We start from the raw sequence: 72,089 nt of genomic DNA on the forward strand, positions 1-72,089 counted from the left end.
CCTCGAAATGACATGTTGTGCAGTGCAGTGATATGAAATGCTCATGCAATGATATGCAATGCCATGTCTTATGCAATATAATCTTGAACCAAGACTTGGAGATTTCTGTCTTCTGTCAGGAATAAAATTTTGAACATCTGAGCTAAAAATAGAGAGATTTTGAGAGTTGCAGATAAACTTTAGACTTTTGCAGGTTCCATGCTCAGAAAATGACCATTTTGCCCTCCGGCGATCTCCGGGGAGGTGAATGATGATGCTTGGTGGAAATGTCGGGGAGGTGAATGAAAATTTGGGGTGTTTACACAGAGCTAGCCATAGTATTTCCTACATCAGCCAGTCAAATTCCTGGATTCCCAAAACACTTTATCCAATCCATTCCGAAAAAGGGAGAAATTTCAACTCAAAAGCCACTGACCGCTTTGTTCAATGTTTCAATTTTGGACTTAGCCAAGAGTTCCTACAAGCACCAACAAGTACTGGATGATTTGCTCAGAAAAATTAAAGTCAAACCCAGTACCACGCTTGAAGACATGGCTCAAATTATAAATTCAGTCATGACAAATGTGCCAATCACCTTCTCGGATGAGGACCTTCCAAAGCCTCATTCCTTTCATAACAATGCCTTGTACATCGTCGTTCAAGTAAGAGGAATGATAGTACCCCATGTGCTGGTTGATGGAGGCAGCAACCTCAACATATGTCCAGAGATGACAGCAAAGGCACTAGGCATCAAAGAGGAAGAATACATTCCAGATCCTATCACTATATATGGATTTGACAACCATGGTCAAACAGCTAGAGGCAAGATATTTCTGAAAGTGTTCATCAATCACTTAGTATATTCTGTCTTTTTTCATGTGGTCAATGTGCCACCCACCTATAATCTGCTGCTCAGAAGGACGTGGATTCACAATGCAAATGCAGTACCTTCCACCCTCCATCAATGCTTAAAATGGTCCAAAGGTGGAATGATCACAACAGTACTGGGAGAAGACCCAAAAGAAAGGCTCCCACAACCCAAGATCCCTCAACCTACATTCACAGCAGATATCCCTAGCATCAGGGAAAGTGAAGAAATCAGTCTCGGAGAAAACCTAGAAATACTCCACACATCGAAACCATCTCTGCACACTGTAGCCATGACCCGATGGAGAGGTCCGAAATTCTTCAAGATTGGAGGTCGGATCAACTACAACACTCTCAAAGATCATCCGTTGTTTCCACAGTTCATGAAAGTAAGAAAGGGATTTGATTTACTTCTGAAGCATGGTTATCAACCCTTCAAAGGACTGGGTAAAAATGAAGACGGTCGCATCGAACCAGTGATTCAAAAGCATCGTCTCCACAGAGCATGACTAGGGTTTTTCGGCGAAAGCTCACAAAAGAGGACTGTTTTTGTTAAGGGAGCACATTGAGAACCATTTGTTATTTCCTCTTTATTCTTTTCAAAATAAATGTCTCATTCTATCAATGTCTTTGATCAATTCAAAATCAATAAAAATTCAAGTTTCTTTGTCTATCTGGATGCCATCCATTTCCTTTCTCTGTCTCCTAACCTTATAATTTCAATGTCATTTTATGCATGGTTTTTTCAAATGATTGTTTGTCTTATGATGGGCAATTTTATCTGAATCAAATTTCTTCTCCAAAATTTCAGAATGTCTCTTCGAGCAATCAAGAAGCTCGTTCTCAATTCAAAGGCTTTCCAGAAATCGACAACGATTCATCGAGTCAAAGCGAGCATCGAAGATGGCAAGGTTGCAAAGCAGTCAGATGATTATGCAGAATTTGATCAGTCTCTTCAGGAATTACCAGAGTTCGCCTCAGTCCAGAAGCAAGTTGAACCATCTACTCTAGTACAAGATCCGACTGAAGATGTCAATATCGGTTCAGAAGATAACTCCAAAATTTTCAAGATCGGTACCAGTCTAAGCCCGAAAGAGAAGAAAAGACTCACCAATTTTCTCAAACAACATGAATAAGTGTTCGCATGGAAATATGAAGATATGTCGGGCTTAGACCCCAAATTGGTCGAACACCGCCTCGTTTTAAAGCCAGATGCTAAGCGAATCAAGCAGAAGCTAAAGAAAATGGATCCCAGAATAGAACAACAAGTCAAAGAAAAACTCGAAGATTTGCTCAAAGCAGGATTCATTCAAACTATTGACTACCCAGATTGGTTAGCCAATATTTTCGTTGTTCCAAAGAAAAGTGGCAAAGTGAGGATTTGCATAGACTTCAGAGACCTCAATAAAGCAACTCTGAAAGATGACTATCCACTTCCAAGCATTAATCTTCTAATCGACAGCACGACAGGACATGCCATGTTCTCTTTTATGGATGGATATTCCAGCTATAATCAGATTAAGTTGGTCGCCCGCGATCAATCAAAAACTTCCTTTACTATACCTTGGGGCACCTTTTGTTATACAGTCATGCCATTTGGGCTCAAGAATGCAAGAGCAACATATAAACACGTAATGACTGTTATCTTTCATGATCAGATGCGCAAAATCATGGATGCATATGTTGATGATATCCTCGTGAAATCCAGAGAGGAAGATCACATTGAAGCCCTTGATCAAGTGTTTAAGCAACTCATTCTTTATAAGTTAAGACTTAACCCTCAAAAGTGTGTTTTTGGAGTCGAATCAGGCAAACTGTTGGGTTTTCTGGTCAGCAAAAAGGGAATTGAAGTTGACCCAGCCAAGGCAAAGGCTATCATTGATATGTCACCCCCGACAAATCTCAAAGAATTGCGTAGCCTTCAGGGACACGTGCAATCAATTCAGCGATTTATTTCCAACTTGGCAATGAGATGCGAGCCTTTCAATCACTTACTCAGAAAAGGAGTGAAGTTCAAATGGGGACCAGAATGTCAGCAATCGTTCGATCGGATCAAGAAATATCTCCTCAATCCTCCTATCTTGAAGCTGCCAGAATTAGGAAAACCCCTTTTACTATATATCTTAGTCAATCAAGTCGCATACGGCGGATTCTTGGCGCAATACAAAGAAGGCAGCCTGATAGAACACGTCATTTATTATGTGAGTAAGACTTTGATAGACTATGAAAAGAAATACTCTCAAATAGAGAAGACCTGCCTAGCATTGGTGTGGATGTGTCAGAAGCTAAGACACTATCTACTAGCATCTGAAGTCAAAATCTTGTCTAAACTCAATCCTCTCAAGTACATTTTAGAGCAACCTTTTTTCAGTGGACGAGTCACCAAATGGCAAGTCTTACTGATGCAGTATGACTTAGAATATGTCTCGCAACAATCAATTAAAAGCCAAGCAATCGCTGATCAATTGGCAGATTTTCCTTTGGCAGAAGAAGTGAAAGTCGAAGATGAATTCCCTGATGAGCAAATATGCAATATCCATCAATCTCCAATCTGGAATTTATTTTTTGATGGTTCCAAAAATATGGCTGGAATAGGCATTGGGATCTTATTAATCACTCCTAAGAAGGAGATGATTCCATTTTCTCTCAAGTTGGATTTTCAATATACCCACAATATGGCTGAGTATGAAGCCCTGATTCAAGGTCTAAATATTCTACTAGACTTCAGTGTAAAGAGAGTGCATGCTTACGGTGACTCATTACTCGTTGTCAATCAAGTCCGAGACGAATGACAAGTGAAAGATCAGAAGCTATTTCCTTACCAGAAAATCGTTTCAGCTCTTGTCAGCAAATTTGAAGAATTTCAGCTCTTCCATATCAAGAGAGATTTCAATCAAGTGGCTGATAGCCTAGCCAGCCTCGGCTCCATTATGAAATTCAAGAATAGAGAATCTTGTCGCTCTTTTGAAATCGGCAGACTTGATCAACCTGCCTTCCTTCCAACAGAACAAGTAAACTAGGTTGAGCAAAAGAAGAAGCCTTGGTATTACAATATCAAAAACTTCATAGAAACTGGTGAGTTTTCTCCAGAACTCTCAAAGAAAGAGCAGCGAGCAATCCAGCGTATGTCTACTCGATATTTCATTTTGGCCAATGTCCTTTATCATCGTGGATTCAGTTCAGAGTATTCCAGATGCTTAGACGAAGACGAAGCCAAAGAAGTCGTGCGAGAAGCACACGAAGGCATTTGTGGTGGCCACGTTGACTACCAAACCCTTGTCAAGCGAATCATCATAGCAGGTTACTACTGGAAGACTATGCAACAAGATTGTTACCATTTTGTGAAGAAATGTATCCAATGTCAGATACATGCACCCTCTATTCATGCGCCGGCAACATATTTGGAATCTGTTGTTTCTCTATGGCCGTTCTCTATGTGGGCCTTTGATGTCGTAGGTCTCATCACTCCTTCTGCTTCAAATGGACACAAATACTTTCTTGCCACAACAGAATATTTCACCAAGTGGGTAGAAGCTATCACTCTCCGCACAGTAGAAGGCCAACATGTGGTCTCTTTTATTCACAAGAGCATCCTTTGTCATTTCGGCATTCCTCATGACATCGTGTCAGATAATGGCAGTCACTTAAAAAATGAAAGAATGAAGACATTCTGCTCAAAGTTTAAAATCTATCATCATTTTTCCGCTCCCTACTATCCTCAAGGGAATGGTCAGGCAGAAGCTACCAACAAGATCTTAATCTGTATCTTGGAGCGAACTGTGAAAACAGGCCGTGATTGGCATGAGAAGATCCACGATGCACTATGGGCCTATCGGACCACTATTCGCACTCCAACAAATGATACTCCATCAGAATTGGTCTACGGAACATAAGTAGTATTACCTCAGCATGTTCAGAAGCCCGCTTTGAAATTTGCATCACTTCTAGAATTACCTCTCTATTAATACCAGCAGCAGCGGCTGGTACAACTAGACTTGCTCGACGAGAGAAGGCTAAAAGCAACAGAACATGCTCAATCCTATCGTCAAAGAATAGCCAGGCAGTACTCGAAGTTTGTCATCGAAAGGAGATTCAAAGTCAATGATTTGGTACTACGATCAACAGCTTACCTCAAACATCGTCCTGGCAGGAAATGGTCGCCAAATTGGGAAGGTCCCTATGTAGTCAAAGAAGCGTTACCCCGCAACTCATATCAGCTCATCAATGTCGATGGGGTAGAATTACCAGATCCCATTAATGCTCGACACTTGAAAAAGTTCTATACTTGAAGCAGTTATTCTTCCTTTGTAATCTTCCTATTTTCTTCAATAATGATCAAACTTTCTTTTCTCAGTTACACTGGGGCATTTTAAAATTTTTGTTCTATATGCAGGTAGGATAAACAAATTCTTTATTTTACACACTTGTGCATTCATGTGCATCAATTTGCATTCATTTGCATTCAACTGCATTAACATCAATTTGGTCAGTATTGGGATTTCAACAAATGGTCCCATCACAATTCCTAATTGTCATTCAAAATTGAAAAAACAATCATTAATACTGAACCAAAATCCAGTGCTCGAATTGGTATTATTTCAAAATCCAGTGCCCGAACTGAAAAAAAAAAAAAAAACAGTGCTCGAACTGGTATATTTCAAAATCCAACTTTCAAGTTGGTCTATATTTTCCTTTGAAAACCCGAGTTTCGACTCGGGTTTTCCTTCAAATTATTTCTTCTCTGAAAAACCGAGTTCCGACTCGGGTTTTCCTTCAAATTATTTTTCCTTTGAAAAACCGAGTTCTGACTCGGGTTTTCCTTTAAATTATTTTTCCTTTGAAAAACCGAATTCCGACTCGGGTTTTCCTTTAAATTATTTTTCCTTTGAAAGATCCTAGTTCTGACTCGGGTTTTTTTCTCAAATTATCTCTCCTTTATTGATCCGGGTTCTGACTCATGATCTCTTTACTTTATTCGAGCTCTGACTTGAGCTCTTCATTCTCCTTTGTTGATCCGGGTTCCGACTCGTGATCTCTTTACTTTATTCGAGCTCTGACTCGAACCATTTATTCTGCTAGGGGGATCCAAGTCATTTTAATCCTCAGGGTCAGTCAATTTCTCAAATTTGACCTTTTGTCCACCAATTCTCCAATTTCAACCCTCGGGTTATTCAATTCTCCAATTTCGACCCTCGGGTCAGTCAATTCTTCAATTTTGACCTCTGGGTCACCCAATTGCCAATTTTTTAAAATTTAGTTTCCAATTTCGACCTTTGGGTCACTCAATTCTCAATTTCGACCTCCTGGTCACTCATATCTCATACTCTCAATTTTTAATTTTCAATTTCGACCTTTGGGTCAACCAATCCCAATATCCAATTTCAATCATTTTCTCTTGCGAGAGGCCCTTTTATAGGGAGAGTTCAAGGGAGCTCGTTCTTTTCACATGCTATCCAATTTGTTCACTTAGCCTCTTTTCAAGGAGACTTTGAAGGGACTTGTGCTATTGTGAACCGTTTGGAAAACAATTTCCAATTTCACACAAGGAACCCTTTTATAGGGAGAGACTCGACGAAGACTCGCTTTTCTTGTAGCCCCCCAATTTTTATATTAGGCCATTATCGTCATGGAGGACCCTCTTTTTAGGGAGAGTGTGATGGACTCGTTCCTTCATGACCTAATTTTCTGACCTCACTACTATCGGCCCCCTTTCCATAAGAGAAGCCTAATATTAGGGAGCTTTGACAAAAGCTTAATTTCTCTTCAAAAGTTCATTTTGCAAACACCTCCTCTTCAGGGAAGAGAGGAGTAATTTCTATTTTCCATTCAGGTAAGGGCTAAGCCTGAGTCTTCTGCTTTGGGGAAAGGAGAGGATAATTTTTGTCACGGATGTGTTGAGCCGGATCTCAAATACTCTCTTTCACCAAGGATTTCAAGAATATTTTGTCAATTTGTCAATCAAATTATTTGTTGATTTCAGAATCTTTATTGCACAAATCTTTACCTCAGTTTACCTTCAGCATTACTTTCAAAAGAGACAAAGCTTTTGCGAAAAGAGATTCAAAATTCAAGAGAGAATTCACCCAAGCCCTATCTCCTCAAAATCACCTAAGCTGCAATTAAATATCCGCAAAAGGGATCTCTCAATTGTCATCAAGATGAAGGCGAATTAAGCGAGTAGACCCCCGAGGCCAAAGAAGATTTGAAACATCTCCAAGATGACGGAGTTTGTGACAGATCCTTCTAGGGAAAGTCCAAAGCACTATCGAGATGAAGGCAGATGCGATGAACCTCCTGACAATCCCTAAAAGATATTTAATTTCATCTATCATCCCAAGATCTCCAACCCATGAACCAATATCATCAAGAAAACCCTGAGGCAAAGAAGGACCGAAACATCTCCAAGTTGAAGGAGTTTGTGACGTACCCTTTCCAAAAAAGAGCAAGAGAGAGAAAAAGAAAGAGAGAAAAGCCAGGACATCTCCAAAATGAAGGATGATGTAATAAACTACCTCGAAGCCCAAAAGAGTGCAGAAAGATGATCATGAGAGAAGCTCTCAGGATAACAAACTGCCAATTCTATCAAGAATCTTCTTTAAATTTGTGAAATTCTATTATCAATATTCTTTCATCAATTGCTTTCATAATATCAAATTCTCTTTCCTGTTCATATCAAGGAAATTGATAACTTCCTTGAAGAAGGTCGATTGCAAGCAATTGGGATTCCAAATCTTGATTCCATAAAGTCAATCTTGTTTGGAGTTAATACTTCAGGTAGAAAAGAAGGAATATCTTCGCAACAATGTGCATCATTTTCAAATACTTTAAATCAACAACAAAAGTCTCAATATTTTTTGACAATATTTTCTGCCTATCCTGACGTGAAGTGAGAGCTTGATGTCTGTTTTGATACATCCTGACACCATTTTCAATCCCTCTTTAGGACTTGATTCCTTTCTTTCTTTTTATTTGAGAGCACGAGCTCTCAGATTCGCACACTTCTCTGTGTCCCCACTGTCCAACCAAAGACAGTCCCATTTCGGTTTGAGGTCGAACCACCAATCATTTTCTTGCAAAAGGCAATTTCAAAAGATATTTAGTCTCAGCAATGAGACGCCCAAGATCAACCCCTTTTCAATCTTTAGGGACCCCATTCTCCTTCCTTTTGCAAAACCCCTGTCGGATTTATTATGCAAAATCTGAAGGTTCCATCATGGTCTCTTCTTTCGAGGATTCCATTCATTTTCCGCCCTATCAGGTTAAGGGTATAAACATGAGCCTCATTTGATGAGGTATTTCATTTTCCACCCGATCAGGTTAAGGGTACAAACCTGAGCCTCATTTGATGAGGTATTTCATTTTCCGCCCGATCAGGTTAAGGGTACAAACCTAAGCCTCATTTCGATGAGGTATTTCATTCCCCAATCAGGTTAAGGGTCAAACCTGAGCTTTGTTCCATACGAGGTATTTTCCTCTCAATCAGGTTAAGGGTACAAACCTGAGTCTCATTTGATAAGATATTTCATCCCCCAATCAGATTAAGGATCAAACCTGAACTTTTCTCATGCGAAGCATCTTCTGTCCCATTCAGGTTAACGGAAAAAATCTAAACTTCACCGCCACAGAGCGAATCAATTCCTCTTAGTTCTCCATTTTATATCTACCATCTTCACCAGGCTAATATCTCTATACCCAGTCAGATCCTTCTAACTGGGACATTTTTTTTAGCCCAAATTTGGTGTGTGTTTTTTGCCACTAAGCTCGACCACAAGCCGGCTTAGTAGCAAAGAGGGGCATTTATAAACACCCCAAATTTTCACTCACCTTCCTGACATCTCCATCAATCATCACATTTTGGTTCTTCGAGATCACCGAAGGGAAAAATGGTCATTTTCTGAGATTAGACCTTGCAGAAAGTCCAAAATTCATTCTCAATTCTCCAAATTTCTATATTTAGACTCAGAAATATCTTCAAACTGCAAAATTTCAAAATCCTACTCTTGACAAGAAGCTAGAATTTCCAATTTCTGATTCAGAGGGGCATTTCATGAGACATGTCTTTGCATATCATCACATGAGCATTTCATATCATTCCACTGCATAGCATGTCATGTCGAGATCCAGAATTCCTGATTTTCAAAGTTATCAATCCAGATTCGAGTTTTAAATATTTTAAAATTGATTTCAAAGCCTGGGTTTTTCAAAATTGTTAGTTCCTCTCATCTTAACCCCTAGGACTCCGAATTACAAAAGTTTTCTCAGGAAAACGATCTTGATGGTTTTTTATTTTCAAATTTCGCCAGTTGGAAAGAAGGGGATGCAACTTTAAATTTAGAAGACTTTATTTCAAAACTTCTGCAAAAGGGCTCTAAATTTCTTTATAAAATCTCTGCATCTTTTTATTTTGCCCTGAAGGACCATTTTTTTTCTAAGTTTTTGAAATCAAGCCAATTTTTACTTCATATTTTTTTAAACTAACCTACTATTATAAAAATTCCAAAAATAATTTATGTAGCTTTTTATTTTTTAAATAAATGATGTGGGACCCACCTTGAAGTGGCGTCACACTCAAATTCTCAAGTATTTCTGTTATTTCCAAAACAGTTCCCACCAGGAGGTGGCACCAATTTATAAAACCCTTTCTTTAATTTTTAGTTTTATTTATTTTAATAAAATAATCAGTGGGCCCACGCATAGGTGACGCCTCACTAGAACTCCCTGCAGAGAAAAAGCAAATAAATCTTATTTTAAAAAGCTTTTTTTATTTTTTAAATCTTTTTTTAATTCGGCTGAGGTGGCACCACCTTAAAAAGAGAGAGAGAGAAAACCCAATTACTCATGCTTTTCTTTTTTGTTTTTACCTTTTCAGCCCCCAAAAAGGCGCCACTGTGAAGCCCTGCTACAAAATGTTCACTTTACCTAAATCTTAGGTAAAATGAACTGAAAATTTCAAGTAACTAGGAAGTCGTCCCTCCAAAACGGCGAGATTTTCAAAACATTTCAAAAATTGGTTTTAAAAGTTTTCAAATACTCACAAAAATCAGTTGAAAAGTGCTGGAAAAAAGATCGGATTTTGTGGAGAAAGGGGAGGCCGGTCATTAAAAGGCCCACTCGGGGGATAACACAAGGATCTCCAATCTGTGATTTTTCTTGACCCTATCTCTCAATCCCCCTTTTCGCTTTTTTTTTCCTCTTTGCTAGCAGGAGGCCGACCCCCGACGGCTTCTTCCCCCCTATCGGCTGGAATCCCATTTTGAGGACCTTTCCTCCTTCTTCCAGCTTATATCGATCCAGCTTTTCAAGAGGCAGTCAAGGAGTGCACCACTCCTTTTCCTTCCCCTTTTCCATCCCCTGGACCCTCTCCCGATTTTGTGGAAGACCTTGATCCATCTCAGCACACAAAGGAAACATCATCTTTCTTTATTCACGGTAAGCAACCCATCATTTCCTTTGATTGATGCCACCATTTTCTTTTTCTCTTCATTTCATTCTCTCAGATCTTCACTATTTCTGTTTCCTTTCTCATTTCACTATGCATCCAAAAGCATGACATGTCGTTGAGCTGCCTATAGCAACATCAATGCCATGTATTTGCAAAAGCAATCGTTGCCTACTGCAATTAAGGCTAACATAAATCACCTGATTTACCCTTTTGCTTCAATGAGTGATTTGCACTTTCTCTCTGTTTCTTTGTTTATAGGTATGTTATATTGTTTAGATGAATATTGTTCATTACATTCCCCTTTTCACTTTCTGTTTTAGCATACGCATCGCACGCTCTGTATTTTTTTTAACCATCCTGTTGATCAGTCCATCATGTCACACACGTATTTGAGCTTCACACTTGACATGCATTATCACTGTGTCGTATCTCAGCCTACCTCCTGTACATTTCAATAGGCACCATCCATAAACTTTTTAATTTCTTTACATGTACATTTGAATATTCTCTGCTAAATATCTATGTATATTTCAGTTGCTGCACAGATTTAGCGATTTTATGTGTTTACATTCCGCTGTTATGTTGATTTCTTGTGTGTGTCTGCTTTTGATTTGTTTGCCTCTGAATGTCTGGTGATTTCGGGTAGCACAACATTTTATTTCCTCAGTAGTAACTATGTTTTATCAACAAATGGTGTATTAATGCTGGTAGGGGACAATAGCTGGAGAAAACTGATGAAATGTGCATACTAGCAATTGTTCACATTGTTATGTTCACTTGTTATATATAAACATGTAATGGGCTTACTACATGATCTTATAGTTTAACAGTGCTAACAGATTCCTAGATCATCATAATCTCTTAGCTTCTTGGTATTCAGATTCATAAGTGTTATAGATTTGAAGCAAACATTCTCCAGTTTCTGGACTGGATGGCAATTGTACATGTCGATGCTGCTTGGGTTGACACAAATAGAACACATACTCTGTGGCTGGAGTGATCATGCTCATCCAGTGTGTTGGTGGACATATTTGATTCCTCAGTGTTTACAGAGTGGGGTGCTGGTGTTTAATATGATACATTGACATGTGATCAACAACTATAGCATTATTGCAACCTGAATTTCTATGAATTGGTAAACCCATGGTCATGCATTTGGTTTTCTAATAAGGTTTCATAGCAACTACCTTTCAGACATCAACGTGATCACTTAAACATATTGATTCTTGGGTTATTTTGATTCCTAAGCATTAGTGCTTGCATGATTAGCATATTTGTAAGACAACTATAATGATTACTACTGTTTGGATTGTATTTACCCAGACCATCGGTCTGTTGGTTACTACTTAATACCACCTTAAGTGTGCTTTGTTATTTTTATGGACTAGATGTCAACTATAGTATCTGAATGGAAGAACTTATGAAGAATCGGTTCTCATAAAGGATATAACAACATGAGAACTATTGCAATTTTTATGATTTTTTTGTGCATTTTAGGATTTATTATTTGGAACATGCATAATACCTAATTTTTGAGGATCGTTTCTGCAACAGTTTCTTCCACTGCAGTCATGGATGTCACAGGAGGAAACATGTGAAAATGGCTTGAATAATGTGCTTAGGTTTTTGGAAATATGCTGAGTGGTGATTGTTTAAATTTCAGGTTGTTACTTTGATATAGAAATGGAATTTTAGCTTAGTGTGACTAAAAAGAAAACTATTTGATTATCAGAAAGAATTCATGTTGAGTCATCTAGTCATAAATAAATGCTTTTAACAAGCCTTTGTGCCTCTACAGTTTCATTTAGTGTAAAATATTTGTGACCTTCATCTTGACATTAATCCTCGTCTGAGCTCGTTTAGTAGATTCTAACTGTATGTGAAAATATGTTTACATTGTGAGACCCACTCTAACTTGGATCTAAAGCTGAAAGTTAGACCAGAGTGTATTAAAAATGCTACATAAAGATAATTCTGCAATAATTGGTGAATCCTGTTGATTGGGTAATAAAGGACAATGCTGGTAGAGGACAATATGTCTTCGATTATAGGAATGTATTTATATATATATATATATATATTTATATATATATGTATATATATATGTATATATATATATATCCATTATACATGCATATATATATCTATTTCCTTGTGTATCTTGTATTTCCATTTCTTGTACTAAACCACTTTTGCAGAAAAATCTGGAAGATGCTGATTCCTTTGGCCCTCTATCTTTTTTTTATTATTTTGTTTTATGTCAATAATGTAATAGTTAAGTACAAATTTGGAGTAATATTTACTTTTATTGCTTAGATTAGGATGTATGTCATATAGATTAAATTTCTGCAATAGCATGATTGTATGATTCATGCATTTCATTTCAAAATCACTATGGATGTACACAGATGGCACGTGCACCAACTCTTAGGGAGTTGATGAACTCAGTGGAATCCATATTTACGACCCTAGTCGAAATATGGACGAGACCCAGATTCAACATCTTCTTACTAGTCACACCGAGCCTACACTCTTAGGCTACCTTCCAAAATTTACTGCATATTTTTAATTTTACAAAATATTTTAGAATTAACTAAGTTACAAACATATTTACGGCCATAGTTGGAATATGTGGTAATATTATCTTAGTTTAATTCTAAAATTGCATATTTTCTTGAAAAGTGGTTTTCATAAAAGGACATTCATTCATTCAGGATAGTCCGCATCATGAAATCATCTACATTTCTTAAAAAAAAAATTCACTCCATGGAAATCGATTCCTCAAGTAACTCTGAAAAATTTCAAAGTTGGATTTCCCAAATCAAGTTCCCCATGATTCTCCATGGAAAATGTTCTTTTCTTAAGATTCAATTTTCAAAAGGAGTTTCTCATCATTCTCAAGAATCAAAATTTATTTTCAAATAATTTCAAGGCTAAAATTCTCAGAATCTCAATCTCCTGTGTCCTGATTTTCCTTCTCCAAAGAGTTTTCCTATAAATTTTCAATCATTTTTCAAAGAAAATTTTCAAAGTTGGAATTTTCCCTGAAAAGCATTTTCCCTCCAAGTGTTTGCCCTTTTCTCAAGAATTCTCTCTATTTTCCCAAGATTCTCATTCCTTCATGATTTTCCCAAATCTTTATAAACTTTCCTGAGATTTCAAATCCCTTCATCAGAGTTTCATGAGAAACTGATTTTTATCTTTTGCCTTAGAAACATTTTCCAATTTAAAAGTATTTTCTAAGCATACATCATGTTTTCCCACTTGCATCTTACAAAATCTCATAGCACATGCCCGAATTCTTTGTGCATTTAGGATAGAACACTATTTTGATAAATTAGCAAAGTCAAGCACACATTTGATCCTTGGTTCGATTACCCCTGTTAAAGGCAGCAGGAACGGTCGAACCTCATACCGACAGGTCGAGTCCCATCCTATGGATTTTCCTGCTATTTTCAAAACGGATACAAGTATTTTAAAACAACTTTCAAAACTATGGTCAAGTTTGACTTGCGGAATCGTTTCCCCCTCTCTCTTGCAGGGAAGGGAAAATTTTTGCGATGATAACAATACCCTGCAGTCGTGGTTCCTGCGACATGTGCCATCAAAGGCTAGTTCTGTCAGGTTCAACAGCAAGAAGCCGAAGACAACCATCCAATGTCGAGTTTTGATCGAGAGTTTGCATCCGAAGGAGATTGTTTGGGATTATTTGAATCGGCAGGAGTCAGTTCCACACTACACTTATGCACGGTACAAGCGGTACAGATTGATGAGACCCTTCTTCTGTGTCGACTATCAGCCCGAGAGGTGTCTCAGACAGTTTTTGCAGCGACAGGTCCGAGCCTGCACTCGTTTCCCGGTGGGTCACATGTCAGAATTCAATCTGCAGTCGGATCAGTGGTTTGGGGCATACCATGCAGCCAAATACACTTGGGACTCCTTCATTTCTCCGTCTATATTTCCTAGACCCAATGTATCTTCTGAATATGGAGAATGGTGGCAAATTGTCTGCCCACCTTCTCTTTGTCTTTGAATTTTTCATCAATAAAGTTCAACTTTTATTCTATTAAAAAGCTTTTTTTTTTGCCAAATTTTTGTTTTATACCATAAATAGTCATGATTCTCGTGATGACCTCATCCCTAGTAATGGGACATTTCTTCTATTCTTCAAATATCTTTTATCATGATTGACGACCTCACCTAGGTAACAAGGCACATTTTTTCGTTATCACAAAAATGGTAACACAATTATCACAAGTTTTGTGGTGACCCGATCCCTGGTGATTGGATAACCTTGTATAATTGTCCATCAATTCCTCTGTTCCTGTTTTTCTTAAAACTTTTGTTTCAAAAAAACTTCTTCCACGCTCTAACCATTCCTCTTATTTTGCAGAAAGCATTGACATTGTCAAAATGGTTCAGACAAGGACGGGAAAAGAAACGGTTCCTCAGCACAGTGACAATGAGATCGAAGGAATGGACTCTCCCAAGTCAGTCAGAGGACAAGGTCAGAACAAAGGAGATGATATCGACCCCACTATGTATGATCTGTTTCAAAAGATGATGGCCAGGATGATGTCAGAACAAGCGGAGGCCAGTCTGAAGAAGGCAACTCCTAAGAACAAACTGAGGAAGAAGCCTGTGAAAAAGCAAATCAAAATCATCAGAAAGAAAGTTCAGCCAGACACCACTTCTGAGGATTCAGAATCAACAAAAGAAGAGTTAGAGGATGAAGAACAGTTTGTCTACAATCAGAATCCTCCATGGCAGTTTGTAAAGATCACTGCAGAACCTGAATCTGTGAACAAGCCCACTTCAGCTGAGGATCCGGTGCACGAGCAGTTAAAGGAAATGACTCGAGCAATCAAAGATATTCAAGCCAAGAGCAAAGGCAAACAAACCTACTCTGGCGAAGATTTCTATAATGGCCTAGATGGGGATGACAATCTGAAAAATCTTCCTCGAAAGTTCCTCAAGTTTGATGGAACGGGCAATTCAAAAGCCCATTTGGCCACGTTCTATGCGGAATGCGGCCGTTTCAGAAAAGATAACAGGACCTTATTCATCTGCTTCCCCCGCAGTCTGGAAGGAGTAGCAGCCAGGTGGTATGCGGACCACATCAACCCTATTGAACTACGAGAGTTCGATAAAGTCATGAACTTATCCATCGAGCGTTTCATGTTCAATGTTGAAGCCTCGCCAACTCTCAACCACTTGTACAATCTGAAGCAGAACGAGAATGAGAGAGCTGGAGAATTCATCCACAGGTGGAGAAGCACCTGTAACAAGATGAAGGTTTCCATCTCGGAGGAACATGCCTTGCAGATCATCCTAAATAACTTTACTCAGCCTTTAAGGAATCTCATCTCTACGTCTTCTGCAAAATCGTTCATCAAATTGATCGAGAGAGCTAAATGGCTCAAGACATGGCTGGATAATGGCCTCTATGAAGGTTACCCGTTCGTTCGAGGTAACACTGAACAGAAAAAGAAAGCACATGTTGCTTATTCTACAGAATTTTCAGGTCATAGCGGCAGTTCTAACAGTAAGAAAAACAAGAAGAACCACCGCAAAGTCTCAGGAAGCTCCAGGTCTGAAAGAACAATCTCTGCAGCCCAAAAGGGGAAGTTTGTCAAGCAACAGCCGGCCCAACCAGTGTAGCAGCCTGAAGCAAGGCAGCAAGAGAAACCGAAGCATGATGGATGGAGTTATGATCGAGAATTCACTGCCCTGGAACAATCCAGCGAGGATATCCTCGAATATATGCTATCGAAGGGGATAGTCAAACTCCCTAAGGTGGCAGAGCCTCCAGTTGCTATGGGTAAATGGACAGACAAATTCTGCAAATTTCACCGAACTGTCGGACATGACATAGAGCATTGTTTTGTCCTCAAGAATATCATCGAGGACTGTATCGACAAAAATTTATTAATCAAGGATGAGGACGAGGAGCAGCCCGAGATTTTGTCCAAGCCTTTCCCCAAGCATTCAACTTCAGTGATTTCAGAGCAGACAGTCTTTCTTCAGAACAATATTCAGCTGTGTTCCAGTCAGGACATCCAGGATCAGCATCAGGTCCTAGTCCTACGTCAGGCACAGTCTTCCACCAAGAAGGTGGATATCACTTCACTTTTCAACAGCAATAAGTCAGTAAATGAGCCAACGAAAGTGACAGTAGAGGTTGCCAAGCAAATTCCCAGGATTTCGAAGCGCTTCATCAAAGCAGCTTCAAAGAAGGGTGAAATGTCGGAATCAATTCAAAAATCGATCACAGCTCTATCAAACATTTCCATCTTGGATTTAACCCAGGATTCCCCGGAGCATCAGAAAGTGCTAGAGGACCTGCTGCGAAAGATCAAGGTCAAGCCGAGCACGACTTCGCAGGATATGGCTCAGATCGTAAACCAGGCTATGACCAACGCACCAATAACATTTTCAGATGAGGATTTTCCAAAGCCTCATTCATTCCACAACAATTCCTTGTATATAGTGGTGCTAACCAGGGTCATGATTGTCCCTCATGTACTCATGAATGGAAGCAACAACCTCAATATCTGTCCAGAAATGACGGCTAAGGCCTTGGGCCTTGTGAACACCCCAAATTTTTCAAAATGTGGTAAATATTCTCTTTTTGGCCTTTGACCCCATTTTTTGAGTAATTGAGTCAGTAAATCTAAATACCAGTTTGTTTCTCAAAGTTTTATTGAAATTAAATTCATTTTATATATCAGACTCAATTTCGGATCCGGGTCCATTATCAAAATTCAAATCTGAGCTTCGCTATCCAATTTTTAAAAAAACCAAATTCTCAAAATTACCAAAATAACCTTCTAAAAGGCTCGAACTGTTCATCCTGTATCCGTTTGGATCCATCGAGTTGTATTTCTCAATTCGAGGTTTAAAACTCGAATATTTTCTCAAAACTTGGGTCCAAACCCATTTCTAAAGAAATGTTTTTCTCAAAATAGCTTTTAAATTCTCAAAAAATTCCCTTTTGTAAATATTTTGCAAAAAACACCAAAAAAATTAGTGTTTAATCTTTGTTTCTTGTAAAATCTTAGATTTTTATTCCAAAAATACAAAAAAATGGGGAAAAAATCAGGAACTATGTTGTTTAAAATTCTTTTTGAAACTTGTTTTTTGCTAAAACTCTTTAAAACCACTTTTTTGAAAATCTTTAAAAAGAGGACCGGCCTTTTGAAATTTTTTATAAGAAGACCCCCTTAACAAAAGTCGGGTTTAGGGTTACGAAAACCCTTTCTTCCGCCGCCTTCCTTCCAGAAGAATCTTCCCCATCGTCGACCTTTGTTCCCTCCATTGCTACCATTGGATCAACCTCCTGCTTCATCCCGAACCTTCCATTGCCGATCGCCCGAGCTCCTCCTCCTTCGTTCATCACCAAACAAACCTCCATCTTCTGCCCATCCCGAACCTTCCATCGCCAACGGCCGACGCCATGTGCGAAACCCCCATGTGCGAAAACTCCTTCTCGCACGCCTCCACCATCACCCTCTGGAAGCATCCATGGCCTCCACCCTCCGATCCTCTTCTTTCCTCGATCAATCAACCCTCTGCCCTCCATCACAAACAACCTCGCAGACCTTCATCCACCTTCTGATCATGCTCCTTCCTCCCTTATCCGTCAATCTCCAACCAACCTCCTTCTCGACGCTTCCTCCCTCTCTACATAAACAAAGCAAGGGAAAGTGAAAGGGAGGTTGATTCGCATATTCCCCAGGCTCCTTTCGATTATCACCCGTCGAGCTGAGTCATCCTTAGTTGGCCAAAGGGGTAATCTCCATCATCCGACGCCCTCAGAGATCCGAGAAGCAAAAGCCTCAATCGCGCCCCTACATCCGACCATAATCTTCTGATTGCTTCCCTTTTGGAAGATCAACACCCATCACCAACTCAGCACCTTCCGAACAAGGCGAGTCATCTTCTCTGGTTATTACTCCTTCATAATAGTGTCATTTACTGAATATTGCCCATTTGCTTATGTCTTTCTTTCTCTTTTTATCTTTTTTTTTTTTACTTCTCCTCGCTATCTTGGATTTTCCTTTCAAATCTTCTGATTCACCCTCTTTTAGAGCACCACGGTAGCACTGGTTTGCTTTCAGCAAAACCAGTCTATCTTTTGTAATGGGATAACCACATCCCCACACCATTTTGCTCTTTTTTTTTTCTTTTCTCTCTTTTCTTGTATGTATTTGTTTTTTTCTTTATGCTGCTATTATTGGGTTCACCCGTCGGATTCAATGATCCGACAGGGTTAATCTGAATTCTAGCCAAAATTTTGCTGTTAGAATTCGCATTTCTCCTTGATTCTCATATTTTCTATAGAATCCCTGTTTAAATGTTTGGGTCTCTTGCCCTCGTTGGCCCTGACGCTTCGACTTCAATATCACCGGGCACAGTGTAAATTTGATATTCCTTATATCCCAAGTGCTTCATGTAATTTTATATTCATGCTTCGTATTGCGGTAGACTGCCATTTATTTTCATCCAGGTAATCTTATCTATCTATTTTCATTCAGTTTTATTTTATTTATTTATTTTTTTTAGCACTGTTGCTTCACATCTAGAAATCCTTTTCTTTTGATATATCGGATTCGTTTAATTCAGACCTCGTGTTCATGTCTTGCCTGTATTCTATCGAGCTCATCTGACTCGCCACTGCACTTTGATAACTAGCATCTTGCGCAAGGCCACCCTGGACTTTGGCTGGTAAATATTTAATGTTATCCATGTGTGGCGGCTCCCATTATTCCAAGACAAGAAGTAACGATATCGGTGCCGAGAGAGACAGAAATGGGTTTAGCAGAGATAGGGATGTAATCAATGGTCATACAGGAAAGGATTTGGAGCCACATCTTTTCAAGTTATGTTTGCAGATTAGCAGTGCTATGGTTGGGGGAAATAAAGATGCCTCTGCTTCTGTCCAAATGATAAAAACTTCTTGGTTTTTCATCCAATGTTTCGTTGAAAGATCACAACAGGTCATACCATGCATTTTTTTTGGGGGGGGGGGTGTCATTGTTAAGTGCGTTCCTTTTATCTTACGGTTTGCATATATTTGTGAAAATCTGACCTTGTTGTATGGTATTCATCAGCTTTAATGTAGTCCAGCAGATTCAGAAGTTATTGACTCTTCCTCTGTATAGGAAATATGGGTCCAGACATAGATCATGTTGTAATCCCTTATGATGCCTCTATGCAGAGATTTTCATGTTTAGACTTGCCAGCAGATGAAGGGTTACGTTCTAGCCCATTTCCTTCATGTAATACATAGTTTATGCAAAAACCCTTTGTTTCTTCTATACTCCCTTTGGAAATGTTGGCTGCTGCAGCGCTTCTGTTGTCCACGAACAGGCTAGTTTTGCAGAGTTGCAACAGTGCTTTCGTTGCCCACAGCCGATTAGCTTTGCGTGGTTGTAACAGTGACGTCGTGACATCCCAACTAGACAGGTAATGGTCCTGGAAATGGAAGTTGTCTTGTTCATAAGAGCCTATTCAAAGATATAGGTAAAGTATTATCCGTCTTCATCATTGGTATTCTTGAAGTTGGTTCTCGATGGTATATCATCTAACGATCTTCTGCAAGAATTCATGGCCTTCTAGATGCAAACTGAATAAAGAGTTGCCTATAGACTACCTCTGGAAGTCACCTTTGGAGTTTGTTAAAGCTGATGGTCCCATGTTTGAAATTGTATCATTTGAAGCTATACTAGTTGCATTTCCATCATTTATCACAGTCCCCTACATGCTATATTCACTTTATAATCTTCATTCATTTATATTTTTCACCATGAGGCTCTCAGTTCTACTGTATGAACATGCACAAGCACCTATGCCACAAGATGTCATTTTATAGCAGCTCATTAACTCCTACTGCTACTATATTGTTTGCAGTAATCGGAGTATACATTCTTTCCTGCAAACTTGTGCGTCAGGTATTTATGTGACTAATAGTATTTCAGTTGAACTATATTCTGGTTTATTGTTCAATACATGCCTTATATTGCCTGTTTCACTTCCATTCACAATAGTAGATTCGCTTCACATTTTTTTTCCTTTTTCTTTCATGCTTAAGGTTGCTATAATGTAACAAGAGTGTCATGTTGGAATCAAACGGCCTTAGTCTTGGTTTCAGTTGCTTTGTTTTCTCCAATAGCATTCATTATGAGCTTAAGCCATCCCATCTCAGCTGATAGTGCCTCTCGTAGCATTATGTGTCACCATTGCCTTTTTTTTATTACTATCAGCTCTTCCCTCACGTCCATTGTATAAGTATATACATAGCATCCTCTTTACTAATCAGTTCATTGTCTCACCATACTCACCTTCTACCATTAAGGATGAAAATGCTCCCTAGGCATTTTTCAAATGTTCAGTAAAGTTAGCCCCCATGAATCAGCAAGCATGCATTCATTTAGCTATTGACCTTTCTTTGGAAAAACTGTCTAGAGAAAACACGGCACTGTTGTGCTGAAATACGAGGCAAAAGTGAGGTTAATTCAGTCTGGTCTTATGTCGGATATTAAGTCCAACATTGAGTCTGATGATAATGAGCATGAACTACCTATGGCTAAAAGTCTCTAAACATGCTGGGAGCAAGGAGCCAAACCTGGCAAACTGATTCCATTCTGGTGGATCAGGATAAGAGAGCACACACAACAATGTTGTGTGACCAGTATCACTCTGCTGAAGGTGACATTGAGCACGAGTGTCTGGGGGTTTCCAGCCCTTCATTGTTGCGTCTACAGTGGCAGTGTTTACTCCTGTATGCCCATTAATAGTCATCCTCATGTCATTGCCCAACCTGCTGTAATTTCTAATTGTAGTTCTCAACAGTACCCTGCTGTCAGCCCATTTAGCAGTGTTCAGCCACTCCCTCCTTTCTAACACCTGCACACCAGTTATTTTATTCATACATCTGCGGAATCACTATGCAGGGGCATAGTATGTCATTCATCATACAGTAAATAACTGTGTAAATGCGCATTTCATCATTCATTTAAGGCAAGTTTCGAATGCCTTCTCATATATAGGTTCTCATTGATTTCAAATATTACGTATATATATACAGATATATATACACACACACACACACATATATATATATATATATATACATGTATATATATGCATATATATATATATATGTATGTATATCCATATGTCCTCACAGGTTGTGTATATATGCACATATGTCATCATAAGCATGATCACTTGTAGGTACGAGTATAGGCAGTTTTAATGGATCTCTCTATGCTTTGCATTTCCATCATATCATGCTAATTCATTTTCTTTTGCAGGAAACTCATAGGAATTGCTATTTCCTTCCCTAGAATTAGAAACTCCTGTGATTTTGAGTTAAACTCAATGTTGTAATAAGCTAGATATCAATGAAAACTCTATATTTCCTGTTTTAGGTAGAATGAATGAGCATTGTAAAAATCAAGAATTGCTTGTTTTCATACATTTTTCTTTGTTCTCACAAATGGCAACACGAATGGCACGTGCACCATTTCGTAAGAGGTAATTAATCCTAAGTTGATGATTTACATCAATGGCCATAGTCAGGATGTAAACAAAACTTAGGATTTTTATCTTTTATAAAATAACACTGGATCCACACTCATCATATTTTCCTTAAATATTTTCTTCTTTTATCAGAATTTAACTTAAAATTAACTCAAAATATATACCAATGGCCATAGTCAGGGTATATTGAGAGTTCATTTCATTTTAAATTCTATAAAAGCACCAAATGTATTTTATTCTTCTCTTGAATTTAAATATAGATTATTATATAATACATTCAACGACCATAGTCGAGGATGTATTATATCTTCAATCTTATTTTAATTCATTTAAAGAATAGAATAGCTTTTCAAATCCAATTTCAAATCCTTTAAATTCATTCATTATATAGGATAGAATTGCATCATATTTTCAAAATTCTTTTTCAAAAATCCAAGTAATATTGAATATCTCTCTTCAATTTCTACTTCATCAAATTCTATCTCATCTTCAGAGTTCAGCTTGACTTTAAAAATTCAAATTCATTTTATATTAAAAAAACTCCATTCAATTTCAAAGTTCAATTTAACTTTGAGATTTCTTTCATCTTCTAAAATCCAAATTCAAAACTTCAAAATTCAAGGTCTAATTTAATTTTGAATTTCATTTATATATTCAAGATTCAATTTCTAAATTTCATCTTCTAAATTCAATAAAAAAATTTTGACTCATCTTCTGATCCCAAATTCTGAATTCAAAGTCCAATTTGACTTTGAAATCCATTTGTATATCCAGAATTCAAAATGTAAACAAAATTTCAAAGTTCGAATTAACTTTGATACTTCTGATTCATATTCATATTCAAAAGCCAAGTTTATCTTCAAAATTCAAAATCCAAAATTTGAGATTGATTCTAAATCTCAAAAACTTGGCCTTTTTCTAAATTTTAATTTCAATTTGAGATTTTTTTAAAACCCAGATCCATCTTCAGAAGTCTCATTTGGATTTCCAGAATCCAAGTCTAAAACTAGATCCCAATCATAACTTGGATCTATTTTTAAATACATTTGATTCTCTCAGATTCATTCTAAGATTCAAATTCAATATCACTTCGAAACTTCATCTTCTCCTAAATCCATGATTAAATTCAAAGTCCATTTCTGACTTTGAAACTTCATTTCCTTTCATTTCAAAGCTTTAAATCATTCTTTTTTGAAGTCAAGATTTATTTTTCCAACTCTGATTTGCTTCAAAAACTTAAAACTTCTCTGATCTATCTCAAGTTCTAAGTTAGATTCAATCATTTCTTCACTCCTTTACCAAGTTCATCTCAGAATACTTGGAAATTTCTAAATCAAATTTTCGAAAAGAGCATACATCCTTGCATTGCACAAGCATGATTCTTTGTGCATTTAGGTCTTTAGGATAAATTCTTAGATAATGTTTAGGCAAAACAAAAGGCATAGATTTGATCCTTGGTTCGATTACCCCTAGTAAAGGCGCCAGGAACGGTCGAACCTCGTACCGACGAGCGAATCCCGTCTCTCCATTTTTCCCGCAAATTTTTGAAACGGAGGCGAGTTAAATTTTTTAAATATTTTTCAAATCAAGGTCAAGTGAGACCGCGCAAAAGAGTTCCTCTTCTCTTTTTCTTTCTTTCTTTTCTCTTCTCTTTCTCTTTTCTTTCTTTTATTCTTCTCCCTTCAAAAAGGAGGAAAATAGAGGTTAGAAAAGGAAAAGAGAAGGGAAAGAGAGAAACCACAAGAGAGGAAAAATTTTGCGATGATCACAGGCCTCAAAGAAGAAGAGTATACCCCAGATTCGATAACGATCTATGGTTTTGACAACCACGGGCAGACAGCCAAGGAGAAGATTTTTCTTGAGATTTTCATCAACTATTTAGTGCATACCATTCTGTTCCATGTGATGAATGTGCCACCCACGTATAACCTTCTCTTGGGACATACTTGGATCCACAATGCCAACGTTGTTCCCTCAACCCTTCACCAATGCATCAAGTGGTCGAAGGGGGCATGATTACCACAGTCTTGGGAGAAGATCCGGAGGAGAGACTCCCACAGCCAATGATTCCCCGTCCTACTTTCACTGCTGACATCCCGAGCATCCGGGAAGTTGATGAAATCAATCTTAGTGAAAGCCTAGATATGCTCAAACTAAAAGAAGTCCAGTCATCAGAATCCAATGGCAGGGACCTCACTTCTTCAAGCTGGGTGGGTGCCTCGATTGTGCTTCTTTCAAAGATCACCCTCTATTCCCGCAGTTCTCAAAAGCCAAGAAAGGGTTTGATCTTTTGATGAAGCATGGCTATCAGCCCTTCAGGGGCCTTGGTAAGAATGAGGATGGCATTCTAGAACTAATCATCCCTGCTCGGCATGTCACTGGTGCAGGCTTGAGTTTTACTGGTCAGTCGTCAGGCATAAGAACCACCTTCATCAGAGGGGCAGAGTGAAGACAATGCCTTTGATTTTTGTTTCCCTTTCCTATTTTCTTGTCATCTTGTAGGGACAACTCAGTCCCAGTTTTTCCTTTCTCGAGTCATTTGTAAATACCAAGTGGCTGTTTTCAGCTTTAAAATCTATCAATGAAATTTTAATCTTTCCCACATCTTGGCCTATATGATTCTTTTCTTATATCTTTTTGTCTATATCATCATTCTCTGTTTTTGTACAAAAGGCTATTTTTGAATCTCTTACCTTTTTCTCAAAAACCTTCTTTGTGCTTTTCAGGAGTGCCAAAATCATGGCTCCTAAATCGCTCAAAAAATTCATTATCAATTCTAGTTTTTCTCAAAATAAATCCAAACCGGCCAGAATCTGCAAGGCAAAGGCAGGGGCAGAGGTTAGCAAAGTAACAAGGCAGATTAAAGAGTTAGCAGAGTTCGACTCAGCGATTTAAGAATTGTCAGAATTTTCCAGTATTCAGAAGCAAGATGAACCATCATCGTTGGTCCAGGATCCGACAGAGGATGTCAATATTGGTTCAGAAGATAATCCAAAGATCCTCAAAATTGGTTCCAACTTAAGTTCGGATGAGAAGGAAAGACTCGTCCATTTTCTCAAACAGCATCAAGAAGTCTTTGCTTGGACTTATGAAGATATGTCAGGTTTGGATCCAAAGTTAGTCGAGCATCGTCTTGTGCTAAAGCCAGATGTTAAGTCAATCAAGCAGAAGCTGAGGAAGATGGATCCCCGAGTAGCGCCATAAGTTAAAGAAGGACTTGAGGATTTGTTAAAGGCAGGATTCATCTGAACTATTGATTACCCAGACTGGTTGGCGAACATCGTAGCAGTTCCCAAGAAGAATGGCAAAGTCCGGATTTGTATTGATTTCAGGGATCTCAACAAAGTCACCCCAAAAGATGATTATCCACTCCCCAACATCGATCTTTTGATCGATAGCACAATGGGCCACGCGATGTTTTCCTTTATGGATGAATACTTAGGCTACAATCAAATCAAATTGGTTGCTCGTGACTAGTCAAAAACTTCTTTTACCACATCTTGGGGTACATTTTGCTACACAGTTATGCCGTTTGGACTCAAGAATGCTAGGGCAACCTATCAGAGGGCAATGGCCATTATTTTTCATGACCAGATGCACAAGAACATGGACGCCCATGTAGATGACATCCTGGTCAAATCAAAAGAAGGAGAGGATCATCTCGATGCTCTCGACCAAGTTTTTGAACGACTTATCCTTTACAAGTTGAGACTCAACCCACAGAAATGTGTCTTCGGAGTAGAGTCAGGCAAACTGTTTGGCTTTATGATCAGCAAAAAAGGGATCGAAGTGGATATGGATAAGGCGAAAGCAATCATTGATATGCCGCCTCCTACCAATCTCAAAGAACTAAGGAGCCTTCAGGGACGCATTCAGTCGATTCGACACTTCATCTCTAATTTGGCCATGAGATGCGAGCCCTTCAATCATTTGTTGAGAAAGAAAGTAAAATTTGAGTGGGGACCAAAATGCCAGCTCTCATTTGAGCGCATCAAACAGTATCTCCTCAATCCACCGGTTCTGAAGCCACCGGAACTTGGAAAACCACTTCTCTTATACATTTCCGTCAACCAGAATGCTTGTGGCAGATTTCTTGCACAGTATGAGAAAGGCAACCGGATAGAGCATGTCATCTACTACGTGAGCAAGACTTTCATCGATTACGAGAAAAGATATTCTCAGATGGAAAAGACATGTCTAGCTTTAGTATGGATGTGTTAGAAACTGAGACATTATCTGTTGGCCTCAGAAATCAAAATTTTATCAAGGCTCAATCCTCTCAAGTACATCCTTGAGCAGCCTTTCCTTACCGGACGGATTGCAAAATGGCAAGTCCTTCTTATGCACTATGACTTAGAGTATGTATCTCAGAAGTCTGTCAAGGGCCAATCTATAGCAGATTAGTTGGCAGATTTCCCGTTGACAGAAGAGATCAAGGAAGAAGATGATTTTCCCGATGATCGCATCTGCAACGTTCAAGAATCCCCAGTTTGGACTTTATTCTTTGATGGAGCCAGGAATATGTCCGGCATAGGGATTGGGATCTTGTTAATCACTCCCGAAAAGGAGATGATCTCTTATTCCCTTAAGCTTAGCTTCCAATGTACTCACAACATGGCTGAGTATGAAGCTTTGATTCAAGGCCTCAAGATTTTACAAGATTTCAATGTCAAAAGAGTACATGCCTTTGGCGATTTGTTGCTTGTGGTAAGCCAAGTTATCACTGAATGGCAAGTTAGAGATCAGAAATTGATCCCTTATCAGAAGATTGCCTTAGCTCTCATAGGCGACTTTGAAGAATTTTAACTCAATCATGTCAAGAGAGAATACAATCATATAGCCGATGGCCTAGCCTGCTTGGGTTCCATTTTTTCGTTCAAAGACAGTGAATCTTGTCGTTCCTTCGAGATCAGCAGACTTGATCAACCTGTCTACATTCCAGCTGAGCAAGTAAACCAAGCCACTCAGAAAAAGAAGCCTTGGTACCAAGACATCAAAAACTTTATTGAAACTGGTGAATTCCCACCAGAGATGTCAAGAAAGGAGCAATGTGCGATTCAGCGCATGTCCGCTCGCTATTTCATCCTTGCCAATAGTCTCTACCGTCGTGGGTTCAGTTCTGAGTATGCTAGATGCTTAGACAAAGATGAAGTCATGGAAGTTGTCCAAGAGGCACACGAAGGAATTTGTGGTGGTCACGTCGGCTACCAAACACTCGTCAAGCAAATCATTCGGGCAGAATATTATTGGAAAACCATGCAGCAGGATTGCCATCGATTTGTGAGGAAGTGCGTAAAATGCCAAATGCACGCACCTTTTATTCATGCGCCAGCCGTATACTTGCAGTCTGTGGTTTCTCCTTGGCCTTTTTCGATATGAGCCTTCAACGTGGTGGGTCCAATCACTCCTTCGGCTTCTAATGGACACAAATATTTCCTCGCAGCTACAAAATACTTCACCAAATGGGTCGAGGTCGTAACTCTGCGAACAGTGGAAGGTCGGCATGTAGTTTCTTTTATTCATAAGAATCTTCTTTGTCGTTTCGGCGTACCGCATGATATTGTGTCAGATAATGGCAGCCACTTCAAAAATGAGAGGATGAAGACCTTCTGTTCGAAGTTTAGGATTCATCATCATTTCTCAGCTTTGTATTATCCTGAAGGGAATGGCCAGGCAGATGCCACCAACAAGATTTTGATCCGCATTCTGGAAAGAACTGTAGAAACAAGCCGCGATTGGCACGCGAAGATGCACGATGCACTTTGGGCGTACCGAATTACCATTCATACTCCAACCAATGCTACACCATCAGAGCTTGTTTATGAGACTGAGGTAGCATTACCTCTCCACGTTCAGAAGCCCGCATTCAAATTTGCGTCGCTCATTGAACTCCCGCTTGATCAGTATCAGCAATAGAGGTTGGTACAACTAGATCTGCTAGACGAGAGAAGACTCAAGGCAGCAGAGCATGCTCAAGCTTATCGACAGAGAATAGCTAGGCACTATGCCAAATCCGTCATTGAGAGAAGATTCTGAGTTAATGATCTGGTGCTCATATCGACGGTTCATCTCAAGCATTGACCACAGGGCAAGTGGTCACCCAATTGGGAAGGCCCTTATGTGGTTAAGGAAGCACTGCCTCATAATTCATACCGTCTGATCAACACATATGGGGTGGAACTGTCGGATTCTATCAATGCTCTGCATCTGAAGAAGTTTTATGCTTGAAATGTCCATTCTAACCTTTTGTACTCTTCAAAAGTCCTCTTTTCAATAAAGCAATGATCTTCTATCAATTCTCACATTCTTCTCCATAATAATGGGGCATTTTATTTTGATCTACATCTATCTCCCCTTCGTCATGTGCAGGGAGGCTCAAACAAACTCTTTTTCTCAAATCTCATCAATTTTCATTTAATCTTGTTATTCTTATTAATTGTATTTATTTTATTTTTCAATTTAATCAAATTTTCATCAAATTATTATTAATTTTTGTCAAGTTTTAACAAGTTTTTATCAATTTTATTAAATTTTATCAATATTTTCTTGTACCCTTTCAGGTTAAGAGATAAACCTAATGCCTCTATGCAATGAGGTACTCCCTTTTTCGTTTTACCCTTTTAGGTTAAGGAAAAAACCTGACCCTCATTCTTCGAGGTATTCCCATTCAGGATAAGGGATAATTCTGAGACCCTGTAAACACCCCAAATTTTCACCCTTATCCACTGTTTATATATTTCAGGTGTCATTGCATATCATTGCATGCATTTGGCATACCATTTCATTGCATCGCATGGCATTACATCTCATTTTCGAGATCCAGCACTCCTATTTTCAAAATATTTAATCCAGATTCGGGTTTTAAAACTTTTCTTTCAAAAATAATTTTAAAACCTGGGTTTTTAATCAACATTCTGTCGTTTGCCAACCCCCAGGACCTTATATTTTGAAATGTTTTCTCAGAAAACAATCTGGATTCATTTTAAACTCAATTTTTAACTGATTTCAATTCTCAGATGAGACCCATCTAGGTGGTGTCGCTTCTGGATTCCTTCATCTATCAAATTTCTCAAAAATTTCAAAGTCCTACTTGGATCAAGACTCTATCTTTTTATTTATTTTAAATATTTTCAAAACTCCATTCTGATTTTAAACCAGTTATAGTCATATCCCTTGTCTATTTCCTCCGTTTTGGCCAAAATTTTAGAGTCCTAGTTGGATCAGGACTCTTTTTCCAGAGTCCCAGTCGAATCAGAACTCTACTTTTTACTACCTTTTCTACCTGTTTTGGAAGAAAACCTTTCAAAATCTTTCATTTTGGCCAAAATCTCAGAGTCCTAGTTAGATTAGGACTCTTCTTCAAGAATCTCAGTCAGATTAGGACTCTTCTTCGGAGTTTTAGTCAGACTAGGACTCTGTCTTTTGTCACTATTTTTACATGTTTTTAACCAAATCTTTCAAAATGAGTCAAAAACTCAGAGTTTTAGTCAAAACAGGACTCTGATCCTGATTTCAATTTTGAGAGAATCTTTCAAAAATCTTTCCATCTACCAAAACTATTATACTTTTATCAAAGAATTTCAAAATTCTGAGGTTTTATCCCAGAGTCTTGATCAAATCAGGACTCTACCCTAAAGTCCTAATCGAATCAGGACTCTATCCGAAGTTCAATTTCTCACTTTATTTTCACTGGTTTTCAAAAGCTTTGCTTAAATTTCACCATCTACTTATCAGAAAATCAAAATTTCTTAGAGTTCTGATCGAATCAGGACTCTTTCTCAGAGTCCTAATCAGATCAGGTCTCTGAACCAAAACTTCAATTTCATTCTGTTTTTAACTGTTTTTTAAAATTCTCTCATTTGTTTTCTCAGAAAATCCAAAAATCTGAGAGACCTAGTTCAATTAGGACTCTGTCCTCAGAGTCTCAGTTGAATCAAAACTTTGTCTTATTCCAATATTTGTTATTGTTTTCACTATTTTCACAAGTTCTTTCAACCGTTTTTTAGAAAAATACCAAAAAATCTAGAGTTTCAGTCTGATCAGGACTCTGTCCCAGAGTCCTAATCCAGTCAGGAGTCTGTTCTAGAGTCTGTTTTTACTTTTATTTTCATTTATTTTTCAAAAATTAGGTCATTTTGTAGAGTCCAGTTAATCCAGGACTCTGTTTCAGAGTTCTGATTGAGTTAGGAGTCTAACCCTGACTGTATTTTTTGACTTGTTTCACCATTTTCGATGAAATCTTTTCAAAAACTCCTTCATTTGGCTTTTAAAAACCAAAATTACAGAGTCCTAAAAATCCATGACTCTAACCCGGAGTTCCAGTTCGCTTGAGACTCTACTTTCAAAACTTTGAATTTCAACTATTGATTTTAACCCTTTTTCAAAGCCATTTTCAGTATTTATTTCAAATTTTCAAAACTCTGATGTGGGGTCCACTCAGTTGGCGCCATATCCAGAGAAGTTCTGACCCAGTTGGAACTCTATTCCATTTCAAAACTTTTGATTTCAAGTATACTTTTGAATCTCTTTTAAAAAACCTCTCATTTTCAAGTTTTAAAATCGTTTTTGAAAATTCAAGTGAGGCCCACTCGGGGTGGCGCCACATTTGAAGAAGTCAAGGTTAGACTAGGGTTAGTCATTGTCCTAGTTAGGTTAGGGGTTTAGGGGAGTCATAATCAATTTTAAAAATATATTTTATTTAAGTTTTAAACCATTGGTTTTTAAAGGTTTTAAATTCAAGTTTTAAAAACCAAATGTGGGTCCATACTAGGTGGTGCCACATTTGGACTTTCTAGGGTTTAATTAGGTATTAATTAGGGATTAATTAGAGTCCATTTAGGTTTGAATTCTCCAAAAAAATAGTCCTCCCGATGTGGTTTATCAAAAAGAATTTAAAAGAGTCCAAAAAATCAAAAAAAAAAATCTATAAATAGGGGACCTAAAGGGGGTCAAAGGGAGCTCTTTTCCCTCTCAAATTTTCGTGGCTTCTCTCTACTATCTAGCACCTGCACCTTCCTTCATTGCAGCTACAGCCCCAAGGTGAGTTATTTAATATTATTTTTTATTTTTTTATTAGTTTTTTATGATTTTTGAATAGATTTCACCATGGAAACTCCCCTTTCATGGATTTAACCATGGATTCAACCTCAAGAACCTCAAGTTCAATTCAAGAAGATAATCTAACTTTGTTCCATTCTGCTTTCCATGATTCTAATACATTAGAATTGATTATTGCATTATTTTTTAAATTCTTAACCAAGAAAACTTGAGATTTATCCGATTAAATGGATTAAATCCATGGTTTCAAAAGTAAAAGCAATTTAAGCCATAGATTCCCTATGTTTTATTTATTTTCTTACTTATTCATGTTTATTACATGTATTCCAGCATAGAAATTAAATTTGTTTTACTGTTTAAGTATTTTTTTTATTGTTTTCATTGATTAAAGCATGCTTTATTGAGTTTTATTAAATTTCTGTGTGTTTTAAGCTTAGATCAGTAAAGAGCATGTTAGTTCGTATTTAAGTACTCACTGTAAATTTTTTATTTTTTTTATGTGATATACGGATATGTCAGTGAACTACTGTAAAAAATTCAGATATTTTGGGATTCGGGAACCCTGTCAAAAAAATAAATGCTTAAACTGTGATTTTCAGTCGTTTAGAATCGATATTGAAATTCATAGGTAACTTGGAGTTGTGATATTTTCCTCATCCAATATTCAATTCAAAATCCGTAAAGTGCAGTGGATTTCTATTAATGTGAAATATTTACTGTGAAATTTTGATAATTTTTAGCCGCTGTTTAGTATTTTTATTCTGTCAGAGAATCAGATTTAAAATTAAAAACTCGTTAGGGTTTACCAAAACCCTAATCTGACTTGTGTTGATCATAGATCTTAGACCGTAGATCCGATTCATGATCTGTCAAAAAAGAGTTTCATTATTTTTAGATATAATATTTACTTCTAAAATTTCAAAAAAAATTGATTAAGTTTGCTATTTATTTCTGTATTTTCAACCCAAAGTATCTGTTTTAACCAATGTTAGATTCATTAAATTTTAGTTCAGATTGCTGGAAGGGTTACTCCCTCATCAAAGATGCTTTTTCCAATCTGTAAAAAGGAAAATATCTGTTTTTCTATCTAGTTTACCTTTGAAAAATTTCAGAAATTTCTATAATGATTTGATCCTTGATGAGGGTCTAACATTGAAACTGGTCTGTGAACATGGGTGAAAATAGCTTATTTTAGGGTTTTAATTCAATTTTCGAATTGGAATAATGTCAAAAATATAATTTTATAATTCCAATCTTATTTTAAGGTTATAATAAGTACATGTGTCGATTTTTATTAAATTTGGAATTCATTTGAAGCTTGAATAGATCAAATTGCAAAACAGGGTACCTGAAAGATCCAAAAACACTGCCAAAATTGTGATATTTGTGATATTTCTTGATTTTTGTGTATAAGTTCATATTTTTAGGGTTTGTTCATGTTTATAATCATATTATGATGTTTCATGTTTGATTTTATGTTTATTTCAATCATAAATCCCAAGTTTTTACTAAAATCTATTTCAGAAAACCCTAATTTCAAGCCATAGTCTTGCTATCAGGGGCATTTTGGTCATTTGACCTCAATTTTGAAATTCTAAGCCCTAACTTTCATGTTTTTAATCATGCCATATCATATTTGGTTTAATTTATCCTCATTTGAATTTCAAAAGTTGTATTTTACAAAATATCTTTCTGAAAACCCTGGTTTCAAGGCTATAGTCTTGCTATCAGGGGTATTTTGGTCATTTTGACCCCAATTTCGAATTTTCAAATCTCATCTTTATTATTTATTTAGTTTTATTTCATTTTTCATTAAGTTTATATCAGGAAATCATGGAAAAGGCTTATATCTAGCAAAATCCAATAATTTCTAGATATTACTGGATAAATCTAGAAAAGCCAACATATCTTCACTAACAAGTTTTCTAGTTTTGCAGGGACATTAAAGACTTTAATTTTATGTATTTAAATTCAATTAGTGATGTAAATTGTAATTAAATTTGGAATAAGAATTTCAATTTCTGCTTAGATTAGGATTTGCATTGCATATAGTTTTAAACTTTGATATATAACTGTTATGATTGTCATTCATGTGCATAGTTTTACAAATTCACCATGGTCTACACGAATGGCACGTGCACTAGCTCTTATGGAGTTGACAAACTTGGTGGAATTTGTATTTATGGCAATAGTCAGAATACGAATGATACCCAGATTTGCAATCTTCGTATTAGCCACATTCAACCTACACTCTTAGGCTAACTTCAAAATGCACTGCATTTCTCAAAAATATAAAAAGGATTTTCTCAATTCCTCAAAATCAAGACTTTCAAATCCATATTCATTCACTTCATTCATTTGCAAATTCCAATTTCAATTCAGAGAAATCGATTTTCTCAAAATTTTCTAAGTTTAATATAGAAATTGATTTTCTCAAAAACATTGAGATTTCAAAGGATATTTCAAGTGTTTCTCAAGTTCAAAATCCTGATTTTCAAGTTATATTTCAAAGTTTGAATTCAGAGAAATCAAGTTTTTCCAAAGTTATTCCAAATTTCTTAGAATCGATTTTCACAAAACACTTGAATTCTTCAGAAATCAATTTTCACTTTCCTCAGAAATATTCTCTCACTAAGTTCATGATTTTCCAAGTGTTATCTTTTCCAAGAATTCTCCAAGTATTTCAAATCTCAAAGCAAACATCATATTTTCAAATATGCATTTTCAGAAAATTCATAGCACATGCCTGATTCTTTGTGCATTTAGGAAATAGAACATGATTTAGACAAGTTGAGCAAAGCTAAGCACACAATTGATCATTGGTTCAATTACCCCTGGTAAAGGTGTCAGGAACGGTTGAACCTCGTACCGACAGGCGAGTCCCATTTTACAAAATTATCCCGCATTTTAAAAACAGAGGCGAGTTATTTTCAAAAACTTTTTCAAATGTCAGTTTGACTTGCAAATGTAAAATTTTGCGATGATAACAGGTTTGGCGACCGTGATGGGACCTGTCTTCGCCTGATCAATTGTGTGCTTGACCTAGTTCAAATTGTCAAAATCGTGTTCCATGGAATGTCAGCTTTTATTTTCTGTTATTATGTGAACCTAGGAGCCTAGACTCAAACCCAGCTGACATGGATTGTATATAGACTAAGTATGGTTTGGTAGGACCATATTGAGGAGGAAATTTTCATGCTCACATAGACTTAGGTCTAATACTACCCTCCTCAATTTAGGTTTGATTGAAAACAATGTTTGCTTCTTCAAATATTCTAAAATCTCTATCTCTCTAGGTCTTAGAGCCCTCTGTTTGCTTGCATGTGCTCATGTTTTCAAAAACTACCCCACCTATCTTTACACGGTCTTCACGTTGCTAGGCTTTCTTCCAGAACCATAGTTCGGGACAAAGCCTCACAACTGGGCCACCTATTTGGGTGAAAACCCCCCTGCCACGTACCAAGGGCCATAGTCCAACGTATATCGGCAGGTGCTCAAGGATGTTGGAAAACTTGAACCTAGAACCGAAGAAATTGATTTTATGCCACGTACATCGAGCCTCGGCTCGAGTATATAGGCATAGCATGATTGGACACAGATGATCTGAACCTTAGAGTTAGGATTAAGGTCCTATAGCTATTTCAAAACTTGTGCATCTAGAGTCAGCTTTTAGGGAATGTTGTATGTGCATACTTGTTTGTACATGATGTGATTGAATGTCAGTTTTTTTTATTACATTTTTCCATAAGTTTTCTAAAATACTGGACGATTTCCAAAAATCTCCAAATTTTTCATCTGTTTCCATATACTATCTAAAATTCCTGTTTTATTCAAACCCTGGACGATTTTACAAATTCTCCTCTATTTTCTTCAAAACTCCAGGTGATTTTCCATCTTTTTGTTCTTCTGGATCTCGAATTTCCAGCTTCATTTTTATCCTGCCTGCATCTTTTCAAAATTCTTGTATTTTCCCAAGTCTTATTTCAATTCTCCATGTCTTCCAGTCTGATGGCATCCAGTCAATTCGATTCAGTCTTCCCTGAGGGTCACATCTCCTATGAGGTGCGACAAGGTCTTCCTGAACATCGAGTCCTCAGCACTGGATCCTTCTTTCCCCGGTGGTATTATTCATGGCTCAAGAACTTCTCTCGTATATTTCCGGACCATTTGAACGATTGTAGATTGGAACTGGCATCTGCAGTGGGAAAACAGACAATCAACGGCAATTTGATCCATGCACTGGCAGAGCGGTAAAACCCGAGTACTAGTACCTTCTGGTTCCCATGGGGGGAAATGACTTTATTGATGAACGAATTCTCAGAGATTATGGGATTACCTGAACCAGTTGGTCAGCCTGGAGACCCATTGGAGAAGCAATTTTTGATCAATGTCAAGGGTCTGGATCCCCGAGACGCTTTAGCTCACATGACAGGACGCAAGTCTTGACCATTGATCAAGGAGAATGGAAACAAATATGTGGACTTGCTCGAAATTTACAAATAGTATGGGACATTTATGGAAGTCAGTTCTTTATCTCGAACAGCTCGAGAAAGAATGCAACATGCGATGATCTTATGCACTGTAGGATTAACTCTCTTTTCAGATGGACGAAACTACATGGATATTAGGATAGTTCAACTTCTACGAAGGTGGGGAAGTCGACAAACCAGCCGCCTCTCTATAGTTATGGCCGCACTCGCTTTTCTGTACCGAGGGTTGACCCGTTTCACACTCGGAGAATCAATTCTAGTCGAAGGGTGCACCTATGCATTGCAATCTTGGTTCCTCCAGCATGTGTCAGCCCGAGCCAGTTCATTCAGATACAATGGTGAAAAACTTCTTCCAGTTGCTCGATACAGGTTCTTGATCGATAACCTTCAGAAGGAAGAGGTCATGTGGGACTACTTTGATCGTCAGGAGTCACCTCCCAGATATACTTATGCATACGGCAAGCGGTTCAGGCTACTTGGCCCATTCTTCTGCGCATACTACCATCCAGAGTGTTATGTCAGGCAGTTCTCTTAGAGACAAAAGCACATAGAAATTCGTCTATTATCAGGGATCTTGCTAGAGTTCGATCTCACATCAGATCAGTGGTCCGGAGCGTACCATTCTGCCAGACATGGCTGGGATTCTTTTGTTACTCTCACTATTTTTCATGGTCCTCGAGTGTCCTCTGATTATCAGGAGTGGTGGAAAATTGTCTGTCCCCCTCCCCTTTGTCAAGTGTATTATTAATAAAATCATGTCTTTTTCCTTCAATAAAATTCCCTTAATTTTCATTTTATCTTGGTTTGACGACCTCGCCTAGGTAACAAGGCGTATTTTCAATTGTTTATTTTGCAAAGAATAGCAGCGCAATTGTCATAACCCCAGCGACGACTCAGTCCCTAGTAATGGGACATCCTTCAAATCGTATACCAGATATTCAGCAAATATTTCCTATTCAAAACCATTTTCAGCAGCTAATCCTCAGTTTGCCCTGCAGAGAGCACCCACATCCTTACATGGTTCAGACGAGGTCCAGAAAGAAAAACCACACCAGACCAGATTACCAGTTCCCCGTCAGTTTCAGTACAAGAAATGGCCTCTTCACAATCTGCCAGAAATGGAAAACAGCAAGTTAATGATGACATCGACCCACAGATGTATTCATTGTTCCAGAGAATGCTGAGTAAGTTAATGACTGAAGAAACAGGAGCTATCTCAGGAAAAGCCCACAATAAGAAAAAGGTCTAAGGCCGAACAGTGAAAAAGAATGTGAAGATCACTAGGAAGCAGAATCGTCACGAAGAAACATCTGATGAGGCAAAATCAACAGAAGATACTGATGAGGAATATGAAACTCACCAAGCAGTTAGAAAGTCTACTCAAAGGCAGGGGTCAGCTTATAAATCTGGGAATCAGTCTGTCAATGACCCTACTCAGCCACAACTCCGAGATGTGGTTAAAATGATCAAAGATCTTCAAGCTCGTGACAAGGGCAAAAGGGTCTTCACAAGTGAAGATTTTTATGACAGACTGGATGGGGATGATGATCTCGACAATCTCCATAAGAAATTCATCAAGTTTGATGGTTCGAGCGATCCGAAAGCACATCTCGCCATGTTCTTTGCAGAGTGTTCTAAATTTAGGAAGAACAACCGAGCCTTATTTATTTGTTTCTCTCGCAGTTTGGAGGGTATTGCAGCAAAGTGGTATTCAGAACATATTAACCCTATAGAGCTGAAAGAGTTTGACAAAGTGGTCAATCTATTCATTGAGCGCTTTTTATTCAATACTAAGGCACTCCCGACTCTCAGTCATCTCTGCAGTCTAAAGCAGAAGGAAAACGAGAAAGCCAGAGATTTTATTCATAGGTGGAGATCTGCTTGTAACAAGATGCGTGATCCGATATCAGAAGGACATGCACTATCTTTGATCTTGAGTAACTTCTCGCAACCCCTAAGGGGACTGATTTCCACCTCTCCATCCAAGACCTTTATAGAATTGACAGAATGAGCTGAATGGCTTGAGTTGAGTATGGAAACTGGATCTTACAAGGGTTTCATCTTCACCAAGAATAGCAATCAACAAGAATCGAAAAAGAAAATCAATTTCACCTTCTCTTCCAACGCCGACCACAGTGACTGCAAAAATAGCAAGAGCAACCATACAGACCAAAAAGAAAAGTCTTCAAAGCAAAATAAAAAGTTGGATCAACAGAAAGAAAAGATAAAGCGAGATGGTTGGGGTAGCGATTGTCAGTTTACTCATCTCAAACAAACACTCGAAGAAGCCCTTGAATTCATGTTGACCAAGGGATTAGTGAAGCTCCCAAAGGCCACAACTCCTCCCACCATCATGGGAGGGTTCATGAATCAATTCTGCAAGTTCCATCGGGCAGTAGGGCATGACATCGATCATTGTTTTGTCTTCAAAAATATTGTTCAGGACTGCATTGACAAGAGCCTCCTTGTTGAAGATGAAGAAGAAGACGAGCTGGCCATCCTGACCAAGCCTTTCCTAGATCATTCAGAAAATTGATGATGCCAAAATTTCCTGCTTTCTTCCTTTCGTTTTTCCAGTCACCTCGTAGGGGCAAGTCCGCTCAGTTTTTGCAACCTTTTGGTCGAGTACTTATAAGTATGCAGTCTTTTTGTTATCAGTTTTGCTTATCAATAAAATGTCCATTTTCTTCATCCAATACTTCTTTCTTTTGTCCCATTAGAGTACCTTTTCAAAATAAATAAATAAATAAATAAATGTAACATTTTCGTTTTAAAGAATCCACTTTCTCATCGACTTCTATTAAGCCACATTAAATTCCCTTTCTTTTCGAGATGAGGGGCAATCCCATCATCATTCATAAGAGAAATGAAATTACCTATGAGGGTTTTTCAAAAATCATGAAATTTTAAAAAAAAATCTACGAACATCTTTATTATGATCACCCAAAAGTTTAATACTTCGGTCCAATCTTTTTCAAAAATCAACCATCGCGATGATCTTCTTTTCTTAAATTTAATTTTGAACATTATCTTTAAAAATCAACCCTTGTGTTGATTTTCTTTTCCAAAATTATTGTTAAACCAATTCATTTTCAAAATCAACCCTCATGATGATCTCTCAACCCCCGTGTTGATTCCCCTTTCAAAGATCAGCTCTCACGCTGATCATTCTTCAAAATCAACCTTGCAGTTGATTTTCTTCCCAAAATGATTTCTCACTTTCAAAATAACATGCTCCTTTTACTTTAAAGATCCCATGTGCAAGCACTTTCTCACTTCTCATTTTGCTTTTATCATTTCAAAGGGATAATATAATTATGTTTCCTTTTTCCTCGATTTTTAAGCATCAATAAAATTATTAAATTTGCCAATAATTTGGCACCATTTTATTTGTGTCTCTTTCCTTTTCACAATATGTCTCTTGTGAGGAATGACCTTGAGGATGTCTCGCAATCAAGAAGTCTGTCACCTTATTCTTCGATTATCCTTCTTTGTATTCAAAATCTTCCTCCCTAGTTACACTGGGGCATTTTTTTTTTGAAAAATCTATCTTTACCTCAAAACATCCTGTATGCAGGCAAGATAAACCAATCTCTCTTTTTGCATGTATATGCACCCACTTGCATTAATTTTGCGTTCATTTACATTTCATGTGCATTTGCATTTCATTTTGCATTAATTCTGCATCCATTTTCTTCCCCTTCAGGTTAAGGGATAAACCTGAATAATTTTCCATGATTTCCCCAAAATTCTCCAATTTCTATTCATATCCCCGTTCAGGATAAGGGGTTAATCCTGAAAATCAGACCATATACATCTAAATATGATGGTCTTTTTCATTGCAAGTCAAATAATCCAGTCCTCAAACAGTCCATTTTCAAAGCTTTCAATCCCAGTCCTCGCACTATCGATTTTCAAAATTCAATCTTCTGATTAAAGATTTTTCCTTTAAGATTCGAACTCAACTTGAACTTCCAATTCTCCTTGAGATTCGAGTTTCTACTCGAACTTCTAAATTTTCTTTGAGATGCGAGTTTTGACTCAAATTTTCCAATTTCCCTTTAAGATTCGAGCCCCGACTCGAACCTTTCAGCTTTCTTTTGAAGATTTGAGTTTTAAACTCGAGTTTTCTCTCCTTCAAGATCTGAACTTTCAAGTTTTCTAAGCCCCGACTCGAACTTTCCAGCTTTCCTTTGAAAATTTGAGTTTTAACTCGAGTCTTCTTTTCCTTCAAAAATCTGAACTTTCCAGTTTTCCTTTGAGATTCGAGCCCCGACTCGAACCTTCCAGCTTTCCTTTGAAAATTTGAGTTTTAACTCGTCTTCTTTTTCTTCAAAAATCTGAACTTTCCAGTTTTCCTTTGAGATTCGAGCCCCGACTCGAACTTTCCAGCTTTCCTTTGAAAATTTGAGTTTTAAACTCGAGTTTTCTTTCCTTCAAGATCTGAACTTTCAAGTTTTCCTTTGAGATTCGAGCCCCGACTCGAACCTTCCAGTTTTCTTTTGAAAATTTTGAGTTTTAAACTCGAGTTTTTCTTTGAAGATTTGGATTTCGACCCGAATTTTCTCTCTTTAAAAACCAAACTTCCTAGCTTTCCTTCAAAGGCTCGAGTTTCAACTCAAATTTTCCTGTTTTCTTTGTAAAACCCGAGTCTTGATTCGGATGTTCTTTCAAAACCAACTTTTGAATTGGACTTACCTTCAAAATTCAGCATTGTGCTAGGACTTACCTTCAGAATTCCAAATTTGTATTGGATTTACCTTTAGAGTTTAGGTGCGTGTTGGACCCTCATTCAGAATCCCACTGATGTGTCAACTCGAATATCAAGCAATTTCTTTCACCAAAGATTCCAAGAATATTTTGCCAATTTGTCATGAAAAATAGTTGTTGATCTCAAAATCTTTATTGCATAAAATTATTACCTCAAAATTACCTTCAGTATTGTGTCCAAAAGGATAAAGCTTTTGCGAAGAAGGATTCAAAATTCAAAATCTTCCTATTGGCCAACCAAAAGGATGAAGAATAAATCCTGGATATGGCCAGCAAAGAAAGTTCAATATTGTTGCAAAGCCATAAGTGATTGATATTGATCGCAGTCAATGACACATTTTTAAAGATCATTATTGGAAATTAAAGCAGTCGAAATATCCTAAATGATACAGAAAAATCCACTCAATCTTCATATCTCCTCAATCATTTAAGCTGCAATTAAATATCTGCAAAAGGGATCTCTCAATTGTCATCAAGATGAAGGTGAATTAAGCGAGTAGACCCTCGGGGCCAAAGAAGATTTGAATCATCTCCAAGATGACGGAGTTTGTGACAGATCCTTCCAGGGAAAGTCCAAAGCACTGTCGAGATGAAGGCAGATGCGATGAGCCTCCTGACAAACCCTAAAGGATATTTAATTTTTGCTATCATCAAGAGATTTCCAACCAACGAACCAATACCGTCAAGATAATCCCTGAGAGAAAGAAGGATCGGAACATCTCCAAGATGAAGGAGTTTGTGGCATACCCCTCCAAAAGAAAAAAAAAAGAGAGAAAAGTCAGGACATCTCCAGAATGAAGGATGATGTAATCCCCGAATACCCAAGAAAGCTCCAATTCTGTCAAAAAGAGAGTGCAGAAAGATCATCATGAGAAAAGAATCACAGGATATCAGACTACCAAATCTATCAAGAATCTTCTTTAATTTTGTGAAATTCTTTTATCAATATTCTTTCACCAATAGCTCTCGCAATATCAAAAATACTTTCTTTTCCATCCCTATCAAGGAAATTGATAGCTTTCTTGAAAGAAAGCCAATTGTAAGCAATTTGAATTTGAATCTTGATTCTACGAAGTTAGCCTAATTGGAGGTAATACTTTGGGTAGAAAAGAGAAAATATTTTCATACTGATATACATCATTGTTTAGTATTTTGAATCAACAAACAATTTTTAACATTTTGGCAATATTTTCTTACTATCTTGACATGAAGTGAAGAGCTCAATGCCCATCTTGACACATTCTCGCATCACCTTTTGCCTCCTTGAGAGAGTAACATTTATCATCTTTCGCGTTGTTGAAAGATTAGCCTTCTCTCTAAAAGGATAGCCTTTGTCGTCTTTCGCGTTGTTGAAAGATTAGCCTTCTCTCCAAAAGGATAACCATATTCATCTTTCGCATTGTCGAAAGAATCGCCTTGTTCCTATGGATCACCTTATTCATCTTTCGCGTTGTCGAAAGAATCGCCTTGTTCCTATGGATCACCTTATTCATCTTTCGAGTTGTCGAAAGAATCACCTTGTTCCTATCCATCACCTTATTCATCTTTCGCGTTGTCGAAAGAATCACCTTGTTCCTATGGATCACCTTATTCATCTTTCGCGTTGTCGAAAGAATCGCCTTGTTCCTATGGATCACCTTATTCATCTTTCGCGTTGTCGAAAAAATCGCCTTGTTCCTATGGGTCACCTTATTCATCTTTCGCGTTGTCGAAAGAATCACCTTGTTCCTATGGATCACCTTATTCATCTTTCGCGTTGTCGAAAGAATTGCCTTGTTCCTTTGGATCACCTTATTCATCTTTCGTGTTGTCGAAAGAATCACCTTGTTCCTTTGTATCACCTTATTCATCTTTCGCGTTGTCGAAAGAATCACCTTGTTCCTTTGGATCGCCTTATTCATCTTCCACGTTGTTAAAAGATTAGCCTTTTCTCCGAAAGGATAGCCTTTTCTCCGAAAGGATAGCCTTATTTAGCTTTTGCATTGTCAAAAGAATTGCCTTCCATCGCCTTATTCATCTTTCGTGTTGTCGAAAGAGTTGCCTTATTCCTCTTCAAGAAAGTCGTCTTATTTGTCATCCAACTTACCATTTCTATTCCCGATCAGGTTAAGGGTATAAACCTGGGCCTCATTTGATGTGGTATTTCATTTCCCGATCAGGTCAAGGGGTTAAGCATGAGCCTCATTCTTATAAGGTATTTTGTTTCCTGTCCCATCCAGGTTAAGGGCTAAGCCTGAGCCTTATTTCGATGAGGTGAATCATCTTCTTTGTTCTCCATTTCGTATCTACCATCATCATCTGAATTAATTCTTTCACACCCAGTTAGATTCTCCTAACTGGGGCATTTTTTATATATATAGTCCAAATTTGGTGTGTTTTCTTTGCCACTAAGCTCGGCTTACAACCGGCTTAGTAGCAAAGAGGGGCATTTGTAAACAGCCAAAATTTTCACCCTCATTCAGTGTTTATATATTTCATGTGTCATTGCATATCATTGCATGCATTCGGCATACCATTTCATTGCATTGCATGGCATTGCATGGCATTACATCTCATTTTCGAGATCCAACACTCCTGTTTTCAAAATATTTAATCCAGATTCGGGTTTTAAAACTTTTCTTTCAAAAACAATTTTAAAACCTGGGTTTTTAATCAACATTCTCTCGTTTGCCAACCCCCAGGACCTTATATTTTGAAATGTTTTCTCAGAAAACAATCTGGATTCATTTAAACTCAATTTTTAACTGATTTCAATTCTCAGATGAGACCCATCTAGGTGGTGTCGCTTCTGGTTTCCTTCATCTATCAAATTTCTCAAAAATTTCAGAGTTCTAGTTGGATCAAGACTCTATATTTTTATCTTTTTAAAATATTTTCAAAACTCCATTCTGATTTTAAACCAGTTATGGTCATATCCCTTATCCATTTCCTCCGTTTTGGCCAAAATTTTAGAGTCCTAGTTGGATCAGGACTCTTTTTCCAGAGTCCCAGTCGAATCAGAACTCTACTTTTTACTACCTTTTCTACCTGTTTTAGAAAAAACCTTTCAAAATCTTCCATTTTGGCCAAAATCCCAGAGTCCTAGTTAGATTAGGACTCTTCTTCAAGAATCCTAGTCGGATTAGGACTCTTCTTCAGAGTTTCAGTCAGACTAGGACTCTGCCTTTTTGTTACTATTTTATATGTTTTCAACAAAATCTTTCAAAATGAGTCAAAAACTCAGAGTTTTAGTCAAAACAGGACTCTGTTCAGAGAGTCCTAGTTGGATCAGGACTCTGATCCTGAATTCAATTTTGAGATAATCTTTCAAAAATCTTTCCATCTACCAAAACTATTATACTTTTATCAAAGAATTTCAAAATTCTGAGGTTTTATTAGAGTCCTGATCGAATCAAGACTCTATCCGAAGTTTATTTTCTTACTTTATTTTCACTGGTTTTCAAAAGCTTTGCTTAAATTTCACCATCTACTTATCAGAAAACCAAAATTTATTAGAGTTCTGATCGAATCAGGACTCTTTCTCAGAGTCCTAATCAGATCAGGACTCTGAACCAAAACTTCAATTTCATTCTGTTTTTAACTGTTTTTTAAAATTCTCTTATTTGTTTTCTTAGAAAATCCAAAAATATAAGTCCTAGTTCAATTAGGACTCTGTCCCCAGAGTCTCAGTTAAATCAGAACTCTATCTTATTACAATATTTGTTATTGTTTTCACTGTTTTCATAAGTTCTTTTATCTGTTTTTCAGAAAAATACCAAAAAATCTAGAGTTTTAGTCCGATCAGGACTCTATCCCAGAGTCCTAATCCAGTCAGGAGTCTGTTATAGAGTCTGTTTTTACTTCTATTTCCATTTGTTTTTCAAAAATTAGGTCATTTTTGTAGAGTCTAATTAATCCTGGACTCTATTTCAGAGTTCTGATTGAGTTAGGAGTCTAACCCTGACTGTATTTTTTGACTTGTTTCACCATTTTTAATGAAATCTTTTCAAAAACTTCTTTATTTGGCTTTTTAAAACCAAAATCACAGAGTCCTAAAAATCCAGGACTCTAACTCGGAGTTCCAGTTTGCTTGAGACTCTACTTTCAAAACTTTGAATTTCAACTATTGATTTTAACCCCTTTTCAAAGCCATTTTCAGTATTTATTTCAAATTTTCAAAACTCTGATGTGGGGTCCACTCAGTTGGCGCCATATCCAGAGGAGTTATGACCCAGTTGGAACTCTATGCCATTTCAAAACTTTTGATTTCAAGTATACTTTTGAATCTCTTTTGAAAAACCTCTCATTTTCAAGTTTTAAAATCGTTTTTGAAAATTCAAGTGAGGCCCACTCGGGGTGGCGCCACATTTGAATAAGTCAAGGTTAGACTAGGGTTAGTCATTGTCCTAGTTAGGTTAGGGGTTTAGGGGAGTCAAAATTAATTTTAAAAATCCATTTTATTTAAGTTTTAAACCATTGGTTTTTAAAGGTTTTAAATTCAAGTTTTAAAAACCAAATGTGGGTCTATACTAGGTGGTGCCACATTTGGACTTTCTAGGGTTTAATTAGGTGTTAATTAAGGATTAATTAGAGTCCATTTTGGTTAGAATTCTCCAAAAAAGTCATCCTCCTCATGTGGTTTATCAAAAACAATTTAAAAGAGTCCAAAAAATCAAAACTCTTCCTAAACAAATCCAAAAAAAAATATCTATAAATAGGGGACCTAAAGGGGGTTCAAAGGGAGCTCTTTTCTCTCTCAAATTTTCGTGGCTTCTCTCTCCTCTTCAGCACCTCCACCTTCCTCCATTGCAGCTGCATCCCCAAGGTGAGTTATTTAATATTATTTTTTAATTTTTTTATTAGTTTTTTATGATTTTTCAGTAGATCTCACCATGGAAACTCCCCTTTCATGGATTTAACCATGGATTCAACCTCAAGAACCTCAAGTTCAATTCAAGAAGATGATCTAACCCTGTTCCATGCTGTTTTAAATGATTCTAATCCATTAGAATTGATTATTGCATTATTTTTTATATTCTTAACCAAGAAAACATGAGATTTATTCGATTAAATTCATGGTTTCAAGGGTTAAAGCAATTCCAGCCATGGATTCCCTGTGTTTTAATTATTTTTTTACTTATTCATATTTATTACATGTATTCCATCATAGAAATTAATTTTGTTTTACTGTTTAGTTATTTTTTTTATTGTTTTCATTGATTAAAGCATGTTTTATTGAGTTTTATTAAATTTCTGTGTGTTTTAAGCTTAGATCAGTAAAGAGCATGTTAGTTCGTATTGAAGTACTCACTGTAAATTTCTGATGTTTTTATATGTGATACACGGATATGTCAGTGAATTACTGTAAAAATTCAGATGTTTTGGGATTCGGAAACTCTGTCAAAAAAATAAAGGCTTAAATCGTGATTTTCAGTCATTTAGAATTGATATTGAAATTCATAGGTAACTTGCAGTTGTGATATTTTCCTCATCCAATATCCGATTCAAAATCCGTAAAATGCAGTGGATTATTATTAATGTGAACTATTTACTGTGAAATTTGGATAATTTTTAGCCTCTCTTTAGTATTTTTACTCTGTCAGAGAATCAGATTTAAAATTTAAAACTCGTTAGGGTTTACCAAAACCCTAATCTGACTTGTGTTGATCATAGATCTCAGACCGTAGATCTGATTCATGATCCGTAAAAAAAGAGTTTCACTATTTTTAGATCTACTATTCACATATAAACTTTCAAAATTTTTTGATTAAACTTGTTATTTATTTCTGTATTTTTAACCCAAAGTATCTATTTTAAACAATGTTAGATTCATTAAATTTTAGTTCAGATTGCCGGAAGGGTTTCTCCCTCATCAAAGATGCTTTTTCCAATCTGTAAAAAGGGAAATATCTTTTTTCTGTATAGTTTACCTCTGTAAAATTTCAGAATTTCTATGATGATTTGATCCCTGATGCAGGTCTAACATTGGAACTAGTCTGTGAATATGGGTGAAAATAGCTTATTTTAGGGTTTTAATTCAATTTTCGAATTGGAATAATGACAAAAATATAATTTTATAACTCCAATCTGATTTTAGAGTTATAATAAGTACATGTGTAGATTTTTATTAAATTTGGAATTCATTTGAGGCTTGAATAGATCAAATTGCAAAATAGGGTACCTGAAAGATCCAAAAACACTGCCAAAATTGTGATATTTCTTGATTTTCGTGTATAAGTTCATGTTGTTAGGGTTTGTTCAAGTTTTATAATCATATTAGGATGTTTCATGTTTGATTTTATGTTTATTTCAATCATAAATCCCAAGTTTTTACTAAAATCTATTTCAGAAAACCCTAATTTCAAGGCCATAGTCTTGCTATCAGGGGCATTTTGGTTATTTGACCTCAATTTTGAAATTCTAAACCCTAATTTTCATGTTTTTAATCATTTCATATCATATTTGGTTTAATTTATCCTCATTTGAATTTCAAAAGTTGTATTTTACAAAATATCTTTATGAAAACCCTAGTTTCAAGGCCATAGTCTTGCTATCAGGGGTATTTTGGTCATTTTGACCTCAATTTCGAATTTTCAAATCTCATCTTTATTATTTATTTAGTTTTATTTCATTTTTCCTTAAGTTTATATCAGGGAATCATGGAAAAAGGCTTATATCTAGCAAAATCCAACAATTTCTAGATATTACTGGATAAATCTAGAAAAGCCAACATATCTTCACTAACAAGTTTTCTAGTTTTGCAAGGACATTAAAGACTTTAATTTTATATATTTAAATTCAATTAGTCATGTAAATTGTAATTAAATTTGTAATAAGAATTTCAATTTCTGCTTAGATTAGGATTTGCATTGCATATAGTTTTAACCTTTGATATATAACTGCTATGTTTGTCATGCATGTGCATATTTTTACAAATTCGCTATGGTCTACACGAATGGCACGTGCACTAGATCTTATGGAGTTGACAAACTTGGTGGAATTTGTATTTATGGCTATAGTCAGAATACGAATGATACTCAGATTTGTAATCTTCGTATTAGCCACATTCAGCCTACACTCTTAGGCTAACTTCAAAATGCACTGCATTTCTCAAAAATACAAAAAGGATTTTCTCAATTCCTCAAAATCAAGACTTTCAAATCCATATTCATTCACTTCATTTATTTGCAAATTTCAATTTCAATTCAGAGAAATCGATTTTCTCAAAATTTTCTAAGTTTAATATAGAAATCGATCTTCTCAAAAACTTTGAGATTTCAAAGGATATTTCAAGTGTTTCTCAAGTTCAAAATCCTGATTTTCAAGTTATATTTCAAAGTTTGAATTCAGAGAAATCAAGTTTTTCCAAAGTTATTCCAAATTTCTCAGAATCGATTTTCATAAAACATTTGAATTCTTCATAAATCGATTTTCACTTTCCTCAGAAATATTCTCTCACTAAGTTCATGATTTTCCAAGTGTTATCTTTTCCAAGAATTCTTCAAGTATTTCAAATCTCAAAGCAAACATCATGTTTTCAAATATACATTTTCAGAAAATTCGTAGCACATGCCTGATTCTTTGTGCATTTAGGAATCAGAACATGATTTAGACAAGTTGATCAAAGCTAAGCACACAATTGATCCTTGGTTCAATTACCCCTGGTAAAGACGCCAGGAACGGTTGAACCTCGTACCGACAGGCGAGTCCCATTCTACGGAATTATCCCGCATTTTAAAAACAGAGGCGAGTTATTTTCAAAAACTTTTTCAAAGGTCAGTTTGACTTGCAAAAGTAAAATTTTGCGATGATAACAGACCCCTCATGGGAGAAACAATGCTACCTGTGAGAATTCTTTTACTAAACAAATTTTCAATAAATTTCTTTAATTTTCCTCCATTTTATTCTCTTCCCCTTTCAGGTTAAGGGATAAACCTGAATTATTTCCCATGAATTCCTCAATTCACATCAATTTTTATTCTATTCTCCTTCAGGATAAGGGAAAATCCTGAAACCATCATAAATAAATTCAAATTATCCTTTCAGGTTAAGGGATAAACCTGATGCCTCTGTTGAATGAGGTACTCCTTTATTTGTTTTACCCTTTCAGGTTAAGGGAAAAACCTGACCCTCGTTCTTCGAGGTGTTCCCATTCAGGATAAGGGATAATCCTGACCCTCGTTCTTCGAGGTGTTCCCATTCAGGATAAGGGATAATCCTGAGACCCCTCATGGGAGCAACAATGCTACCTGTGAGAATTCTTTTCCAAAATAAATTTTCAATAAATTTCTTTAATTTTCCTCCATTTTATTCTCTTCTCCTTTCAGGTTAAAGAATAAACCTGAATTATTTCCCATAAATTCCTCAATTCACATCAATTTTTATTCTATTCTCTTTCAGGATAAGGGAAAATCCTGAAACCATCATAAATAAATTCAAATCTTAGGCCATTTTGGGTCAAGAATCTTGAATAAATCTCTCATGATCGTCGGAATCTAGTCATACCTTTTGTCAATCCTTCCAAGAAATTCGACTTCCGGGTTGAAATTATTTTCTTCCCATCTGAGTTCCAACTCAGGGTTTTGTTTTTCATTTTTATTTTCTTTTTAAAAGATCTGGTTTTCGACTCGGGTCTCATTCTTATATTCCATTTCCAGAGTTTTGAGTTCCGACTCGGGCTTCCTTTTGGATTCAATGCTCGCATTGGACCAATTGTTACCTCGAAAATTCGAGTTTTCAAACTCGGTTTTTTCTTTTTATGTTAAGATCTGTGTTCCGACCCGGGTCTCATTCTTATATTCCATTTCCGGAGTTTCGAGTTCATACTCAGGCTTCCTTTTGGATTCAATGCTCGCATTGGACCAATTGTTACCTCAAAAATTCGAATTTTCAAAATCGATTTTCTCTTTTTATGTTAAGATCTGGGTTCTGACTCCGGTCTTATTCTTATATTACATTTTCAAAGTTTCGAGTTCCGACTCGGGCTTCCTTTTGGATTCAATGCTCGCATTGGACCAATTGTTACCTTAAAAATTTGAGTTTTCAAATTCGATTTTCTCTTTTTTTGTTAAGATCTGGGTTCCGACTCGGGTCTCATTTTTATATTCCATTTCTAGAGTTTCGAGTTCCGACTCAGGATTCCTTTTGGATCCAATGTTCGCATTGAACCAATTGTTACGTCGAGAATTCGAGTTCTCAAACTCGATATTCTCATTCATTCTTTTATTTTAAAAAATCGGGTTCTGACTCAATTTTTTTTTTCTTTTGTATATATTCTTATTTTCAAAGTTTCGAGTTCCGACTCGGGCTTCATTTTGGATCCGATGTTCGCATTGGACCAACTGTTATGACAAAAATTCGAGTTCTCAAACTCGATTTTCTCTTTCATCTTTTATTTTGAAAAATCGGGTTCCGACTCGGGTTTTCCCCTTTTGTATATATTCTTATTTTCGGAGTTTCGAGTTTCGAGTTCCGACTTGGGCTTCCTTTTGGTTCCGATGCTCGTATTGGACCAATTGTTACCTCGAAAATTCGAGTTTTCAAACTCGATTTTCTCTTCTTTCTTTCATTTAAAGATCTGGGTTCTGACTCGGGTTTTCCCCTTTATCTTCCATTTCTGCAATTTCGAGTTCCGACTCGGATTTTCCCTTCAGGATAAGGGATAATCCTAAAACACAAACAATCATTCTCGCTCAATTCTCAAGTATCTTAGAATGTCAGTCTCATTTTCAACTCTCTGTTTCAAAACCCAGTGCTCGTACTGGTGTGTTTTTCAAAAATCTAGTGTTCGTACTGGTGCATTTTCAAAAGCCAGTACTCATGCTGGTACTTTTTCAAAATCCAATGCTCGTACTGGTGTGCATTTTTCAAAAACCCAGTGCTCGTACTGGTGTTTTTTTTTCAGTGTTCGTACTAATGTGCATTTTCGAAAACCTAGTGCTCGTACTGGTGCATTTTCGAAACTCAGTGCTCGTACTAGTATGCATTTTCGAAAAACCAGTGTTCGTACTGGTGCATTTTCGAAATCCAGTGCTCGTACTGGTATGCATTTTCGAAAATCCAGTGCTCGTACTGGTGCATTTTCAAAAATTCAGTGCTCGTGATGGTGTATTTTCAAAACCCAGTGCTCGTACTGGTGCTTTTTTAAAACTCAGTGCTCGTACTGGTGCATTTTCAAAATCCAGTGCTTGTGCTGGCGCATTTTCAAAACCCAGTGCTCATGCTGGTGTGTTTTTCAAAATCTAGTGCTCGTATTGGTACCTCTAGCACTCGTGCTAGTGTTTCGCTGACTAATCAGTTAGCCCTCTAGGTTAAGTCTTTGTACTAACCGTTCATCAACATTCAAGTTTTAAATCTCAATTTCAACCTTCGGGTTACCATTTTGTCAAAAACCAATCATTTTTTTCTCTTGCAAAGGACTCTTTTCTAGGGAGAGTTCGAGGGAGCTCGTTCCTTTCGCATGCAACCATCTTTCGTTCGCAAGAACCCTTTTCCAGAGAGAGTTTGAAGGGACTCATTTTCTTCGCGAATAGTTTTCAAAACAACAACCAACTTCACACAAAAGAACCCTTTTTCCAGGAAGAGCTTCGATGGAAGCCCGTTTCTTTTTGTGGCCCCCATTTTTCTAATTTTGGCCACCCCCTTCATAGAGGACCCTCTTCTAGGGAGAGTGTGATGGACTCGTTCCTCTGTGTTACTTTTTCAACCTTTATTGTCGGCCGCCTTTTCATAAGAGAAGCCTAGAGATAGGGAGTTTTAACGAAAACTTAATTTCTCTTCGAAAGTTCTGTTTTGCAAACACCTCCTCTTTAGATAAGAGAGGAGTATTTCTAACTTCCCATTCAGGTAAGGGCTAAGCCTGAGTCTCTCTTTTTGGAGAAAAAGAGAGGATAATTTTGTCATGGATATGTCAAATCGATATCAAGCAATTACTTTCATCAAAGATTTCAAGAATATCTTGCCAATTTGCTATCGAAAATCATTATTGATCTCAAAGCTTTCAACGCACAAAGGACTACCTTGAACTACCTTCAGTATTATTTTCAAAAGGATAAAACTTTTGCGAAGAAAGAACTGAATTCAAGCTTTTTTCTGTTGGTCAACCAAGAGGATGAAGAAAAATCTTCAATATGATCAGCAAAGGAAAATTTCTATGATGTTGAAAAGCCATAAGTGAATTGATATTGATCATAGCTATGGCACATTCTTCAAGATCATTTTTTCTGGCAGTAAGATAGTGGAAATATCTTGGGCAGTAAAAGAACCTACCCAATCCATATCTTCTCAGTCATTTAAGCTGCAATCAAATATCTACAAAAGAGATCTCTTAACTGTCATCAAGATGAAGACGAAGATGCGAGCTAGACCCTTGGGGCCAAAGAAGATTTGAATCATCTCCGAGATGAAGAAGTTTGTGTTGGATCCTTCTAGAGAACGTTCAAATCACCGTCAAGATAAAGGCGACTGCAATGAACCTCCTGACAAACCCTAAAAGATATTTGATTTCTGCTATCATTTAGAGAGTTTTTGACCAAGAAACAATATCATCAGTATAATTCATGAGACAAATAAGGATCGGAGCATCTTCAAGATGAAGGAGTTTGTGGCGTACTCTTCCCCAAAAAAGAGAGAAAAGTCAAGACATCTCTAAAATGAAGGATGATGTAATAAGCTTCTCCCAAAAGCCCAAGAAAGCTCCATGACTCCAAAGAGTGCAAAAGGATCATCATGGGAAAAACCCCAGGATATCAAACTGCCTGAAACTGCCAGAAATCATCTTTATCTATGTGAAATTCTTTTATCAATATATTTTCACTCAATTGCTTTTATGAAGCTAAGAATATTTCCTCTCTTTTCATATCAAGGAAATTGATGTCTTCCTTGAAGAAACTCAACAACAACAAATTTGAATTTAATTCTTGATTCTACAGAGTTAGCCCAATTAGAGTTAATACTCTAGGTAGAAAGAGGTGATATTTTCATACATATGAGCACAACTCAATCATTCTGAATCAACTACAACTTTTGGCATCTTATTGGTAATATTTTCTAGTTATCCCAACATGAAGTAAAAACTTGATATTCGTTTTGACGTATCTTGACGTCATCCCTCATTAGGACTGAAAAGTCCTTCCCTTCTGTTTGATCTGAGTCTATCGGATCTGCACACTTCCCTGTGTTCCCCATTGTCCCGCCATAGACAGTTCCCGCCCAGGATAAGGGTTAAACCTAAATTTTTTGCAAAAGGTCTGTTATTGTCAAAAGCTATTTCAGTCTTAGCAATGAGACGCCACATATCAACCCCTTTTCAAGCTTTAGGGATCCCCATTTTCATCCTTTTGCAAACCCCTCTTTGACTTGTTGTGCGAAGTCTAGAGGTCCCATCACAGTTTTTGTGCTCTTCGAGGATTCTGTATCCATTCAGGCTAAGGATTAAACATGTTATCTCACTCCTCCAGGTATCACCCAAACTTTCTACAAGAGGTCGTCTGTTTTTAAAAGCTGATTTAGTCTCAGCAATGCGGTGCCCAAGATCATCTCTTTTCCAAGCTTTAGGGAACCCCATTTTTCTCTTCTCGCAAACCCCTTTCAGATTTGTTCGTCTAAACTCCGAAGGTCCCATCACGGTTTCTTCATCTGAGGATTCCGTACGGTCTTCCCTTTCAGGTTAAGAGTTAAGCCTGAACCTCGCTCCACGAGGTATTTTTCCATGCAGGTTTGGGTAAAACCTGAATCTCGTTTCGACTAGATATCATTTCTAGTCCCATCACGGTTTCTTCATCCGAGGATTCCGTACGGTCCCCCCACTCAGGTCAAGGGTTAAACCTGAATCTCATTTTGGCGATGTATTTCTTTTTGTCCCATCACGGTTTCTTCGTTTCAGGATTCTGTATGGTCGTCCCTTTCAAGATAAGGGTTAAGCCTGAACCTCGCTCCTCGAGGTATCGTCCCTTTCAGGTTAAGGGTTAAGCCTAAACCTCGCTCCATGAGGTATCTTCCGTTTAGGTTTGGGTTAAACCTGAGCCTCATTTTGACGAGGCAATCCTCTCAGTCCCATCATGGTTTTTCCCCCACAAAGGAATCCATGCTTTGTATATCCATCCAGAAAAGATCATACTCAAGTTTCATCTCGCGAGACATTTTTCTCAAAAATGTCCCATCAAGGTCTTCGTATATTCCTTTCCCATTCAGGTTAGGGTAGAACCTGAAAATTCATCATGACATATCTGCGTCTCATCCAGGTTAAGGGCTAAACCTGACTCATTCCGAAAAGTTGATTTTGTCTCACCCATAAGACTTGATCAAAATTCTGATTTTCCACCATTTTGGGACCTTTACCCAAAGTCCCATCACGATTTCCTCATTTTTGTTATTCAGTCATATCATTTTCGAGGATTTCTTCTCCCCAAAGCCATTCAGGATAAGGTATTAAGCCTGAAAAAACATGTCTTTTAAATAAATTCTTCCACACCTAGCTCAGATCTGCTGACTGGGGCATTTTCAAAATTTGGCATGTTTTCTTTGCCACTAAGCTCGGCTTTCCACCGGCTTAGTAGTAAAGAGGGACATCTGTAAACACCCCAAATTTTTCAAAAATTTGTAAATATTCTCTTTTTGCCCTTGGACCCCATTTTCTAAGTATAATTAAGTCATTTTCACTCAAAAGTCCAGTTTATTGCTCGAATTTACTATAATCAAATCAATTTTCTATATCTGACTCAATTTTGGATTCGGATCCAATTCAAAATCCAAATCTGAGCCTCGTTGTCCAATTTTTAATTAAAATTACAAAAATACCAAAAATAGTTTTAAATGGCTCGGACAGTCTATCTAGCATCCGTTTGGATTCACTGCTCTATATTTCTCGATTCGAGGTTCAAAACTCAAAATTTTCCTCAAATCATGGATCCAAACCCGTTTTCTGAGGAATTTTTCAGAAAATAGCGTTGAATTCTTGAAAAACCCTTCTTTTGTAAATATTTTCAAATTTCACAAAAATATTCTTTGTTTTCTCATAAATTTTAGAGTTTTATTTCAAAAATACACAAAAAATACCAAGAAAATGAACAAAAAATTCAAAATACAAAAGAAATTACAAAAACCTCTTTTAGAGAAAGTTTTAGAACCTTGTTTTAAAAAAAAAATCAGAGAACCCTCCTTTTGAAAATCAAGAAAATTCACTGTCTCGTTCTCGCTCTCTGTCTCATTTCTCTCTCTCCCTCTCACAGACCCTCCCTCTGGAAGCCTCCATCTGCCTCCCCATCGCACCCCTCCATCGCCCATCCACCTTCGTCTTCATCTCCACCCTCCATCACCAACGATTTCCTCCTCCTTCACGATCTCTCTTTCTCCCGCTTGATCAATCTCCCCTCCATCGCATACCTTCTCTCTCGTTCATCCCCAACAGCCATCCATTGCGAGAAAGACCACAAGAGGAACGTGGATACAATGGCCTTCTAACCCTTAAATCATCCTCCCCTAAGGATCGTTCGTTGATCCCTGAACTCCCCCTTCTCTCGATGCTTCTTCCCTCTCTACATAAGCAAAGCAAGGAGAGTGGAGAAAGGATCGATTGTTAGCAAAAAGAAAACCACCTTCGACCCCATCACTCTTTTATCGATCGACCTCTCACCATTCTCTCCCAATCAGAATTCCTTCCTCTGCTCCCTCTTCCGTAGGTTCTTGCAAGCAAAAAGAAGGTCGGCAACTACATTGGAGAACACTCATTGAAAGCTTTAAATCATCCTGAGGAGGTCGGTCATTCCTTGCGGCTAAGGAGTAAGAAACCACTTCCTTCCTCCTCTGATTTCTCTTGAAAAACCTCTTCTCGTTTTATTATACGCTCTCCTTTTTTATTCCAATTTCCTTCAGTTCTTTTTTTTGTTGTTGTTTTGTTTTGTTGTTGTTTTGTTTTTTTTGTTTTTTTTTACAATGCGCTGGTGGTAGTGTCAACTTGCACATAGCAGGATCGACTCACCCATTGCAATATCAAATGAAATTTTCTGATTCCAACACTTCCCTTTTCTATCTTATTTTTGTTGCTTATTCGAAGATTCACTTAGGCTCACAATATCGGATTCAATAATGCTCTATGGTCTGTCTGAATCTCAACCTAATCTTTGCTAACTCTCAACTTTTGTTTTTCTCGTGGGCTCTGGATTTTCTGTTGACATTATAATCCCTGCTCTTGGCATTTGACTTGCTTTTGCTTTTTAATTAGTCATCTCATTTTATTGGCATTGTGATTTTGGATGTTTCTATTATATGTTGCTACTCAGACTGGCATTATCATCCAATCGCAGATTTGCAAGTTTTTTTTTTAGATCTGCATTAAAATCAAGATTTCCATGGCATTAGGATCCCTGAGTTTTCCTGCGATTGCTAGCAATTGACAGGCATTTCTTTCTCGTGTATACCATCTACATTTATAAACACATAACCCTTCCATTCAGTACCACCCCATCTTGTTTCATTTTCTCACTTTTTTTTTAATCTGAACTTGAATTTGATTGATTATTGTACTCTTTGCATTTGGTTTATCCGATCATCCCTTCGATTTTGTGACTATGGCGTCAGGTCTATCCATCCATGGTTAATCTGAGGTTTTAACTTGGCTTTATCATGCTCAATCTACACATGATTGTTTGATTTCAAACTACTTCAGATTTAACTTCATTTGTTTCGAGTGTTAAATCCACTGGCTATAAATGTGACAATTGTTAAATCCATGAACTCGGCCCTTCTAGAGTTTTGATTGGAATCTTGAAGGCATTAATCTGATGGTCATCTTAATGTAGAGGTCTATTCTCAGATTTGTCATTTGGGTTGAAATATGCAGAACTATCTTCAGCCAAATTGGTTGGTTCAGCATATGTTTGCAGCAATATATATTATGTTCTTTTCTTTAAAGGGTGTGGTCAGAATCAGAACAGAGGTTTGATGAATTTACTTTCTGCTAAAACTGTTGGTTGTAATTTGTTTGTTTGAATTTTAACTAAGATATTACTCAACAGGTAAAATAAGCTTTTACCAGACACCATCGTCTACTCTGTCAAGATACCTTCACTAAATCTGTCAGAATTAGGATATGCACGGAACCAGTTTTAATGTCAATTCAGGTTTAATTAGGACAATCTCCATCCATTTGTTACCCACTTTTACCTCTAGTTCTTCCTCTATACACTAGCCAGTCGCATGATTTTGATAGTTATAAGGCTCATTTCTCTTCAGGATTGTATTTATTGTTCATAAGAAAATTTTCTGCTCTTAGTTAAAAAAATCAGGGGATTATGCCTTATGTAAAAGTACAGGTGCTTCTTAAGGAATCAATTCCTTGTTGTCGATTCACCATTCGTTGGTATTTGAGTATTTAAAACCTTGGGACCAACATGGCTTGCTTAGAGTTCTCTAAGCCCTGATGAATTTTTCCAAAAGCTTTGAAACAGATGCTCCTGATAAAGCAAGATTATCCAAGGGATCTTACCTAGAGTTAGGTCACTGGTGGAATACCAAGTCTCGCACATTGGAAGGAAGAATTGCAACACCTAGGGTTGAGGGGCAATGCCTTGACTGGGATGCTATCTCTGGACATGCGCCATTTAACCAGACTGTAATATTTGTCTATTGACAATGCTTGAAATGCTTTGAAATTTCTGCTGGACATTCTCGTTGTCACCAACTGATTTTCCATTGATGATTGTTCCCATTGCTGGTGTGCAGTAACGTGAGAGGCAATAACTTGATTAGGACCTCTCCCGAAAATAAGCAATTTTGGGATCTTCTGATGGATCCTCTCATTATTTTGTATCCCAAGCAAAGAAATGATGAATCTCTGTTAAATTTCCTTCATATGTGGTTATTATCTTTTGGTGTAACCAAGCAAGGCCCCAGGCAAAGGCTGAAGACAGTGAGAGGGATACACAGATGGCTATGACATGTCAATACAATTTTAGGACAAAAGGGTTAAAAGCATGTGCATCCGAAAGGGGGAAATCAACTAGTGGTTGTTCCTATAGCTGTCATAAGTTTCACCTTATGTACAACATTTTTTTATAGTACCATCACCTCCTTCATATTCAATTCCACTACATTCCCTGTATATCTCTGTAGCACTCATACTCCTTCATCTGTATACCACACACTTATTACAAGCACTACTTTCACAACACTTTCCATCTAATATCTACTCCACTGTGCACTTTTACCTTTTTTTTTTACAGCATCTCTTCCTATGTACCTGTGTTATCATTTTTTTTATAGCATAGTAGATATTCACACTCATTACACAACATTCCCATCTGCTATACACTTATTACAAGCACTGCACCACACTCTCACTATCATTAGCTGTTACAATGTCTACCTTCTTCCCAGCACGTACCCCCAACCCCACTACATTACTGCACCTGTTAGTCATCCCTTTATCACCCATCAATTTCCAGCATTGTGCTTCAACACTCGTTCCTTGCAACCACTTAGAACCTACATATCATCTCTATCTCAATTTACAGCATACCCGCTGTCATCAAATCTAAAATTAGGTATATCTTACCATATGCATCGTGATATGTGTCCCTTCATTAAGATATCTTGTGATACTTTAGAATGCACCTTTATAGGATTTAATATATGCATTTAACAACCCTCCTCATCCCTAGCTTAGAAAGTCGTAGATCTCAAAAGTCATCTCTGGTTGTCTTGTATACATTAGGATATACGCATCCTTACATCGTTGCTTGGGTTTTCATAGACCATCTTTTATTTCCTCGTATATTTGTCAGATTTTGCTTTGTATTAACCCTGTTTTGTAGGAAATGTATGGAAAATGCTATCTCTTCTCTTGGTTTGAAAATTGTAATTCAATTCAATGATGTAATAGCTAGATATAATGAGAATTTACATTTCTTGCACTAGATTAGAATGTATGAGCATACACATCTTCTAGAATCGCTTGTTTCATGATATTTTTCTCTTTTATTTCCAAAACTTCACAAATGGGAACACGAATGGCATGTGCACCATTTTATGAAAAGTTATTAAATCCTAAGTTGATGATTTGCATCAATGGCCATAGTCAGGATGTGAACAAAACTTAGGATTTTCATCTTTTATGGAATAATACTGGATCCACACTAGACCCTTTTTCAAAAATCATCATATTTTCAAATATTTTCTTCCTTTATTAAAGTTTAATTTAAAATTAGCTCAAAATATATATCAATGGCCATAGTCAGGATATATTGAGAGTTAATTTCATTTTAAACTCTATAAAGGCACCAAAATGTATTTTATTCTTCACTTGAATTTAAATATGATTAGTATATAATACATTCAATGGCCATAGTCATGGATATATTATATCCTAAATCTTATTTTAATTCGTTTAAAGAATGAAATATGTTTTTCAAAATACAATTTCAAATTCTTTAATTCATTCATCATTTAGGATAGAATTACATCATATTTTTAAACATTCTTTTTCAAAATCCAAGTGATTTTGAGATAATTCTTCAAATACCTTCTTCATTTCTCAAATCAAGTCTTCTTTATGAATTCAAATTCAATTCTATCTCATTTCAAAAATTCAAAATCTGGTTTCAAAGTCCAATTTGACTTTGAAATTTCAAATTCATTTTATATTCAAAATTCAAAATTCCAATTCAAATCAAATTTCAAAGTTCAATTCAACTTTGAAAATTCAAATTCATTTTTATTTTCGTGATTCGATTTCAAATTCAATTTAACATCTCAGCTCAAAATTCAAAGTTCAATTTTAACTTTGAAATTCATTACTCATCTTCTGACTTCAAATTCAAACTTCAAAATCAAGCTTATTGTTTATCTTCAAAGTACTATTTAAAGATTGAGTCTTGATTCTCAATTCAAAATCAAGGTTTTGATATTGATTCTAAATCTCAAAATTCGATTTTTCTTAAGTTTTAAATTCAAATCTGGATTTCTAAAATCCAGATCTATCAACAAGTCCCATTGGATTTTCAAAATCCAATTCCATCTTGGATTCTAGATTTAGAATCTAGTTCCACCTTGAATTCAGATTTCCATCTTGGATTCCAGACATCGGATCTAATTTTATTTGAGATTCTAGATTCCAAATCCAATCTCTATCTTGGATTCCAGACTTTGAATCCGATTTTATTTAGGATTCCAGATTCCGGATCCAACTCCATTTTTTGATTCTAGACTTCAGATCCAATCCCATTTAGGATTCCAGATTTTGGATTCAACTCCATTTTGGATTCCAGACTTCGGATCCAATCTCATTTAGGATTCTAGATCCCAAATTCAATTTCATCTTATATCCCAGACTTCAGATCCAAATTCCATTTAGGATTCCAGATTTCGGATTCAGTTCCATCTTGGGTGCCAGATTACGGATCAAAAATCCATTTCAGACTTTAGATCAAAATTCCATTCTAGATTTCAAATCTAGATTTTCAAATTCTCATTTCCAAAAGCTAAATCCCAAGTCTATCTCTCAAAATCAGAATTCAAATTCAATTCCTGTTTTATATCTTGGATTCATGATTTCTTTTTTTTTTTCTATTCTTGAAAATCAATCCAAATTCAAAGTCCATTCTGACTTTGAACAATCATTCTTATTTCCAAACTCCAACTTCATCTAAAGACTTATCTTTCCAAAAATCTGATCATTACGAGACTTAGAAATTTTAAGTCTCTTCTTCCAGATCTATTTCAAATTCTGAGTCATACTCAAAATATAACTTTTTCAAAACCAAATTCCAACCTTTGAATCATTTCTTCACTCCATTATCATATTTATTTCAGAATCACTTAGAAAAACCCAAATTTTCCAAACCATTTTTCTCAAAAGAGCATGCATCCTCGCATTCGCACAAGCATGATTCTTTGTGCATTTTAGACTTAGGATAAATCCTTAGATAATATTTTAGCAAAGCAAAAGGCATAAATTCAATCATTGGTTCGATTACCTCTGGTAAAGGCGCCAGGAATGGTCGAACCTCGTACCGACGAGTGAATCCCATCTCTCCATTTTTTCCGCAATTTAAAAAAAAAAAAATGGAGGCGAGTGATTTTTAAAACTTTATCTTCGGTCAAATGAGACCTTGCAAAAGAGTTTCTTTCTTCTTCCTTTTCTCATTCTCTCTTCTTTTATGTCTTTTATTCCCCTTCAAAAGGGGAATAGAGGCTAGAAAGGCGAAAAGAAGGAAAAGAGGAACGAGAAGGAAAATTTTGCATGATCACACCTAAATATTGTCTAAGAATTTATTCTAAGTCTAAAAATGCACAAAGAATCATGCTTGTAAAAATGCAAAGATGTATGCTCTTTGAAAAGAATAATTCAAATTTTTTGAGATTTTTCAAGTGATTTTGAAACAAATTTGAGAATATTGTAAAGAAATGGTTTTTGAACGTTGAAGATTGACTTGAAAGAAGTTAGATTTTGAATCTAACTTAGAACTTGAAATAGATTTGGAAGAAGAAACTTGAAATTCCAAGTATTGGAATAATCAGAGTTTGGAAAATGGATTTTGAATTGAAGAAAATAAAAAGAAAATGAGATTTGGAATTTGAGATAGAATTTTGAGAAAAGAATGGAGTTTCAAAGTCAAAATGGACTTTGAATTTGGATTTGATTCTCAAGAATCGATTTTGAAAAGAAATTTTTTGAATTCGTAACCTAAAACAGGAATTGAAATTGAATTTAGACTTAAGATGGTTTTGGAAATAGGGATTGAAATGAGAATCTTGAAATCCAGATGAGATTTAAAAATGGAATTGAATTGAATTTGAAATCCGGAATCCAAGATGGAATTGGATTTTAAATCTAGAATCCAATAGGGAATTGGAAGATGGATCTGGATTTTGGAAATCCAGATGAGGTCCGAAGAGGGGTCTAGGCCATGGAAATCTAGATGGAATTTTAGAATGAACTTGGATTTTGGGAATCCAGATAGAACTTGGAATTGGGTTCAAGAAATTCAGATAGAACTTGAAAATGGATTTGGATTTGAGAAATTCCGATAGAATTTGATTTTGGAAGTGGACTTGAATTTAGCACTAATCTTAGAATTTTGATCCTTAATTTCAAAACATGATTTGAAGATTAAAGGCTCAGAAGATTTCAAAAGAACTTGGGGATTTGAGAACTTGAAGTGAAGAATAGAAAATAAATTTGGTTTAAAACTTGAATTTTTGAAATCAGGTGATGAATCTGGGATTTCAAAGTTGAATTGAACTTTGAAATTCAATTTGGAATATTGAATTGAATTTGAAATTGAATCCTAAAATGAATTTGGAATTTCAAAGTTAAATCAAACTTTGAAATTTGATTTGAATTGGAAATTGAATTTTTGAATCTAGAAATGAATTTGAAATTTCAAAGTCGAATTGGACTTTGAAATTGAAGTTTGAAATAAGATAGAATTAAGGATAAAAGATGAATTTGAATTTACAGATAAGAATTGAAGATTGATTTGAGAAAAGAGAGAAATATTTGAAAATATATCACTTGGATTTTGAAGATAACTTGAAAATAATTTGAAAGAATGATGCAATTCTATCTTAAATGATGAATAAATTAAAGAATTTTGAAAATTGGATATTGAAAAACATATTTCATTCTTTAAATGAATTAAAATAAGATTGAAGATATAATACATTTCTAACTATGGTCATAAAATGCATTATAAGATAATCTATATTTAAATTCAGATGAAGAATAAAACATATTTTGGTGCCTTTATAGAGTTTGAAATGAAATTAACTCTCAATATATCCTGACTATGGCCATTGATATATATTTTGAGTTAATTTCAAGTTAAACTCCGATAAAGGAGGGAAATTCAGAAAATATAATGATTTTTTAAAGAGGATCCAATGTGGATCCAATGTTATTCCATAAAAGATAAAAATCCTAAGCATTGCCCACATTTTGACTATGGCCATTAATGTGAGTCATTTGCTTAGGATTAATTACCTATCATTAGAATGGTGCATGTGCCATTCGTGTTTTACCATTGTGAATTTTTGAGAAATAAGAGGAAAATATTATGAAACAAATAATTTATGATATCTACAATGCTCATACATTCTATTCTAAGCTAGAAAGTAAAGATTCTCATTAATATCTAGCTATTACATTATTGAAGTTGAAGTTAAAATGATAGAATCCTTAAATCTAAAAAGGAAAAATTTATGCATATTTCCTGTAAAACAGGTTTAGCATAAAGCAAAATACAAGATATGAAAAGAAATTCAGAGATTATATTGAAACTAGAATGCACACGATGATGTCTGAATGCTAACGAGAAAACATACATGAAAATGCATATGCAATGCATTATGATGATGAGAGAACATATGTTGGAGTGTGAGAAAATTGTAGCAACGATGCAGAGATATGCTATGGAGTGCGGTGAAGGAAATGAGTGCAGGTGATAATGAGATGAATAGTCTGTTTTGCAGAAAAAAATTGTACATAGGTGAAATAATGTGATAATAATGGAAACATAGAAAATAGTAAAAAAAAAAAGTGAGCATGAATGGTAGTAGGCATATACAGGTGAGATATGGTGGTGAATAGTGCAATGATGTATGCTATGCAAGGAATCACAATAGTAAAGGGGTAATGAAATGTATGCAAAAATGTAACTACATATGCTGGAGTGGGTATAAGATAGATGCGGGTAAAAGATGTGCCATATGGAGTGGGGAAACATAGTGGGTGTTGTGAAAGTGTAGTGTGGTGGAGACTAAAGTGGATGTGACTGTAGGGGTGATGCAGCAAATAGAGATGGTGTTGTAAATAGATGTGCAGGAAGGTATGGAGATGATGCTAAAGGGGGTATACAGGTAGTCGCAGAGGAAGGAACAGGTATGACTGCAGGTGTTGCAATCGGTGAATGTGAAGGGGATGCTGGAGTGGGACTGTGGGCGTAGCAACAAGGGTAGTACTGGATGTGCTGCACCTGTGGGTGTAACATGGTGCAGGGTGAAGGTGCATTGTTGCTGTGCACAGGTGTTGTAGTAGGTAATGAGGAAATGTGTATGATAAGTGTGATGGAGCTGGAAGTGAGGTGATGACAGTGAAAGCGTGTGTAAGTGAGGGGTAAGGTGGTGTGTGCTGGATGTGTTGCAGCATGCATGTAAGAGGTGGCTGGTGATGATGGAAAGTGAATAGTGTGAAGGCCATAAGTGCAGCAACTGATGGATAAGATGTAGCATGTATAAGGTTTTGAAATGAAGTGAGGCCATTGTTGCAAGTGCAAGAGATGGCTGGTGAATGTGGAGCATAGAGGTGAAGTGAAATTGTGATGTTTAGTGCAGGAAGGAAATGCCATTAGTGGATATATAACAATGATACACAGATAATGGGTCAAGTGTGGCTAGCCTTTTTGAAGGAATTGACTGGTTGGTAGAGATATGCTATAGGTATGGAGTGGTGATGAAGATGAAGGTTGTGAGATGAACAGTGAAATTAGCAGGTGGATGGCTGCTGAAATGGACATATGCAAGCGAGGTGAAGGTGTGATACAGCAGGTTGATCAATGAACCAACCCCTATATAGTGATCATGCAGCAAACTAAAACCTGCTAATGACCTTTGAATTTAAAACATAGGTATACAAGAGGGAATTCGATCATTTCAAAGACTTCAACAAATTTTCTTCATTTTATGTTTCAAACTCATACCTGACATAGACCTACATCTATTAGAATGCATGCAAATAGTGTATAACCATTTTGGATATAAAACCCAGGGCAGGTACCTGAATTTAAAACATGAATGTATAGAACAGGGATGCATATCTGGCTGGGGTAAAAAAAAAAGAAAATTAGAGTCCTCATATGCTTATTGCCAAATGATATGGACCCCCCAATAATGTTGGCTTGATCAAATTTGTTGGTGCTGATGAAGAGAAGAAACTTCACATCTGGAACTCACTTTTGTTGTTTTGTCTTAGGAACTTTATTAGAACGTCATTTCCATATTGCAGCTTGTTTCTCGAAGCTTTGTATACCCTGCGACCTCCCTTGTGAGAGCCAATCAATGCATCCAGACCATCGAAGGTATAGCAAACAGCAGTAACCAGATGTTGGTGGTATACTAATAGAGTATTCTAGCAAATGAAGGGTAGCATAAAAAAAATGCTCCAGCAGCAATGAAATGATCTTCATGCATTGATCTCTACAATTGCAAACTGATTCTTGCAGAAGGTAATGTTATTAATAATGAACAACCAAGGACAAAGATCTAAATCGATCCCTATTCAGAAATTCATGATCCATCAGTGATGGCCTTTGTCATATAAGAGGAACATTTAAATAATAGCAATGTGGTTCTGGGTTACGATCTGATGGACGACATACCAGAAAATGGATGTAATGCATGACCTTTTTAGATGTGCAATACATGCTACAAAATTTAGTAAAATGAATGAACACGTATTGATGCATAAGTGACAAATTGGGTATCATTACAAGCTATGGGAGGGAATCTTCTATGTTCTAATTTCAACCCCCTGTGTGAGATTATAGCAGGAAAACAATTTGAGATTGACTCCATCTTGAACCCTATTGATTTTCTGCTAATCTTATGGCTAGAACAGTAGTAATAGCAGTGGCGAGCTGGATAGCAGACACATCATGTTATGCAGATGATTGAACAAGAATTATCATGCAAGATGCCATGAGTATACATGTACCTGGGTTACAGACAATGGACACGGATCATGAATAAAACCAGAGTATGACGTTGAACGAAATAAACGTTTTGACATCTTGGTGAATAAAAGAAGATAGTGGAAACATGGTGAAATACAAGTTGCTTTGAAGATCAGAATCATGATGAATGAGGGTAAGATGCTTTCAGTATGAACCAATGGAAAGGAACTATCGATGCTCCAAACATGTAGATGAACCAACAAAAAAATAAGCAGATAGAATGCATGATAACTAGGAGATCAAAATAAATACATAGCAAACACAGAAATGATATTGAAATTATACACAAGCTAAAAGGAAAAAAAATATATTGATTCCACGAAATCGAAACCAGTATAATAGTTAGATCAACGATGAAGCAAATCAATGCTTAAAAAATGCCTAAATGAAGGATTAAAAAGGGAATGCAGATGAAAAGAGAGGCATCGTGAGATACTGGAGATGTAATTCCTTACAAACATATCTATGATGCAGGAATTAATATTCAGAAGAACAAGAAACGAAGATATACAAACACACGTAAGAGCATGAGGTGCAGAAAAATGCTAATGAATCACATGATATGGATGATAATGGTGAAATCAAAATGGAAGATGTTGCTAACGACGAATTGAGAGAATCACAACCAAAATCAATGAGAAGAATGGTAAAGAAAACTATGAAGCCATCACAATGAATTGAGAGAATCACAACAAATAAGGTGGACAAATGAAATCCCCTGATTAAAGTGAATCAGCGGTAATGAATGGACGGTGTCTTTGGAATAAATTACAGAATAAAATATTACAAGAAATCAAAAGAGCAAAAGAAGAAATAAATAAACATCTCGTTGCATAGCGTTGGTCGATCATCCAAAGTAGTATAGAGAACTAACTATAAAATGGGGATGGAAAATAAAACAGAATCTATATTGAGATTGTAATACACAGGGCGATGATGAGGGCATCAACATGTGTAAACTGCTAAAATTCAATAATGAGAAAAAGAGAAAATAGGAGAAGAAAAGAGGAATAACAAAAAAAATTGTTGGAATTAGAGAATTCCTTTGATATCGCACATGGTGGATCGATCCTGCTATATGCAGGTCGATCATGCCTTTGATGCATTTAATAAAAGAAAATGAAGCAAGGCACCACTCTAAAATGTAATAAAACAAAGAAAGAATTTCTATAGAAAATGGCAAGAAAAAGGATGGTTACTTACCTGCAGCTACAGGGGGCTGGGGGCGATCTTTTTCTGCTAGAGGAAATCGGGAGGAGAAGAAGGAGAAAAAGGGAGAAATGGGAGAAGGAAGAAGGGTCGTGAAGAAGGACGTGCGGGGGTGAAAAGCGGTCATCGAAGGAAAGAGAGGGGTGCGGGGGTGAAGCACGGTGGAAAATCAGGGGACTCCTGCTGTTGGTTAAATAGAAGGAAGTCGTTAAGCTCCTCAAAAATGATCCCCTAATTTTAGGGATTTTCAAAAAGAGGTTTTATAAAAAAAATCTTTCTTCAAAACGGTGTAAAACTATCATTTTTTTTTAAATCTTCTATGCATTTTTTAGAAAATTCTAAAAATATGAGAAAATACGAGGAAAACCTGAGGATTTTTAAAAGATGGGATCCACATGAGGTTTTTAAAAGATTTTTATAAAATATTCATTTTGAAATTATAAGTTTTTCTAAAATGGGGTTTTTTATAAAATACATGATTTATTTCAGAAAATGAACCCCAAAATGGATTTGGATCCAAGATTTTGAGAAAATATGGATCTTTGATCTCGAATTGAGATTGGATCCAAATAAGACATCCGATAAAATTCAAAGAATTGATTTTTTTGAATTTTTGAACAATAAGAGATTCAGACTCATAATTGGATCCGGATATCAGATATGGATCCAAGATTGGGTCAAATATGGAATTTGAATTTGGATTCCAGTGGATCCGAGAAATAAATGAAATTTTGTCAAAGATTAATCCAATTTATTCAGAAGATGTGAGGTCCGGGTCAAAAAGGGAATTTTTTGATTTTTTGGAAAATTTAGGGTGTTCACAAAGAATCGTGTCCCAACAATTAGGTGTTTGTTCTCCTCGTTGTTGGCCTGATTGTGTGTGTTTTTATACCCATTCCCCTTTCTTTTTTAAACTTTCATCGATTTTTCTAGTGTTTTCACTTAACCGAATTGCCTAATCAAGGTTTTGTTGGGTTTGTATGCATTTTTCTCTATATCATATACGTGTCAGCAGATCTAGGCTGCTTCAACTCCATCAGCGTGTGAGGTAGGTGTTTTGCTTTCACTTTTCTAGTGGTTTTTTCCTATAGATTTTCATTGTTTTTACTTTTCTCAATTTGCGTGACCAATTCCCAACATTGGGAATCGTGTCCTATGGGTTGACACCACACTATCTGTAACGCCCCAACTGTTTATAGTAAAAATTTTGGAGTAAATTTTTTTTTTTGAAATAGCGGAAGTGCGAAAAACACAAGTCGGGTGCATTACAGGGTAAAACAGAGAAGTACTAAACATACCATTCATTAATTGAAACATTAATGTCATTAATTACATCCCATAATAGAAATGTAAATCTACTAATCAGAGTTCGAACAGTAAACACTGAAAAACTGAGATCTCTTGACTACTTCCATACGCGACGCCCACGATACTCCGATTTAGTTGCTTCTTGAAAAATATTTAAAGCAGAAGGGTCAGACTCCCCTGTCTGCGTAAGAAGCATTATATTTATATGTGGTGCTCAGTGTCCTGTATACAATTATGTGCAACAACTACAGATATAACCAACATGGAAATTTATATCATTTTAAGAAAATGATTATGCTTTCTAATTCATGATACAGTGCAAAAGATAACTGAACTAAAGATACATTTATTCATATTAGCATAAGTTGTAGATTCTACAAATCATATCAACAGTTCACGATTCTTCAAGCATAAGTATTTTATTTAACTTAAATTATTTAATGTTTATCTTACTCTTACCCTGTGGGTACGCACAGGCATAGACCTCGTAGCGGACCGAGACCATACGGGTGTCTGTTAATTAATAACCCGTATGACTAGCCGTACGGATATCCAAAGGGGACGGTCCGTGACCGAGAGAGAACTCCCCAGTGGCTAGAACAAGAATTAGGATGCACCCTGTACTTCTGCAGAAGACTTGGATCTACCACCTAGGACATACTAGTAGTCCTGGTCCCCTAACTTCGTGGACTGAGGACCTGGTGAGACGCATAGCTCTCACGAAAACAAGAATGTCCACGAAGCTTGTACCACCTACCCTCTCTAAGGTAGACCATAGGTCCAGTAACATACACCATCTTTCAGGTGTACCCAGAGCCCAGAGAATCCGGTAACATATACCGTCTTTCAGGTATACCCAGAGTCTCAAAGGTTTTATATTTCATTTTACATTTTCTTTATAACCAAGTGCGAGCTATCGCACTATGAGGGGTCCGGTAACATATACCTTCTTTCAGGTATGCCCAGAGCCTCATAAATCTCATATTTGATTTCTCAATTATTTTCCTGTGCGAGTCATCGCACCATAGAGGATTCCCAAAATCCCGAACCCGACATCGGGTTCGCACACAAGGTATGCATGTGAGTTAGGGTGCCCTAAGCACCATCAAGGTAGCAATTTTTTTTTTCTTCACGGCTCGATTCAGAGCCCATATTTAAGCATTTGTTTTCTGAACTATGGCATACGCATTCATACCCATTAACCATGCCATCCATGTGAAGCAAAACATTATATATATATATATATATATATATATATATATATATATATATATATATATATATATATATATATATATTTTTTTTTTAGGCAAGCTCATAGTGAAAATCACCTTGCCTTCACTCAACACGTTGGCTGTCATAAGTCTAATTAGTGCTGCAATGGGGTCCAAACCCAGTGGCAAATTGGATTTAGTTGTAGCATGTTGTCTTTTTTTTTTTATATATAACTGGTTATGGTAACCATCTTACAGCTCTGCAGCACACTTAAGTCAGTGTTCTGATATTAGGAACAATGTGTCCCAGTTCTGGTCGTCCCTCAATACCAAAAAAAAAAAAACACCAACAGCCTTCGTATCTTAGGTCGATGAGAGGCATACTGTTCGTGGCTAGCACTGAACCGACTAGACCAACCCACTCTCAACAGCTCAATAGGCCAGGGAGGGTCTGTATTATTCTAGTTCAGGTCACATTACATCAAAAATCAAAATATAACACCTATATATATATATATATATATATATATATATATATATATATATATATATATATATATATGTGTGTGTACTTTTAATATGCAAACCTTGATGAAATAAAATATATATATGAGCAACCCAATCTTGCATTATGATTAAGTCCGTTTCAAAAAGTCTGTATCTACAGGGACATTCATAAGTGTGTTATACACTATTGAACTATGGGTGTTGGTTATATATTGCAAAGGTTCATAGTTCATTAAGCAATAACCCAACCAAAATTATCAGACCTAACGTCATAACAACAAGAAATCAGGTGTTAAGTCAAACCATACACTTTCTAAATATTAGTCCCAGCCAAGACATGTGTTAATAATGTGTGTATGCCTATCCTTGTTTTTGTTATTTAGCCCCTTTTGAGTAGTCTGTGTATCACAGTGATGCCCATGCATGTGCTAACACAGTATAGTCTGTAACTCTCCTATAAGAAATGCAATTAAGAGGAAATAGGACCCAAAAATTTTTAAGATCCTAAGTGCTGCCATAAGGGTAGATTCAGCATGCATAACAACACTGATAATACTAAAATAACGTAGACAACATATAATTGAATCTGTCAATTGGTCCAGCCACTATATATCAATGATTAAAAAATAAACAACTTCATATATTCATCATCATTTTTTTTTGTATACTATTTAGTCATACATAACCAGTTCAACTCAACAATTAACGTCATGTTAACAATTACAAGTAATTTACTGGTTTGATATGTATGCAGGTTAACAGTTTTGTTTTATGCATCCGACCATTGTATGCCACTATTCTCTGCCCCTACGAATCAAATGCTCGGCCATCGTATATGATACTTAGCATAAAAAATATTGTTACGAAATAGTTATGGACCTATGTTGTGCATCCAAACCCCATTATAATTCAGTCCTTCCATTCTGTGTGAAAAGCCACAGCCAAAAAGGACCATACCAACGTGATGATGGTCAGTGCCTCCGCCCCCTTTTTTTTTATATATATTGGGGACAGACCACCAACGCCCAACTGGGCCTCCTGCTACCAACCATCTTCCTGGCCGTTGGTGTTGCCAAGACCTACATTATCCGCACTGTACATATCCATGTGCAGGGCATCGATCATAAATATGTGGAGTAAAATCCCCATTATTCAGTTCTATCACAATGGAGGGTCCAAAGCTTATATTTGAAACCCTTGTGATGGTGGACTCACCACCCATGCTGGTAATGCCATGATGGGGCGTTAACCATTGTTGGGATCACAGGACCATGATCAACCACACACAAATAACATGCCACTTACCTGTTCGAAGCTTCAACTCAACTGGCAAAAATGTTGGTTTCTTCTTCCCGTTGGAGCCGCACACCACTTCCGTGATGGAGTCCACACGATCAGCAGGGAAGGTCGACACGTCCAGCTACAATGGCCGACCACCACGGTGGAAGAGAAGGACGGATGGGCCAAAAACGTTAAGAGAAAGAGAGAGAGAGAAAAAAAACAGTTCAGCCGTTTTCTCCTTTCACCCCCATTTAGCTTACTTCCCTACTTAGGGAAATTTTTAATTTTTTTTCAAAAACCTAATCTCCAGCCCACCTTTTTAGTGGGTGTTTGGAGTTTCCAATACTACCCCTCCCTCTTATTAGCAAAGTTATTCAAACTTCCATTTTTTTTTCTTTTAGTGGTACCCTCCCCCATTTGGAGGGATTTTTTTCTTGTTTCTTGAAAAAAAAGAGGAGCCAAAACCACTCCAACACGTTTTTGGTGGGAGGTGGTTATGAGGTAGAGTTTTTTTTTATTTATTTATAGAAATCATCACTTTCCTGTGCAAAAAGAAAAATCCGTGCACAGGGGGTTTTGAACCGGGATCATCAACCTACAGGGTAACGAGCCCCACCACTTGTGCTACACTATTTTTCGTTGCAAAGTGTGTGAATTAAAGTGTATTTAACTCTTTTAGTCTTGTTCCGGATTTTATGAAAAAAACAATGTTTTTCATTTCTACGTGGGCACTCCGGGGTTTTGAACTTGGGTTGTAACTCCCCACAACCGTGCATCCTACCACTACATCACACCATCACTTGGTGTTTACATTTGCAAGAAAATTTTATTTATGTCATATTTGGACGCTTTTCCTTGTTGATGGATTTCTTCCATTTTCAGGTGGATTTTTCACCCGTTGGTTCTAAACTTGCCCTCTCTTACCTTAAATGTGTTTTGGATCTCACACTATTATCCCGAAACCATTTAAATTATCATTGGGTCCCGTGAACTGGGTCGGATTATCGGATCTTGCCAAGATCCAGATCCAAATACCACCTTTGAGAGTTTGTTACAGGTTTCGTTCTAGAAACCACAAGTCATAAAAAAAATGGTATTGCCTAACTTAAAATCTTACTATTTCACATAACTGCTCCCTTTTATTCATTTAGAATTTCATAAATTTCATGGATTTTACATCCTTCCCCTCTAAAAAGAAATTTCGTCCGCGAAATTTGTAATACATATCAATCAAACAATTGTGGGTATTTGTCCTTCATTGCTGCTTTCGGTTCCCACGTGCATTCTTCTAAGCCATGATGTCTCCATCTCACTTTGACTAATGGGATGACCTTATTTCGTATCACCCACTCACTGTGATCTACAATTTCAATCGGTCTCTCTTCTACGGTCAGATTTTCTTGCACACTGATGTCCTCAAACTGAATCACGTGTGATGGATCTTGAATGTATTTTCTTAACATCAATACGTGAAATACATTATGAATCTTGGCAAGTTGAGATGGTAGCTCAACTCGATAAGTCGTTTCACCGATCCGCTCTAATATCGGGAAAGGTCCGACGTATCTAGGACTCAACTTTCCCTTCTTTCCGAATCTGAAAACGCTCTTGGTCGGCGATACCTTGACAAACACTGCATCTCCCACTTCGAAACTAAGCTCTCTACGTCTCTGATCCGCATAACTTTTCTGTCGACTCTGTGCTGCTCTAAGTC

Source organism: Nuphar pumila, chromosome 9 (genome assembly GCF_984573655.1).
Source record: "Nuphar pumila chromosome 9, dmNupPumi1.hap1.1, whole genome shotgun sequence".
Lineage (NCBI taxonomy): Eukaryota > Viridiplantae > Streptophyta > Magnoliopsida > Nymphaeales > Nymphaeaceae > Nuphar > Nuphar pumila.